At 38.2% G+C, this 72,089-nt stretch overlaps 1 protein-coding gene across 1 annotated transcript; it reads left to right on the forward strand.

Annotated features, from left to right (window-relative positions):
• Window positions 1–2,007: 2,007 nt before the first annotated feature.
• On the forward strand, window positions 2,008–38,563 carry ZPLD1 (zona pellucida like domain containing 1; the record flags this gene model as incomplete). Its single annotated transcript, XM_084801557.1, has 10 exons — window positions 2,008–2,113; window positions 15,152–15,372; window positions 18,876–19,057; window positions 20,453–20,525; window positions 24,292–24,389; window positions 26,087–26,167; window positions 30,557–30,728; window positions 31,860–31,968; window positions 37,994–38,023; window positions 38,388–38,563. The coding sequence occupies 10 exons, from the start codon at window positions 2,008–2,010 to the stop codon at window positions 38,561–38,563; spliced, it is 1,248 nt and encodes a 415-aa protein (XP_084657683.1).
• Window positions 38,564–72,089: the final 33,526 nt, after the last annotated feature.

Raw genomic sequence — 72,089 nt, forward strand, 5'->3', positions numbered from 1 at the left:
TAATATTTTTACGCTTTTTTTCCCACAATGAGAGAAGACAGTCTCCCTCAAAGAGCCCTCATCTTTTTTCAAACTTGCATTACTAAGAGAAAGTTTGTTTATTAACTCAGAGAAGGAAAGCTCTATTAAAGAGCACGAAATGAAAATACAGAGGAAACAGCCAGTGCTGAGTGGAAATGAAAATGGCAGCCAACTTATTACGTAGCTCATGCTGCAGGCTTGCTATCAGAAAACCCTGGAAATACAGTTCAGTTTCCTTCCCTCATTATTCATGTCAGTTAAACTCCCCAAGACTCAGTTTTCCTCTTCAGTACGTAAAGCAATGATCCCAACCCTATCCATTCATTAATAAATGAGAAGGTACAGGCAAAAATCTGCCACACTTATGTGTAGAGTGCCCACTTAGGAAGCTGTGTTTTGCTTCAGAAAAAACAAAAGGTTGATGGTATTTCAGTCTAATAAAAATAATCTAATCAGATAAAATTCCTGGCTATGGACCCATCAGACACACTCTTTGTGAGGAGAAAACTGTGGATTTAGAGTTTTCAGTATCTTCTGGGGTTTATTAAGATCCATAATAGTAAGGTCATGGCAGTACAGCATTCCCTCAGACTGCCCTGCTCTCTTTCCTAACCATCTTCAAGAGCCTATAAAAGAAGGGGCTTGTTCTGTTCTATTTTAAATATCTTGAGGAACCTAGACCTTGTTGATGTAGATGTGGCCAGCAAAACCCAGGGTGTAAGCCCTTTGCTTACAGCACGTCCCAAGGGATTAGAAGTAATCAGATAGACTGTTGTTCTCACTAAAGTCATGAGGGTTTGTGACTGAGATGTGGTATAACACCAAAGGAAGGATGCTCCTGTTGAATTATTTTTTTCCAGTCTATTTTTGAGAATAAAATCTTACCTTCCTTTCCCACATCCTCACCAAGGTGACTCTGTTCACCATAAACTTTTCATTCTAAAATGATGATTCCAAAGAGAGAGACATTTCCTTCCTTTTACTGAAGACTTAATTAATCATATAAGCCAGATCTTTAAGGGCAGCTAAATCATCATTTTTACCCCCAAAGCCCAAGCTTTTAAAATGCACGGATTGAGTAAACATTTATACATTTTTTTTGTGTGTGTGTGTGCCATTTACTTGTAGATCCAAACCACTAACTGAAATGATGTTTTGTCTTTCTGTGTACAAACTATATTGTGGGAATAAATTGAACATTTCTGGAAGCCATTTTAACTTCATCAGGCCAATAAAAGCTCATCCAAGAAAATATTATTGAACATCCAGTCAATGCTCATTTATTTTTTCAAACCCACATTGGCATCTTACAGAACAACTTCCTTTACTTTATCCTAGGAATTGGGTGTTTTTTGTGCAAAGCTATTCTTGTCTTCATATCCCATTAAGAAACCGTCATTCACTGGAACAACTACAGTGTTATTCATACATATACTGCTTCCCCAATCTCTTGCTAGAGTCCAGTGTTTCTTAAGAAATTATTGTACAAACCATTGATTCCTGAGACAATACAATAGTCTAGAATTGCTTTGTTGAAAGAAAGAAATTTCTGATGTTATTTGAGCATTGATAATGTTCTCTGAATACAACATTGAATGCTTGAATACTGCAGACTTGGTGCGCTTGTGTTATACATATACTGCAGCCTCTAAGTGTGTTAGTCTGTTTAGCTGTGCTGGGTGAACTGGGTAGATATTGGGTTGAGTTTATTCTATTTACAACAATCGCTTTTCTTTTTCATGCTTCATGTAATTTACCATCAGTTATTCTAGTACAAAAGCCTAACATTTTTACCATCATGAAACTGAAGTCAAGGAATTAAAACAATTTGAGGTATTGTATCCAAAGATCTCTGACCTCACTTACTTTTTATGGTCCCCAGGCTTTGACTATACAGCTACGAGTTGTTTATGCCACAAAAGGTGTGAGGTCAAAAGAGTGACACTGGTGATGTTTACATGCTTTACTCTTTGCTAGGTTTTTGCCATGGAACAGATATGGTTGCTGCTCCTTCTAGCGATTAGAGTTCTTCCAGGGTCTGCTCAGTTCAACAGTTACAACTGCGATGCCAACCTCCACAGCAGATTTCCTGGTGAGTCTCAGCCTCATCTACTGTCTACTTTCTCTGGAAAAAGCAGTTATGTGAGAGTAGTCAATCATTTAAGTGCATATAGAAAATGAGGTCTATCCCCCGTACATTAAGTGAACATTAAGAGATGGAAAATGAGATCAAAGCATTTCTCTGGAATTTTAATTTTATCTACATTAACATACAGAGTGGTCATCAAAGTTAATAATATCATGGTGGCTGTTCAAAAATGTGAAAAAATATTGGCCAGTGGACAATAAATTGTGAGAGTCTAATTTCCTCAAAAAATATTTGCCTAATTGATGACTTTTTTTCCTCAACTTAATTCAGACCTTTAACACTGTCTTTATATGTGAATATATTTATTTGAAAGTCATATTTAATAAAATAATTATGGAATATTGTGTGACACTTGCAAAATACTATTTCAGTGAAATATTTGTCACCATCTAAGTCACACAGGTCACCTTTTGAATGATTTTTACAAAAACCTGTCAAGATAATAGTTGTGACATTTTGGCCATATTAATGGACAAACCCTACGGGCTAGTAAACCAATATTTACCAGATGAGGTACTCTATACCTTATGTGAGTGTCATTCTCCATTTGCTAGTGTTGAATTATCTTCGCTCCATATTTACGAAGTTAAGAAGAGGGAATCAGAAAAATGTTTTCCCAAGTCCACCGGGTGAACTGTTAGATCTTTGGCCAGCATTTGCATACTTGCCAAATTTCCAGTTTTGGAAGATGTGATAACAATAAACTTGATACAGGGCAAGCAGGAGGTAGATTCATTTGTTGAAATGAGAGGTTTGCATCAGAATCATGACTGGAGATGGCCAAATGGTTTCATAAACTCAGACCTATGGTTGTACTCTTCACCTGTGAGGCGAGGTCATCATGGCAAATGCTCAAAGGTGAATCTGTAGAGTGTGTAAACACCAGGCTTTAACAGAACCGAGTGCCACAAATAAGTTCTGCTTTAAAAAATATTTAGAATGGGTAATTTGAAATATACAAATCAGTAAAATTAGTTTAAAAAATCCCTCTCATGCAGATTTATTTACTATGAACATTTATCATTTTTGTCTCCTATCTCCTTTCTACTCTATTTCTGGGTTATTTAAAAGGAAACTTAATTTTCATGCTTTGGTATGCATACCAAATGGAAATAACTTTAAAAATGCTCTTCTTGCAAACCGTGTGAATTAATTAGAGATGCAGTTTTGAATAAATTATGTTCAGTTGTTGTGGCAAGAATGCTCTCTGTTATATTGTGTAAGGGAAATGTTCTTACTTTATTTTGTAGGCAAACACATGGTTTTTGATAGGTGTTATAGTGTCTGTTTTGTTTTGTGAAAGACATGTTGCTTGGAAAAGTAAAAGTCAAGTTAGAAGAATCTATGGGCAGAAAGAAAGATTATGAAGCTACTGGCAGTGGGAATAATAAAAGGAGACAGCTTTGTTAAGAGAAATGTTTGTGTTGGACTTAGCAGAGGGTGAGATTGATTTGATTTGGGAGAGAAAAGAAAGGGTAGATGATGCTTCGCCCATGGGCAACTGGTGTCGATGCTGTTGAGTAATGTGGAAAATAAAATATTCTGTACTTTAAAAAGAAAGTTGGGATTTGGAATTAAGGGTTTAGGGGAACTTTCTGGAGAATGGACAGGGACATCAGCTCTCTCCTAGAAGGAAGTACAGACCTGGGTCTGAGAAGGCATGTCAAAAGTGAGGACAGCTGTATTAAAACTGAATGTCTGCTTGGTCTGTGAACAGGAAATGGGGCTGAGCATAAATATGTCAGGTTTGTAAAAAGGCTCCTGTTAATGGAGAAAAGTGTATAGAAAGGTATAGGTTGGAGATGCAGCCCTGTGAGTGTAAGAGCTGGTTCTCTTATTTAGGAGAGAAGGGGAAATAAAAACTCAGAGAAGGGCAGAGGCACTGATTGTGTCCCCCAAAGCAGGCAGTGGGAGGTAACTTTCCTGAGAGCTGAGAGCAGAGGGCTAGGTAGGGCAGTGTAGACAGGCCTTGCTTGTGTAGGTAAGGGAGCTGGCTCACTTCTCCAAAAGATTGTTCAGCATGGATCATCAGGCTGATGTAATTCTGTGCTTCTCCTCCTCCTCCTTCCCCCTCCTCATCTTCCTCCTTCCCCTCCTCATCCTTCCGTGCTTATATATCTTCCCCTGTAAACATTTTTTTATAAAAAATTTTCATACACTGTATTCTGATCATGCTTGCTCCTCCCCCAACTCCTCCCAGATACTTCCCACTGTTCCCCCCCTACCCCCCACACACACACTCCACACCCTTTCTTTTTCTATAAGTGGAATAAAATGTGTTGATTGGCCACAAAGTAACTAGGACAGGAAAACATTCTATTTGTCCTATGGTATAAGATGAAGAACTATGTTAAAACCTACATTTATAATAGTTAGTAGTATGTACTGATAGCTTACAACAAAATCAGTTTGAGTACTTGTGGGATCCTTTACCTCACTCCAAACACATTGTGTTGCAGTCTCTACACACAATGACCCAAGTTTGCATATGCACAATACAAATGCATGTAATGTATATTTGTGATTAATATTGAGTGACCTGCATTCCTGGTTTCTTCCAGAGTCCTTTATTTTATTAGACACAACAATCGTGAGTTGGGAAACTGTCACTGAAAATAGAATCTCCTTGTCTAAATCTCCTCTGTGCCTATATAGTAAAGAAGAAAAACACACTTGGCACCAAATAAGCATCTATCTCTCCTTGTTGTGTGTACTAAGACAATGGCATGTAAAGTGAAAGACTAAAGAATTTCTGCACTCTTAGTCATGTATCCTAACTTTACTTGGTCCTTGGCATGGCTGCTTGTGTTAGTTTATAGAAAAGTTTATAACAGGAGTAGCCTTGCTATTTAAAGCAAAGTTTACACTAAAAGTAAATCTTCCTCTTCTCACAGGGTTAAGGAAATACAGGTGGTATTGCCTCTTTTGTCGTGTAATGAACTCCCTGGGCCATAAAGGTGTTGTAGGAGGTTTTTCCTCCCTCCTACAATAATGACTCATAACACTCAATTTTTTTTTGCAAATACCTCAGCCATAGAGGAAGGATTTTATCCAACTAGTTTATAAGTTAACAGCCCATTTATATTAATCATATTCTGCCATATGGCTGGTTACCCGGGCTTAGGTACCATGTGTCCATTCTCCTCACGTCTTTCCAGCTGGAATCTTGTATGCCTAGCTCTATCCCATAATCCTTTCTGACTGCTGCATGTCCTACTTTCTATTTTCTGCCTCAGCTATAGGTCATTAGCTTTTTATTGACAGGTGATGCTTACACACACACAAGAGACTCCGACCTCATAAAGTTCAGCCAAGTGCTAGCTACTTTTTCTAAAGAATTTGCATACATTTCAAAGAAGACAGATAATACTCACAATCTTAAGTTACCTAAAGTAAATCCTCTAAAAACAGTGAGGATGGAAAAGACCCTGATTTTCAACAGAGAGGAACTGATTAAACTTCTTCTTGTTTTAATCTTACAAATGCTAACGCTGTCATGGGTGACAAACATCAGATCTTTCCAAGCATACATACTCATATGCAGTCACCCACACATACCCACGGTTAAACTTTAAAATTTGTATTAAAGGAACAAAACCTCCTAAAAGGCAAATAAAGTAGAAGTCTCAGGAGTGGCTTTAGGTTTTTATGAGCATTACTCCATATTCTTTCCTGCTTTGCAGGTTGTTTGCCGAGAAAGAACAGAGTGAGCAAATAGAGCCTACAAGTTAATTGCTCATTGCCCTTTGACTTTCCATTTCTTTTCCACATCAGAGTCCTTCCTGGGGTCATAGGGAGCTCCAGGATCTACTGGGATTCTAAGCACTGAGATGGAATAGGAATGAATCTGGCTAAAGAGGAGGACTATCTAAATGCAAAGCAATGCTAATAAAGCTGGCAATTACCGTCTCGCCCTATCTGACCTCTGCTGTTTCAGAACATTGGAGTTATTTTCTCTAATTTCCATGGCATTTATTCTTGAGCCAAGACAACCACCAGGGTCCCAATTTGTTTAAATTTAAAGAAATACCGTCTAATTTTAAGAGTAGTGAACTCTTTGCTACCCTAGCTAATGACAAGGAACAGACTCCCGAGCCACTGAGATGATACTTGCGCACGTCTCAAACTAAACCCACAGATGACTTTCAGGTTCTAAAAGTTATATTTGGGCAGGCTAAGCCTACAGATGAAAGCACTGGCCTTTGAGATTGGGGGGTACCTTTTGGAGTAAGCCTCTAACTTTAGAAAGGAGTGGAAGCCTTGGGAAGAAGCTTTTAATGATAAAGGCATAATCAGAGTGACCACTGGGGACCGGGACATTTATCTTCTGGCACTATCCTAGACTTAACTAAATGATTATCAGAAATCCTGAGCAAATCAGAGTTTCATAAATTTTAACTCGACAATCTATTGAAAATAACACTAATAACAATAATAGGTTTCATATATTGAGTGTTGGGTATATTCCTATTTTATTTCTCACAACCAATAAGCAGAGGCCCTTTTAAAACTCACTTTGTATAAGAAAAACAGAACTAGATTTTTTTCTATTATTGTCAGGTTAGCACTCAACTATGATATAAAGCCAGGACACTTTCTATCACCTGTTGAAGCCCTTGCCCTCCATTGACCGTTGGATATCAAGTTTAAAAGATGATGTTAGGACAAAGAGGCAGACATAAAAGTATGCCCTCATTAAATAATCAAAAGGCCATATGGTGAGTATATTTGTTTAGCCTTTTCAGGATTTGGTCACTAACGAAACATTTATTTTTCTCTGTCTGGTAATGTGTCTCAAACATTTCAATGAACCCGAGTGCTCTGCAGAAAATAAGATGGAGACTCACTCATTCAGTGGAGAGAATCAATTAGTTCATTTTGTGCTTGGCTTTGCTCAGCTGTTGCGTTGCTGCATTCCCCAGGAGCAGGTAGTAGAATTGTAACTGCAGGCAACGTGTTTGGCCTTCAATGAAGATTTCTAAAAAGGTCAGTTTTCCTGCCTTCCTACTTGGGGCAGTATTTTCATCTCCCGTATTTCAGTAGGATGTCCTCTTCCTGCTCTGTTCCTGTAACCATAATTATTAAACAGATGAGGCTGATGAACTGAGGTAGGCATTGGATACTGGGCACATACTTATTAATCGATAGTGATGAAGCATCGTGGAGAAAAGCTCAATTAGTCAGCAAGAGCAGCGACTGAATAATTCAGGCACCCCCCCCCTTTAAACAGCAAAATTATTATTTACTACAAGAAAATTGCGCTTTTGTACAGGTAAAACCTATGCCCCCTCCCTTCCTTTTTCTGCCTTCCAACATTTATCAGACTCCTTTGGTTCCAAAGTACAGCAGCAAATGTGATTATAAGTCTTCAAAGTTTGCTTCAGACTCCGCATGACTATCCGAAAGCCCAGGAAATAGCAGCTTGTATTTGCTAACGAGAAACAGATGTTGCCATGAAAAAATAAGGTGGTGAGAAACCTGTTCAATATAGAGAGGGAACTTGAATCCCTAATCCACTTTAAATTCTTCGTCAGCTGCTGGTATTTTGCGTAGATGAAATATCAATACCCCTTAAGGACTTCTTGCTGCTTTAGTACCAAAGCCTCATTCTTGTATAAAAACTTTGTGAAAGGAAATATAACCTTAAAAATGAATTGAAGAAACACACACATCTGTTCTCTAGGTAATTTGTAACCGGGATAGTACGGAAACCCACTACTTTAAGGAATAGAAGGAAAACAAATGGTACATAAAGTAATCTTATAGCCTGTGATGAAGGCACAAGTTAGCGTTAGAGTACTTATTGCAGTCCAGGAGGTCTGCGATTTCTAGTTGAATTGTTCTAGGAAACTCTAAAGAGTTCTTTATTGTGCAGAAAACATTTCTTCTTCCTCAGTCAACTGACTTTTGCTTATGCTATCAACTTGTACCAATAAGTGCATGCACATCAGCCTGTGAACATAAATGTGATTTGGTTCACGTGATCCTTGCATCTGAAGCATAGAGAGCCTCTATCTGCTTCCACTTGACCTGTTGCACATCTCCTACCATTCCAGAATTCCCCATGGGCAGGGGGTAGATTGTTCTCCTCAGTCCCTTGACCACGATGCAGTATCTTTCCTAAAAGCACCACTTCTGAAAGCACCACTCCACTTGGCACAAGAGTGTTCTGAAGTGGTTTGTGGAATGGGGCATAAAGATAAGAGAAGGAGACTAGTCCCTTTTTCAGTTTCGTCACATAAGTTGTTACCAGTGTATTAAAGCAGGGGCAGCCCAAGACACTTCTGTTTGGTTTTATTCAGATTCAAAAAGAGGTCTCCTTGGACTAAGAAGAGAGTTATGCTTACACATATGTACATACATACATACATACATACATACATACATACATACATGTGTGAGTATATATATATTCTCTCTCCCTTATTGCTTTTATATTTGAAAATTCCCTCTTGTACACCTGTACATCCTACCCATACATGTTTGATGGGAATGCTTAGTTCCCCCAAATGAAATGATCCTAAGAGCTTCTGCCCAATCAAAATAATTAGCCCTGTATCTTAGCAACTGAATTGACTGAGAGACTTATCACATAAGCCTCACCCAGCAACTTGTAAGAGGTGTGAGAAATTCAGGCCCCACTTACAATCTACTGAAGCAGAATCTGTATTTTAATGAGGTTCCTCGGTAATTCACTTCTTCCATAAAGTGTAAGAGGTGACACTCTGTGAACGCCTGATGGGCTTGCTGGCTTTTTGGATTGAAGGTACCACGTGAGGTGCAGTCTACAGCCAAAGTAGCCACCTAAGGCTTGCTGCTGTTAATGATGACACATTCAGCAAATATGTCAACGGGAAGAGAAAATGATTTTAAAATTACTAGGAATGATATAAGATAACAAATTACCAAAACTAACCAAAACAATAAATAACAATACATTAACAAATATCAAGACCGTATGAATTTTATACTGTTTAAATTCTTCAATGTGAAGTCAAATAATAGCTCCCAATAAGGTTACTGGTGCTCACTGAAACTATGAAGGCAGAGACATTCTCAGTCATCTGTCTGAGACAGAAATGTGATACAGAGTCAAGGTGAATCTATCTGTTGCCATATATTTTCTTCATCCGTGAAACTTAGAACCTCATATTAAATACTTCGAAGCTACGAGTGCTATTTGTGAGAGCATTTCAGAAAATACATAAGATAAACATTTGCTAGTGTTGCTGGGCACTCTGGGGGGAAAACTGCAACTTTTGATAAGCTTATAATTTAATGGAAAAGTAAATATCCACTCACAAATAATATAACAGTGATTTTATGGCCTCATTCTTCAAGCAATATAGAGCAGGGCCCACGAGAACCAGGGAAACTAGGTAGTCATGCCAAAGGACAGCTTTGATGCTGCCTTTCCTGTTATTAGTTTATTTTTCCTTTTTACCTGAATGTTCTCCTGAGTAGTTACAGCTATCAGTGTAACTCACTGTTTATAGAGAGAACAGTTTATTTTTAAAAAATTTTTAATTCTTTTCGTTTTTCGAAACAGGGTTTCTCTGTGTAGCCTTGACTATCCTAGACTCACTTTGTAGACCAAGCTGGCCTTGAACTCACAAAGATCCACCTGCCTCTGCCTTCCGAGTGCTGGGATTAAAGGCGTGCGCCACCATGCCTGGCTGAGAGAACTGTTTATAAATTATTGATTTTGCTCTTTCCCATCTGATCATCATTGTCCTTTTTTCTTTGACTAACTGTTGTCCCTTGTGAGTGTCCCATACAGATCCCAGCCTACCAAGAACTAATCTTATCCATTTGTTTTCCTTTGATCCTTTATCTCAGGGAACAATTCACTTGCTATCACCTACCCCCCTGCCCCCTCCCCCCGCAGCCCTCCCTGGCAAAACCCAAACTATGGTGATTGACACCCACTGCTCTTCATGCCATCAACTAAGCAGTTTCTTCTGAACCTCAGACAGCTAAAATTATTTCACATTTTACTGTCAGTCTCTTTCCAAACACACCTACTTTACCAAGACAGGTGGTAGTGGTAGGTGATGTTGACAGAGGGCTTCCATATCACTAGGCCATGTGGTAAGTGACTGTTAGGTTTTTTTTTTTTTTTCATTTTCTTTATTACTCAGCTGCAATCTGCAAGCTTCTTCAAGTAGTAAACCATCATCACTCTGTCATGAAGACTGAGACCTAATAAGTGTATAACACATATACTTTTGAATTTTTTAATGATACAAGGTAGCATTTAGTTTCAATACAAGAAGGCTAATAGCCTCTGTTCTAGAACAAAAGAGATGGCACCGGCTTTTGGGTTCAACTCTTAGGTATCTTACAACTTAAAAACATGGTAAAGACTGACTTCAAGAACTTCACCTCATGTGCTTATGTTCTCAGATGAGCACTTTGAACCACTGCACTGGAGTGATTAGTGTAGACTTGCAGTGAGGTTTTAGGGTATTTCTGTTTCAGCATCAGAAGATACAAACATATAGATGATTTAATTAATTGCCTTGATCCATGTTCTTATAATTCAGGAATATAATTTGACAATGTTAAGACTTCCGAATGGCCCTAAAAAGTGATGTAGGTCTTCAAATTAAAAATACTAAGATGAGATGAAAAGGAGACAGGGATGTCACAAGCTCAGAATTTGTGGCTTCATCTGTATGCTGCTGGCTTGACACAAATTGACTATGAATTGTTGAGAGAAAAAGAACAAAGGCAGCTCTACGTATTAAACATATAAATGATGCCTACAAACATGTTGCTAGTAAATGCTGTCTAGAGACAAAAGTCAATTACATTTTTCAAGGAATGGGATTTTACTTGAGGGAAAGAAATTGTGTAGTATCATTTTATGTATGATGTCCATCATGTCTTTAACTATGTTCACATGTTAAGTGTAGTCTATGAACTCCCAATCAAGATACATTTCTTTTCATACATAAGGTATTAGGTGGTTGGCAGAGTGATGGGACACTCATACTTTGCATGACTTGAGTAAATCTATATCAGGCTAAGGCATGGCCACAATGATAGGTGAAAGGAATATGAAGCATTGTTTTCACCAGTTTGATTTATTAATATACTTTCAATTTTTAAAAGAGAAGCTTAGCTTGTTTAAGATATCAATTAAAAACACTGGCTTGTTGACACTGTAACTGCACACAGACTATGTAAGCAGGTCTGTGGCTTGAACACTCTCAGCAGAAAACATAAGAAGTCGTCTCATAGGGACCATCACTGCTTTGTTCTTGTGATTATTGCACACCCATTGGGTTGATACTCAAGTATCATGCAAAGGAATGTCATCCAGGCTAGTCACCAGCAGCAAAGCTTCCAAGATGTCTAGTTATTGAAAACAAGTATTATTAACAGCTGGAAGAGCAACTCTAGAGTTGGCAGTAACTGTCCTTTGGTGACTTGAAGTATCATTTTTCCCCCTCTCAAAGTTTCCCAAATGGTAAAGTTGAGCTGAATAGATATCTTTAGTATCTACAACCAGAGAAAAAAAGAAAAAAAAAAAAGAAAAATGTGTTTCTTTGAGGGACAGTGAAAAGTCTTTAGGAAACTGTGCCAGAATGGATTTGAGCAGATCTCCTTTCTTCCTCAGCAAAAGTCCTTTAATTTGTTACCATATCTTCAAGTGGAATCAGCTTGTAGTGAATTCAGCTTCGCTGCAGGGTTACAAGGCTTCGGCAGTAAAGCAGAAAAATGGAACCAGGCTTCCATCTGGACACAGAAACCATTTCCATCTGCCAAGGTGAATTCTAAGCAGCAATTAATCCCCTCAAACAAGAGGAGCTGACATTGAAGACTGGCTGCCTTAAGTCAAGGACAGGAAATTTGCCTCTTTGGACATGTACATCAATGATTGCTTCTCTTAGTACATTTCTATGTATCAAGTAATGTTCACTGAGCAGAAAGCAAACTCTTAATGAACTCACTAATAGTTGAAGATCCCACTTAACTCTTAGGAAGACATTGTGTTGTGGTAAAGAGACTGACATTTTATATGTAAAGGTTGCCCACATCTTAACTGTGCTTGCCATATGGCCTAAACTTCCTGACGTTTTTTTCTTTGTCTTTTAAAATCATGATAAAAATGGAACCGCTTGCATCCCAAACATTCAGAATTTCTTTCTTTGTTCACACTGTATCTCTGGTTTTATATATTTTTCATTCTTTAATTTTTCATTAACTCCTTCAAAACTAAGCTCAGTGCCATCTTCTTCAGGAAGCCGTTCTTTTTTAAAAAATATTTTTAAAATTATGTTTCTTTTTAACATATACATTTATATTATTACACCTGGGTAAAATAAACTACATAAAGCAGGAAGAACCACTAGACAATCAGGAATTATATAAATGTTATATTCATAGTGTTTGGGTATTTGTATTTGACAAACTTGAAGTAATCCTATCTTGTTGGGTCTAAATTTCTGAATGCAGATTATTATCTATCATATCTCATTTCTATTAACTTAAAACATCTATCTTGATCTAAAAACATCTTAGTAGGTTAACCCCTAAGCTACTAAGCTTAGTTGAAAGACTAAACTATCTGGTCTTCAAACCCATCAGAGACTTGAGAAGGGATAAAACTTTTTTTTCCTTTTTTTTTATTAATTTATTCTTGTTACATCTCAATGGTTATCCCATCCCTTGTCTCCTCCCATTCTTCCCTCCCTCTCATTTTCCCCTTATTCCCCTCCCCTATGACTGTTCCTGAGGGGGATTACCTCCCCCTGTATATGCTCATTGGGTATCAAGTCTCTTCTTGGTAACCTGCTGTCCTTCCTCTGAGTGCCTTAAATACTTGAGTAAACTCAGAGTGCAGGTTAGCAGCTTCCAAAATGAAAAAAATGACTGAGACAGTTTACTGCCTGAACAGTCACCCAAGCAGGAAGCTGTTCTTAATGGGTGCATCTGGGCTGTTCTGGCTTTCTCTATCATCCTATTCATACCCTGTCTAATATTTCTGTGAGTCAATTTATCATGTCTGCTTTTTTTTACTAGTTAAAAGTATAACAAATCATATTTCAAAAATATCTGTTGACATTATTAAGATTTGAGGTATTGAAGCAAATTAACTTTTGCTAAATATCTTGAATGAGTTTATATATTTCTTAGATGAGTGTTCCATACTACATGTCAGAACTATTTTATTTAGTTTAGTTTAGTTAGTTTGTTTGTTTATTTCTTTTTGTTTTTTAAGACAGGGTTTCTGCCTCCCTGAGTACTGGGATTACAGGCATGTGCCACCTTGCTCTACTTGTTTAGTTTTTATTTTAAACAATCAAGGTGATTTATCTAAGTGGTACAATCATCTCCTGTTTGTTTCCACGTTGTGTAAATTTGGTGCCTGCTTTGATTCTTAGTCTTACTGAGAAACCATGTTACAAGTGGTGGATGTACTGTACTCCATCCTAGCACTGATATGACAAAGCACCACCGAGAAACTGACTTAATACGATGGGCACATATTGTCTCACAAGGCCAGCGTCAGGGTCGATTCCCTTCAAGAGTCTGTAAAGCATTCTTTCCCGTCCCTCTTTAGCCTGGGGCTGATACTCAGACAGTCTTGTGTGCCTTGGATTTTAGGCACATTGTCCCACTCTTCTGCCATCAGCTCATGGTCTCCCTCAGGCTTCCAATTGCATCAGTCATCTTCAACTGGAGCTCACTCTACTGTGGTGACCTCATCACCACTCAACTAATTAAATTTGTAGTAATCCCATTTTCTAATAAATTCTAAAGCCAGAGAAATGAGGACGTTACTATATTGTTTTTTGGGACCCAGCCCAGTAAAAGTAAAACCCGCTGCTAGGAATGACTTATCTGTTGAACTCTCCTTTTTCTTTTCTTTTCTTTCTTTCTTTCTTTCTTTCTTTCTTTCTTTCTTTCTTTCCTCCTCTTCCTCCTCCTCCTCCTTCTTCTTCTTTGGTTTCTCGAGACAGGCTAGCCTCAAACTCACAGTGATCCTCCTGCCTCTGCCTTCCGAGTGCTGGGATTAAAGACATGTGCCACCACTGCCTGGCTATGCATTTGGGTTTTTTTAAATTTATTATTATTTGTAGGAAAGTATCTAGAGATATGAAAAATTTCCCTCTCCCTTCCCCCCTCCCTTCCTTTTTCCTTCCGTCCTTCCTTCCTTCCCTCCCTCTGTCCCTCCCTCTGTCCCTCCTTCTCTTCCTCCCTTCCTCCCTCCTTCCCTCTCTCCCTCCCTCCCCACCCCTTATCTCTGTGTTTTTGCATGTGCTCATGTCTAGAGTATTTCCTGATGACTCACAGAGGCATGGAGAACCATGCGTGTTATGCTTTGCTTGTCTGTGCCCAGGTAACGTATGCATAATCACTGACAGAATTTTCCTTGAAGCAAGCTATGCATTTTGTACAACATATCATCAGCACATTATTTTTCATATTATTTCTCTAATACAATTTACTATATGCTAAGTAAAATGGGCCTGTTTAAGACGACCTTTGTTTTTATGTCTTAGATAGGATGAGTTACCAAATAACAATGCACTGAGTAATTTGGTGGAGGGCAGCTTTTAACTTCTTCCTTTCTCTTGAGAAAACGCATCATCTGTACTGCTTCACTCTAGACAGGCAATCTGAATAATTCACTCACTCTAGTTCCAAATTTCCCCGGTAACCTTATTTTCCCCACTCAATTCTCTTGTCATTCAACAGCCCTGGACTGACATTTTATGCATGTCCTCTGAACAGCAGGCTCAAGGAGACAGAGGTGACTTGTAATATGTCAAAAATCTCCTCTTAGATAACTAAGTCTATGGCTACTTTTTTTCAGCTACTTTTCTTAATGACTCGCTCATTGGATCAAGACTGGAAATGAGTTAGACAACAGAGATGCTAAATAAAGCAGAGAACATTCAAGTCCCTCCCCTGCTCTCTACTGTGCTTTCGTGGCTTACTTTTGCCTTTATGTGTTTTCTGTTTTAGCTGAAAGAGACATCAGTGTCTACTGTGGAGTGCAGGCCATTACGATGAAGATTAATTTCTGCACGGTCCTTTTCTCGGGTTATTCTGAAACAGATCTGGCACTGAACGGAAGGCATGGGGATTCCCACTGCAGGGGCTTCATCAATAACAACACCTTCCCAGCAGTGGTCATTTTCATCATTAATCTCAGCACCTTGGAGGGTTGTGGAAACAACTTAGTGGTAAGACTGCTGTGAAACCCTGTGCTATACCTAAGGTCATAAATAAACAAACTCCTATTTCATGAAACAAGTGGGAGCCCAGTCTATCTTCCGGAGGAAAAAATTCCAATAAAGCCAAACAAATCACTTTCTTTTGCCTGTTTGAAGTTCGAACACCCAAATGTGCACTTCTGTCTTCTAATAATGATTGTGTTGATAGGCGCTGGGCCGTGGAGAGCCATGTGATGGGCTGTGCTACTCTAAGCAGCGTTCTGTTAGTCTGACACTGACAGACACGTCTCACCACGAGCTGCATTCCTTATGCTTTTATGGAGGCATCAGGTCACAAGAGCAGTTTTTGTTCTTTTGCTGTGATCTAGACCTGATGACCTCATTCGGTAAGACTGACTGGAGATAGGGTAGGGGAACTTGAACTCTCTTGTTTCAAGGTCATCCTTGGCTGGTGGCCATTGATACTTTGTAAAAGAAGGCAGTGTTTCTTGGGACAATAGCTTTATGGTGTGGGACTTCCCTTTGCATTTAAAAATGCTTATCATACTCAATTTTACCCATAACATTACGGTAGCACCCCTTTCCAGTTATTTTCACAGCCAAAGTAGTGCTTTGCACATATGTACCCTGACTGAGAATTTATAATTAATATCATTCACCCTCTTATTAATTTACTCAACACCAAAAATAGAATTAAAGAAAAAATTAACAATCCAGGGAATGAAAATTAATTGAAATTAATAATATGTGATGGGATCATTAATAACATTAACATTTACCTAGTATTATCTTTTATTGAGCCTGCTCCAATACCATCTTATTCAATAAATCTTAGCAAAAGTGGTACAATACACACACTTGCTTAGTGCAGCAAAGAAGGAAAAATGGCTTTCAGTCTTCAAAAATTATTGCTAGGGATTAAAAGGGAAGGCTTGATTATTCTAAAGGCATGGTTTCTAAAATTTGGTGGGGGCTAGAAGACGGGAAAGAGATTTGTTTGAATCTCTTCCTTTATCTTATCCCAAAGGGCAGTTAGAATATTGTGCCCATGACCATTTCTAAGCCTGCAGATTGTGTGTTGTTGACTCTTTTTATTAAAAACGTTTATTCATCTCTCTGAGTTGTGTTCACAGAGGTTATGAAGCAGGCCTAAGGGAGAGGGCGGCTAGTTGATTATTGCATGCTTTTTTCCCTAGTGGAGGGAGTGCAGGTAGGGACCAGCAGAATTTTCTTTCCTCGTATCGTGTTTTGAAGCCTCATTCTCTCTTTTTTTTTAAAATACATTTTTATTAATTTATACATATTACATCTCAGTTGTTAGCCCATCCCATGTATCCTCCCATTCCTCCCTTCCTCCCACTTCCCCCCTACTCCCCTCCCCTCCCCTAAGTCTGTGTCTGAGGGGGACCTCCTCCCCCTGAATATGCTCATACGGTATCAAGTCTCTCCTTGGTGACCTATTATCTTTCCTCTGAGTGCCACACGTTCAAGGGACATGTTCAAATATGGGGCACCAGAGTTTGTGTGAAAGTTAGATCTCCTTCTCCACTCAACAGTGGAGAATGTCCATTGGCTAGTCCGGGTAGGGGTTCAAGGTTTTTACTGCCTATTTTTTCCTTGGCTGTTGCCACAGTTTGCGGAGGGACCCAGGGCCCAGACTCGCCTGTAGTTTTCCAGGACCCACTGGATCCTTCCATTTCCTCTTTCTCCCAGGCTTCTCACACCTAAAGTTTCAATAGGATGTCCTCCCCTCTTACCCACTATTCTGGTAGTACAGTTTTTCATGGGGACGTACACCTTGGACTAGTGTCTCGATATAAGTGAGTATATACCATTTAGCTCTTTTTGCTTCTGTGTGAACTCACTCATTATGACAATTTCTAGTTCAATCCATTTGTCCACAAATTTTGGAAATTCCTTGTTTTTAATAGCTGAGTAGTATTCCATAGTGTAAATGTACCACAGTTTCTTTATCCATTCTTCTATAGAGGGACACGTAGGTTGTTTCCAAGTTCTGGCTATTATGAATAAGGCAGTGAAGCCTCATTCTCATAGACTGAAGTCACTGTTCCCTTGCTGGATAGAAAATAACTCAACCTAGTAAGTCAGGCTGGAAGGAAGCGAGGACTTTCTTGATTTTCATACTTTACCTTGGATGTCACCAGCTTTGGATCCTCCTTGTAGTACACTCCTATATGAGAAAAAGTAAATAGATTACTATATCACTGGGTTAGTTGTAAGACAAATGTTCTTGTTCCACTGATTTTTGCCTCATGTATGAGCTAGCTATTTGCCTTAGCCTGTGTACTGTTAGGCTCAGGAATAAAGTTTATTCTATCATTGAAAATCTATTTTTTGTTTTTAAGTATATTTTATTAATTTATTCATATTACATCTCAATGGTTATCCCATCTCTTGTATCCTCCCATTCCTCCCTCCCTCCCATTTTCCTCTTAGTCCCCTCCCCTATGACTGGGACTGAGGGGGACCTCCTTCCCCTGTATATGCTCATAGGGTATCAAGTCTCTTCTTGGTAGCCTGCTATCCTTCCTCTGCGTGCCACCAATAATATTACTTATCTCAGAAATATCTATGTGACACTTGGCATGGTGAATGAATGACTCTGTCCTTTCTTGTTTTCATGAGAATCAGAAACATTATTTTCCTAAGTAAATTTTCTTTAGTTTTAGCAGGTTTTGGGAAACCAAACAAAACTAAGCAGTGTTAAGAAAAGCATAAATATGAGCAACATTTTCCGTAACTTCTGGGAGCTCGTGGTCTCCTTGAAATTTGTCTGAAAATAGGAATCTCTATGATCCATCAAAGAAAACACCAGAAAGTCAAATCCTTAGTAAATTTATGACTTGCTTTTATTTATTCAAAAATTACTTGTAAGATGCACAACATAGCAGAGTACTTAAGTCCCAGGTGGGCCCCATCTGCCAGGCTCTCCGAACATGGCTGAGGGAATGCAAAGCAAACAGGCTGCCTATGTGCTGTAAAGAGAAATAACACATGTGGACTAGTCAGGGGGTTTGCTGAGCAAGACGCCATGTTATAAATGGGTAACGGGCCATGAGAGGGGAGAAGGAGTACATATCATATATGTCTTTCTGGTCTAGGTTATCTAACTCAGAATTATATTTTCTAGTTCCATACATTTGTCTGCAAATTTCATAATGTCTTTGTTTTTAACAGGTGGGTCACCAAAAAAGTTGGGATTTATCAATGAGGTTTAAAAAATTAATTGTAGGATTTTGTACATGTTCTTTTTCTTTTTTATGAAATAAATATGAATCAAATGTCTGGTAAACATATAGTTCCATTCACTTTAAAGACATGCCATCACTTATAAATTTTATAAAGTATGCATAATTTCAAATCTATAGCAAGCTACAGCTGAAACAAAATTATAGATATGCTGTCATAATGATTTATAAGCATGTAAAGTGTATCTGCATGTTTGCATATAAAAACATCAAATGACTGATTTTGATCTGCTCTTTTAACAGGTGTCCACAATTCCTGGTGTCGGTGCTTCTGGAAATGCAACCTCTGTACAGATAGGAAATATTTCTGGATATATTGATACTCCAGACCCACCAACAGTCATCAGCTATCTTCCTGGGCTCCTTTACAAATTTAGTTGTAGTTATCCATTGGAATACCTGGTTAATAACACACAGCTTGCTTCGTGAGTTCATGTTTTATTCTTGCTTTTTCATATTGTCTTTCTGCTTGCTTATTTTTAATGGACGTAATGTAATGGAGCACAGCATGACTCAACTATTACCTCTATTATCAATAATTATCAAACTATTATATCTACTATCTATCTATTATCTATTACCTATATACCTGTCACCTACCTATCATCTATTAATAATATATCTATTTATGATCTGTATATTTAGTATTGTTCTTAATTCCTTTGCACAAAAGCCATGAATGCTTATGTAGTTCTGAAGTGTGGGTTTGCAGTGTTTCCTGTGCACAGGACACCTGGCCACTGTACTGCTGGGCTCTGCCTGGTCACTGGCCACTGTACTGCTGGGCTCTGCCTGGTCACTGGCCACTGTACTGCTGGGCTCTGCCTGGTCACTGGCCACTGTACTGCTGGGTTCTGCCTGGTCACTGGCCACTGTACTGCTGGGCTCTGCCTGGTCACTGGTCACTTGTTCTCACTGTTGGCTTCTATAGCTTCAGACTCTGAGTCCTTAAGACTTTTGCGGAGGGCACAGAGGGCGGCATGGCACAGGCCCAAGGAATTCTAGACAAGGATCAGAGCTATGGAATATATCCATATCCTTATTTAATATTTCCAAAATACATGCATGGAGACTCAATATGTCTACAACATAATAACCTAATCCTGTCAACTATTTTTGACAAAATTAAATAACTGAATGAAAAGGTTTTCTTTCTATTTTGAGTGTCCGTATTATAAGATTCTACTTATTGTTTAAATTAGTACACGATAATATGAAAGCTACTTTTGTGTCAAAGTTAAAAAATAAAGAAGTTTTTCATAGTACACTGGTAGTATATGCTTCAGACAAAGGCAAAGATTAGATATGGAAAGGCCCTGAGGACAAAGGTTTAGGGAGAAGCATACCTCTTCTATCTCCACCTATCATATCAAAGGAATATGTTCATTTATTCATGCAGTGCTTATTAAACCGAAACTACTATTATTTACCATATACCGTTTGTTCTACTATGAAAAAGTTGAACAAATCCCTGACTTCATAGAACTTTTTTTGTGAAACTGATGAAATACTATTTGCCTCAAATTTAAGATCTTAGGAAATGAGTTTTCCTGAAAAAAATTCTTATATATGTAATGTCAAATAAAGAGATGACCTTATCAATAGAAAGATCATAAATGACAGTCTGTCTTTATTTGATCTCCCTTGCTTTTTGATAACTAGCCATTTTGGTGATTTAAACACTGCAACTGTTGCAGGCCTAGTTAAAAGTATGTCATGCTAACTCAAGAGTTTATTGTCTAAAATCTAGCATCTGGGTATAAATAAAACTTTTAATTTAAAATCTCATCAGTGCCTTTTCTCTTTCAAATCTGTTTTAGGTCCTCAGCTGCTATTTCTGTGAGAGAGAACAATGGGACATTTGTCAGCACGTTGAACTTGCTCCTTTATAATGTAAGTTGATGGGTGAAAGACATTATTTTCCCATTCACTGTTGTGTGGAGTCATTTATGTGAATAACTTTTCTGTAAAAACCTACTGAAAGTCACATTAACCCTGCTGTAGTTTTGTAACATTTATCCATCTTTACTTTCATTTTTATATATCTGTTATAAAGGTGTGCTATAAGCTCCATTAAATTTTCTAAAAATTGATAAATGATTGAAATTTCATACCATAAGTGTTACTCTATCCAAGAATCTATCTACAATTATTTGCATCTCTTCCTCTCTGTCCCTCCTCTCCCTCGCGTGCGTGCGCGCGCGTGCATGCGTGCGTGTGTGTGCGTGTGTGTGTGTGCGTGTATGTGTGTGTGTGTGTGTGTGTGTGTGTGTGTGTGTGTGTGTGTGTATGATTTGGGAGAACATTTTTGTGAGACAAACATACCCTCAGTTGAAATAATACTTCTCTTGGAGGCATCATTGGTGATGAATGTGTTAATATTTTGAACATGGGTTTTTTGCTGGTGACAATCCTGTCTTATCTAAAATGATTTTGTCTGATGACATAGCATTGTCTAAACTTTTGTCATGTAAATATCGAGAGTGGCAGCAACATGTGAAAAATACATGGGTTTCTATTTATAACTGTAACATTAATCCCCCAAATGATATTTTCATGTTGATTAAAATTTTTATTCATACATTTTAAATGCCTGATTTAAATATCAATTTTTCAATCTATCAACTAACATTTTTGTAAATTATGAATCTGATTTTTGCATTATTATTCATGCCATCATGGCACTGAGTTATAATTCATGCCACTGATTTAAAAGTCACTGCTTTATCCTTTGAATATAATGAGCTATAAATATTGTAGTAGGACATTTTGCAAAGGCATTTAAAAAATCATGTTTATAAGTTTGTAGCTTGACACCACAGAGTCCTAAACAACACATTGAAATGCGTTGGCCTGGAGACTGCCTTTCTGCCATTTGTAAACTTTCTCTTTGGAAAATCTTCTTGGTTCTATATACTTATCAACTATGTGCAGCTATTTTCTTCAGAAGATGGTCATATATTTATTATTTTTGAGTGCAATATTTATATAAAAGTAACCTTAAAGTGAAAAAATTTTTTCCATTTGGGCTCTGTGTGTAACCTCTCTGAGGTAGAATTGAAGGAGACCGTGTTAGAATTAACAATACTTCCTGAGATGAGGACTTCCACGATAAATATAGTGAAAAACACATCCATATGCCACTCAATGCTATCATTAGTTTCTGAGAAATTAAACTATATTTTTTCCCACTGGAAAAGCAGAAAATCAAACTATGGAAGGGTACATTTTAGGACAATCTTCATGTTAAAATATCTTTGCCATTATAAATAGTGTGACAGTCCTGTGGCCCAGACATATTTCTACAGAGTTTTTGTTTATGTCAAATAAAAGCCTATAACTTAATAATATTCATATTTCAATTTTATAGTAGAAGGTAATCATTTTATCATACTGTAAGTGATAGACTGCCAAAAGTTGAATTTTTAATCAGTTTTCAGCAAAATATTTATAGTTGAATTAAAATAAAAATTGAACTTTAAAAGTGCCTCACCAATTACATTTTAAAATGAAATAATCTCTAACAAATAGTTTTGTTTTTTCTTTTATGTCTCTTTGTGTATGATGTATGTGTATTTTTCTTTGTTTATAATGTGTTATGTGTGAATTCTTCTCTGTGTATGATGCATGTGTATGCATGTGAATTATTATCTGTGTACTATTGTATGCTCTACGAATCTCGAATATCATAGAAGGACATGCATCATTCATTGTACTCTCGAGTAAATATCATTGCCCCAAAGTAGCTTTAAGGTCATATTATTTTGCTATATAGCAAGGCATTAAAAAGTAGGAATTTACATTAGAAAATAAAATATTGGCATAGTTTATTAATTGATTCCAAACTACATTTATTATTTATTTGGGTATTAATATTTAGTCATCCAAATGTAATTGTCTTGTAACATTTAAATTTTAATGTCATTTTGCAGCCATTAAGAACCGTATTTTCCCCTAGAGAAGTTTTTGTTTGTAAGTTCCTAGTCATGCTTGCAAGTTATTTTACATGCTTATCGCTGAGCAAGAAATTATTTGGCTTGATGTTAGGCCAGAAACAGGTGCACACCATCTAGATATAGTCCTCTCTTCCTTTGTTCATGTTTATGTATAGTAGGACATAGTCTAGGTACTTGAGAAAGTAATATTTGTAAAAAATAACTTTTATCAACGACGCAGTTTCTATGCCTGAAAGTTATTTTAACTAGAACTGTGGCCTTCCCTTTGTGTAACATAAAAGTAACTGTTTTCTCCTTTGTAGAAATAGAAAGCAAGGAAGCCTTTTATGTTTGAAACGTACCTAACTGTTAGTGTTTGCTGAGTGGCTGAATAAATAGGGTCGTGCAAACAGTGATGAAAAATATCTGATGACTCATGACCCAACCACAAAGGAGTTGAATATCATTTGCAAATGTTTTATGAACTCATTTCTTGTGAAGAGAGCCAGTATTCCTGGGGACAATATTAAAGCAAACATAAGATGCAAGAGCAAGATAAGTAATGGATTGAAATTTACTTGAAGACATTGAAAAGGAATTCAGAAACATTATGAATAAAAATACTAGCTCTCTGCCACGGATATAGAAGCCATCACTAATTATCACATAAATATCAACAATAATTAGAAATACAAGGCCTAACATTTTCCTCAACGTGATATGCAGTCTCTCATGCACATGTCTGTCTCAAGAATGGAATGTTTCCTCATGGATGCAATTGGTTCAAATGTCAAAAATCCAATACTTATTCTTAAAAATTCTAAATACGCTGCTTTTGTCCAGCCAAATAAACACGAGTGCTCCATATTTTTTGGTGACTAAAATTTCACATTGAGTAATAAAAATGATTCTGCCACAAGACAGAAAGCTCTTTAGAGTTATTAATATTTGGATAACAATTTTTGATGGTTAAACGATTTGACTACTTACGTTTTAAGGACTATTTCCTTTGGCATTTTATATTTATCATTATTTCTATTCATTGTTAATTTGCAGATGCAACTTTTTAATTTCTAGTTTGATATTTTAATCTACTGCTAAGAGGGGGATGATAGAAAAAAGTTATTTAGAATTGCTCTAAAATTTTTAAATAAAAGGAAAATTTGAACAAGACTCCTATGGTAGACATTTTGACAACTCAAATACTATGGTAGTCTTTCTGTCTCTGACTCTTTTTCTCTGTTTTCCCCTCCCCTCTGGCTTTAAATTGAAGTTTGGTAATTTTTGGTTATCAGAGAAGTGCTTCTAGGTAAATGAAAGATTACCAAACTTAGTACCTGACACTTTAACAGTGAAAGGCTTCAATTAACTAAAGACAATGGAAATTAGAGACTAATACAAATAAATAGAATCCTAATTGATATCAGCTTAATATTGGCAGTTGAATAACTAAACAAATACTAACCAGTAACTGTTGAATATAATTAGCCATCACATGTGATTAAATCATGTAAACAAAGACAATCTATGCACCAAGATCAACTTGTTTTATTCCTATGTACTAGGGTAACTTCTGCTAAGATGAGGGTAAAATAAGTCTCTTTGGAGTCAGTTATGTAGATATGTTGATTTGATTGCTTTTTGTTTCTTTTGCAGTTTTAAGTAGTAAAGTTTCTATTGATAGGAGATAATGACATGTGGGTTGTTTATTATTTCATCATTAGGATTCAACCTACAGAGAGCAGTTAATCATCCCAAGTATAGGATTACCCTTGAAAACCAAAGTGTTTGCAGCTGTGCAAGCTACTAATCTGGATGGCAGGTAATTGTGCACTCTTAGCTTGATTGGCTCAAATACTTAACTCTCCTCACTCATAATGTTAGCTTATTCATCCTGAAGTTGTACTTGAAATATATGGTCATTGCCACACCGTTAAGTCATGGTAATGAAAAGAAACAACAGATTGACAAGGCCCAAGGGAGTGGTGCTCATTTTATGTCATTAATTGGTAAATAACAAGGCTTCCCCTAAACAAACAGTGATAGTGACTGAAAGAGTCCAAATGGAGAGCTTCTGGAACGCCAGAATGTTTTATACTTCTTCATCAGAATGATGAATAGCCTAATATTTGATACACTTGTGGTTTGTATACTGGTTCTGTGTGTATTTCAAATTCATAAAATAATTGTCATTGTAAGAATATGTGTGAAAATTCTATAAAGGTTTCTAGAAAAAACTCTGCAAACAAGCAAGCAAACAAACAAACCAACAAAATCCCATAATCAGTATTTTCGATACTGTCTATAAAAATTCACTAAAATTTTCTAGAAAGAAAACCTAGCTCACAAAACCCTCTTAAGAGTTTCTTTTTTGGGGGGGGGGGGCTGGAGAGATGGCTCAGCGGTTAAGAGCACTGACTGCTCTTCCAGAGGTCATGAGTTCAATTCCCAGCAACCACATGGTGGCTCACATCTATGATATGATCTGATACTCTTCTGGCCTGCAGGTATACATGCAGCAGAGCATTGTATACACAATAATAAATAAATAAATCTTTAAAAACAAGAATTTCTTTTTTTCTGTTTGCTACTGGAATATTCATCAAATAAAAATGGTACTTTTTCTTTCCCCCTAAAAAACCTTAAAACTGAAAGGGATCATATCATGACATTGTTTAAAATAACAACAAAGCAAAACCAAAGCAGAACATCTTTTAAAGAATTAAACCACTAAAGATCTAGTGCAGTCCTGTTGAAATTATGTGACACATGGCTGTTTATTGGGGTGGGGGTATACCATACTCTAAATTTGGCACTCCATAAGAGATTGGTATACCCTAGAAATTGTGTATCCTTTCACATTTTCCCTGTCCCTCTAACCATAGATGATGCAGCATACAACTGTTTAAAATCATTTTTTTTTAACCAACTGTAGTAATTTCTTTTTATATTATTGACATTTATTTCCTATGGTAATTTTTTAAAGTTTATAATGCAAAGAGCTGGAATGATAAAAATTATGAATCTTACTCCAATATAACCGTAAGGAAGAAAGTTATGCACCAACCTCATGGCTTCTTCTAGTAAAGCAGCATCAGGAAATCATACTCCCACTTGTACTGAGTCAATGCATACGCCAAACACATTTTTCTATGTTCAGGATTACTCTTTTCTGTCGCATGGTGCTAGAGTAACTTCTGTAACCAGAGCATGGTTCATGCTGAAGCCAACTGGGTAGCAGTGCAACTCACTTGGCAGTTTTGCTCTTTCAGGCTTTGGCCATCTGCCTGCCTTATCTCTTATTGGAGACATTGGTCTCCATTCCACCTGACAATTGTTGCAGAATTTTAAATATATAGATCTTAGAGAAAATTTGAACAAACCAGAAACTTTTGCAAACATTGCAAATATTGAAAATATGATTCACGTGGTAAGAATTTGGCTGATACTTTCTTTGGATTAATTACCAACGCTCCATGGAGGACTCTGACACCTAAGCATGTTTACTTCTCCCTGCAGATGGAATGTATTAATGGATTATTGCTACACAACCCCATCCGGGAACCCAAATGATGATACGCGGTATGATCTCTTCCTTAGGTAGGTGTCAAAGTCTAGTACTGAAACCAAAGACCCAATTATAGATGATTAAAATGTCATATATGTCAGACAAACAAATTACACAGCATGGCTGTACATTTTGACTTTAACCATTTACAGTTTGAACATTTAGACTGCAGTACAAAAATTAAGAACAATTTACAACACAAAATATTGATAAGTCTACTACAGAATGAGAACTGTAACTAAGTTACATCCAATAACAGTGTTTTATTCATGTTTAGGAGATATGGGGTGTTTCACTCTCTTATGTATACCACAGTAAGGTTATCATCTCAATATAAGAGAGGAAGCGGGATGGTATTGCTCATTGACAGCTATACCATGTTATCATATGTCAAGAAGACAGTAAAATTAAAGTAATGGTTGGAGAATTTAGATCCCAAAGCACTTTTGTTCATTTATCAGTGTTTAATATGAAAGTACAATATAGCCTGCTACTCCGTTTTTGCCAGAACCAATAACTTCAGCTTTGTTCCCCAATAGACAGTGATGGAGTGAATGCAATCTATGCCTAGGAAAAGGGGACATTGATCATAAAACCATTCAATCATTCCAGCTCCCTTTCAGCATTTTTATCTGACAGCAGAACAGACTTGAGCGTTAAGCAATGTCTTCTAATCAAGCCTGTAAAATGCACTTGGCTCGTATCATTGCAGTTATTGACATATGATGGGTGAAGCATTATGGGAAACCAAAGAATGTGCTTTATTGGATAATCAAGGTTAAGATGGTGTTCAGAGGGTATGGCCAGACTACCACTGTTAATATATTAGACTGCTGGAAAGGTTAATCTCAGCTATGTTTTGGACAAAAAAAAAATATGTCCGTGTGTATGAAAAGGGTCAAAAGAGTTCAGATTGTTTGATTTTACTTTTCCAAAGTTAGAAGTATATGTTGCAGCATTTATGGTCTTCTAGCCTATCAGTTTTATTAAAATAGTAAAGTATGGGAGTAAACTGCATATACAGCAATAAAAAAAATTGACCAAGTGAATGACAGATGACCAGTAAATCAAGGAGTTCATACTGGTGCCACTATCATGTAGTGATTTATTAAATGGAAAAATAAGCAATTTTATTTTATCATTTTGCCCTTTCATTCTCTTGATACTTTCATTTCTGAAAATTAAAATGGCAAGTGTATTAAGAAGTAAAGCTTAAGAACTGACACACTTAATTTTGTATATAGTGAGATTCGTGTATATAAAAGAAGACATTATATGCCAAAAGGATGGATTATGTATCATTTCGATTTGACATTTGTTTTCCAAGATTTCTATAATGATCACAAGCTAATTATATGGAATATGATCATGAGACTTCTGAAACAAATATGGTAGCAACTTCTGAATTATTTCAGGTCTCTCATTGTAAAAGTTGGAGAGTAAAAGAGAGGTGCTGCTGATGAAATTATGGAAGCAACTCTTAGAAATGTTGCAAGAAGGATTTTTTTTCTGAATTGGAGATGATGGGAGCAGGGCTGAGGTCCAACAGCTGCCAGTGATGGGGACCACCAGAAGTGATGTTGGGGAGAGTTTCTGGAGACTCCACAGTCGTAGATCTTGTTAAATGGAAGCAAAAGAGCATGTTAGAAAGGGAGACGACTCAGTTGTTAATGTCCTTCCCTACTCTTGGAGTCCAGGGTAGTCAATAAATACTCTGAATTTCTTAAAGCTCAGCCAGGCAGATGAAATTTAGCGATATCATTGCAATGTAATTTAACACTTCTATCTGCCATAAAAGAAAAGCCTGGAGCCCTTGAGTTGAAGAAGCCATGTAGGAAGTTGTTACCTTGTTACCACTCTGCTTGGCTGTAGTAGCCTCTGACAGTAACAAGTCAGCTAAATCCAAATACTTCAGACAGGAACCATAATCACAAGCAGATGGTTTTTGCAATGTTGCAATGTATTGAAAAATTATTAAAGATGTCAAAGAGTTTTAAATATGAACTCACCAGAAAGAAATGCCATAGAATAGAAAACTTTTTTTCCTTTATTAATTTATTCTTGTTACATCTCAATGGTTATCCCATCCCTTGTATCCTCCCATTCTTCCCTCCCTCCCATTTTCCCCTTATTCCCCTTCCCTATGACTGTTCCTGAGGGGGATTACCTCCCCCTGTATATGTTCATAGGGTTATCAAGTCTCTTCTTGGTAACCTGCTGTCCTTCCTCTGAGTGCCACCAGGTCTCCCCCTCCAGGAGACATGGTCAAAGTGTAACTGACCATCTTGAGACTAATTTTAAACTTCTTACAAGGCAACTTTGGTAACAGGATCAAATTCTTAGAACTCAAGAAAATGAAAAATAGAAGGTGGAACTATGAAGATGTGAAAAGAGAACTGAACAAATTTAAGGTAGAAACAGTTGTGACTATGCTATGGCCACAGAGTAGAGCCACATAGAAATAGAGCACAAGTCATGGAAGGTAAAAATAATGAATGTAAATAAAAATAAACAACCATAAAGATGAAAAGGAGACATATAGAAATGACAGGCAAAAAGATAAAGGGAAGAAAAACACGTATTTAATGTATATTTGTGTGCATATATTATATAAACTATATAAATTATATTACAATGTAATAACTCCTAAAGAATTAAAAATAATAGAACATTTAAAAAATATCATTTAAGAATACTTTCCTAAACTGGAACAAACAAACAAACCATCACATTGACAGTGAAAAGAAGTGCTAGATGTAAAGTTTCCAGACCTGGAAACTAGAAGACATTGAGAAAGACGTAGTCAAAGAGCCAATAACATGTGGAGGCTATTTCTTAGGAAACTTAATTGAGATTAGAAAATGAGAACATGTCTCAAAGAATAAGGTGGAGAATGACTGAGGAAGGCATTTCAGCTCAACCTCTGGACCCTGTGGGTATGTCCATCCATAAACACACACACACACACACACACACACACACACACACACACACACAAAAGATCTATATACTGAGAGAGAGCGATTATAGTGATGTCATAAAACAGAATATCCTCATCACTTGGAAGTTCTAAAACTCAGAACAATTTAAAATACACTAGGAAAAAGGTTATTTGAAAAAAGTAATCAGCCACAGGCTAATGAGATGAAGGAAACGTGGCTTGCTGATATATAGAACATTCAAAATGTCAGGTAGGGGGTAAGGCAGACAAGATGGTCCACTAGATCTCACAGCAAAGAATGCAATGTTGTGCTAGAAAGGAACAGGAAATATTGAATGGTAATTTTAGAAGTAGATCTCAGAACAGGAGAATTCAATGTCTCAAATGAGAGGAGATAAACAGGATTTTAAACAAAAAAAGAAAAGCTATGGGTGATGAATAATTGTAAGAAAAAATTTCAATTCTATACATCACTCAATACAGCACAACAAACCCCAAATAGATTATTAATTTAAATGCATAAAATGAAGCTTTAGAAATAACAGGATGAAATATATAAAACACTTTTAAAACTTTGAAATAAAACTGAACAACAAAATAAGACAACTTACTATATATGTACTAAATCAGGAACCATTCTCCTGAACATGTAAATATTTTACGAATCAGAAAGAGGAAGCCCAAGGCCACAACTGAATTTTGGCAAAGGAAGTACACAGTTTAAAATGTATATGAAAAGAGAGACAAACTCATTTATAGTAAGAATAGTGTACATTAAAATTATATGGGGATATTTCTTTGTTACTATCACTCAAGAGGAGACCAATTTACTAATATACATATTTGAATATATTATATATAATATATCCAAAATGAAACATTTATAGAAAGTGATATATTAAATTATTTTGGTGATATGTGTAATATTTTGTACATGTTTAAAAATTATTTACTTCTAGAATTTTCATTAGGTTTTGATTATAATTATTATAAAGGAATCAATTGTACCTGAATAAGAAATTGACAAATAAAGTGTAGCATATGTGTACACTGGGACACTATGCAGTTGTTTAAAAATAATGATGGGGTTCTGTTAAATACATATATGAAAAGAATGAGCTACTAACTTAATAAAAACATGGTTTATATAAAAATGGATTAAAATAACAATATTTTCATTATAAATATGAACTTATTTTCATATATCTTGGTAGGACACCAAATAGGTACAATAAATTTTTTTCTATAAGGTTTGCATGTGAGTTTGGTGTGGTGATGGGATAGTGATTTCATGATGCTTATTTTATGTAATTTGGACCTTTGAACCCTGGGATAGTACGGTGCTCCTAACACCTGATGTTATCTTGTGATCAGAAACTGCTCTGTTTACATTTTATGATCTGTTTACATTCATCATAACTACTTGATTTGCTTATATACTTTGCAATGATGTCCTATTTTCACATTTCCTCAAATGCAGCTGTGACAAAGATCCTCAGACAACTGTTATCGAAAACGGCAGAAGCCAGAGGGGCCGGTTTTCATTCGAAGTCTTCCGCTTTGTGAAACACAAGAACCAGAAAATGTCTACGGTCTTCCTGCACTGTCTCACAAAGCTCTGCAGAGCTGATGACTGTCCCCTCCTTATGCCAGTAAGTTCATAAGCACTTTTACTTTCAGTCACTGAATTAATGTAAGCTGAAAGACTATCTGATCTCAGGAAAAATCTTAGGTCAGCGTGAACTATGACTTGGTTGGGCCCAGCTATGGGTGGAGTGACAAAGCTATCATGGGCTAGAATTCAATCAGCTTATCTTTTAGGATCATGAAAGAACAGTCAAAGAAGCAAACAAACAAAACAAAAACAGTAGCAAAGGCAGAGGAGTACATGGGTTGTAAGGGGGAATGACTGTTCTTTGAGAAAGGACATGACAGTTGGAGGGATAGACAGAGGAGATGATCTGGCTTCTGATTTTGAGGATGGAAGGAAGTTAACTTTATGCAGTGCAAAGAACAAGTGTGAAGGACAGTCCATACCAAAGGATGCTCAGAAATCACAGACACAGGTAACCAGGTGGGAGAAAGGCTAGGCTGCCTGTAGATGGTAGATTAGAGCCAATGGACCAGGAATACTTTCAATTAAAAGTCAGAGTCTGTAAAAGATCTGGATCAAATCGAATGGAGCCAGCATTAAAATATGGATATCGTGAGTAGGGAATTTAAAAAAGTCAGAACTTTTATTCAGATAGGATCCCTGGAATTATATTAATTTTAACCCAAGAACAAATGTAAGTAGTTTTTCAAATTTAAATTATCTCTAACGTGTTTATATTTATACCCAGTCTGTGGCTAAATGTGAAGTTATTTCTTCAACTCATTGCTTCCTTTGCTCTTAACTCACTGCATCAGACAGAGGCAAAAGCAGAGTCCGTATTACCTCGGGTCTGTGCTGACCAGCACTTTAAGGAAGAATTTATTAAAGGCTTGAGAGAAATAAAAGTGGCAAAGTTTGATAAACACAGCTCGTTTTCAGGAGAGCTGTTGAGCTATGTAAACTAATGAGGCAGTGCACAATTACAGCGGGGAAGAAATAAGAAATGTGGTCCAAGCAGGAGAAGAAACACTGTAGTGGTTATATGCAGAGTAATTAAATAAACTCACAGAAGGAAATGAATAAAATTAAACATGTGGTGTGTCTTCCAAAATAATCTGCTTTCCAAATGGCCGTAAAGAAACAATTTTGTGCTGGTGTGCAATTTCATTTGTTTTCATTAACACCTCAGATTTGTGGCAACAGAAAAAAGAGAGATGCTGAGAGCAGGACCACTTGGGCCCCGCAAAGCACTTCTGGAAATGCGGTCCTGTCTGCTGGTCCCATCATCACTCGGAGTGGTAAGAAGGCCCCTCTTTTTATTTATAGCAGGAGAGGGATACAAAATGGCTGGTTACTTGTCCTCCAAGGAGATCCTCAGGTTTCTAAAGAGCAGTAGTAAGCAGTGAGACTAGTGAACAACTTTACTATCACTGCAGTTTCCCATTAACTCTGTGTTTACATCAGAGGTTTGTACACGCACACACATACACACACACACACACACACACACACACACACACACACACACACACACACACACACACATTGCAAATGTTTCATGACCTCTGTGCCTCCAATCTTTGTAGTTTATTTTCTCCCCACTGTGGCCCACCTGTGAGCACTGTGTCTACTATTTCTTCCCTTCTTATCTGTTTTAACATTGAACTTGATCAGGAGGAGGCGATTTCATACTGACAGGCTCCCAGATATATGTGTAATAATATAAATGTATATTTAAACAAACAAACAAATGAATAATTGCTCCTGTAAGATAGTTTTCGTGGTGCTAAAGCTATGGCTCCACAGTTAAGAGCACACACCGCTCCTGCAGAGGACCCAAGTTTGGTTCCCATTTCTGGGATAGGTGGTTGTTCACAATCTCCTGTAACTGCAGATCCACACTTGTGTGTGCACACACGTACACACACAATTATACATAAAAAGAGTATCTTTTTAAAAAACGCATTATCTTTCTTTCTAAAGCTACACTTTCTGTGTTCTGAAAACTCTTTCTTAACCTACTGGTCCAGAACACGGCTTTCTCTCATGAAGTCTCTATGTCTTCATAAACCATCCTGTTAAACACTGTTGAGTCTCCCAGTTTCAGTACAACTTGCATCCTCGCTTCCTTCTCTACCGAGGGAACACATTCACACTCATACATTTAGTTGAGCAGAAGGACACAGTGTTGATACACATTCATTCTTATGGATAGAAACATTCTCTTCACCCATGTTTATGCACAAAACCACAGAGATGCAGCAAAGGGTATGCATTTAATTCTGTAAACAGGCATGTGGTAAATTACACTGAAGTCGAAGCTGCAAACACTTGACTCGGTGTCTAGCTTTTATTCTAAAAAGCCACATGACCACCTATTATTGCAATTCTCTGGATATATGAATCCTTGTGTTTAATATGTAGAGTTTTAAAAAAAATGTAAATTTAAAGGTTCTTTTATAATGAAGTTGCAAATGTTCTCAAAAAATAAAGAGAACAGTTTGCTTTGGTTTATATGCTAATAATGTTTTCTCAATTTTATATTAGCTGTAAGGCTGTTATTATCTTTCAATTAAATTGTCTTTACCTTTTGCCAAAGTCACCCATCTAATAAAAAAGCAAGTTTTCCATGAAATACATAAATAATTAAGTAAAAAGTACTTTTAGCTTAAAAAGTATTTGAAACCGAGTTAATTATTCACTTCCTTGTGTTTGTGTGAGCATGCCATTATTGAAAAAGAAGCTGGTGGGACCTTAAATTTCACTTAGTCTCTTCTCTCTGATGATTTGTCTGAATGGAGATGACTATTTGCGGGTTTGTAGAAGGCTCAGGTCTTAACTCTACCTGGTTATCAGAAATTGGTGATGAAATTATATTGGATGGAAATCCAGCTCTTATTCCAAGTAATTAGGAATGCTTTAGGGTAGGCAAAACAAAACTATTTTTTATATTAATATGTATATGTAGAGTCATTTTTATATTAGATAAAAACCTTGAAAGAGACTTCTATGCCCCTCTTGGATAGATGCTTTAACACAATAGTAACACTCCTTCTTTCTTAAGTAGCCCGAGAAAATTAAAACAGTAAAAAAAATTAGAATATTTTGTTAGTCTAAGATACTTTTAAAAAGCAAAACCAAACTTTTTTGAAGGCCCTTGAGCCCTATTTAAACTAGCTATCCCAGGGACCCTACCAGAAGACCATTGAGGCTGGTGGATCTGGACCCAGGGGGCGTCTGCTTAAACTACTGTACCAACCAAAGACAATGCATGCAGTAAACCTAGACCCCTATTCAGATCTAGTCAATGGACAGTGCATTCTCCACAGTTGTGTGGCGAGTGGAGACGGACCCTGACATGAACTCTGGTGGCTCCTATTTGACAACTTCCCCTTGGTGGGGAGGCCTGGTGACACTCAAAGGAAGGGTAAGCAGGCTACCAGGATGAGACCTGATAGGCTGTGATCATATGGTGGGGGAGGAGGTCCCCTTCTGTCACAAGCCTAGGGGAGGGGAATAGGGTAAAAGAGGGAGGGCATAACGGGAAGATACAAGTGAGGGGATCACAACTGAGATGTAATCTGAATAAATTATTTAAATAAAAATTTAAAACAAAACAAACAAACAAACACACAAACAAACCGTAGCTATCCAGGTTTCCAGATTTCATCAGTCCCATGCCTAGCTCCCTAAAATAATATCTCATCTTTTAAATACATTTTTATGCATGTGAGTGAGACTCTGTTTGTAAGTAGCACATGTGTATGAGCCTCAAACATCACATTTCCCTGGAGCTGGAGTCCCAGGCGGTTGTGAGCTGCCTGACTTGAGTGCTGGGAACCTAACTCGGATGCTGTGAAAGAGAGCCAAGCACCCTTAGCTGATACGTTCCCTCTCAAGCCACCAAAGTGTATGTCCTGAAAGCTTGAGGCACCTACCCGAGTGCCCATGTTGTCGTGCTTGGAGCTTCTCCTTTCTGGTTCATGAACTGGCTCCACATGAAGCATGTCCTAAATCTGACACGTGAGAACTTAGCTTTCTCCACGGACAGAGCCTGGAAAGAGCATCTTGAGGTCTTTGAGGCACTTTTTGGAGTCCTCCTGTCTCACTCTGCCCCATTTTATTTTGCTGTTTTGAAAAGTAGCACGAGGTTGGTCTTAAAAATGGCCTCCTTGTTTACAGTTTCAGTGTATCAACATTGGAATACTACACGATCCACGCACTCTTAAAAATTCCAGAAGAACACAGAACTCAGGCCATGCTTACCCGCAGACAAATCCCATGTAAATCTCGTGTTCAGCTTCCTGGCCACAGCCAGCCTTTTTCCTTTGTCTCACTAAAGTTTCTGCTTGACTCTTCTAAAAATTATCTCTCCAGTCCAATGATAGGTTTTCTTATAGATAGGTCCAATTCAGGCTCAGTGTGCCCTCTCCAAAGTCCTGATCCTTGGAAGTCTTGCTCAGTGTACTGAGTGAGCGTCCATTTCTTTCCCAGAGATGTCTGGCTTGGGTTAAATTCACCAAGTTGAAAAATCTTAGGAATCTTCTTTTATTTTGCTTTTAATGAAATCAAATCTGCTTTGGTTATTTTGCCCAACAACCTTCAGCATTTTTGTTAGTTTATTTTAAAAAATGTTCATTCCTGCAATATTTTCACTAAGAGCTTCCAAATACTTACATTTCTATGGCAGACTATTGCCTGTAGTAAATAACTCTGCTACAAATGCTGGGAAACTTAATTGTTTTGCCAACATAAGTTGTTACAAACTCTTATTGAAGTAGTGTCATTGAGTTTTATGGGTAGTTAGTAATTGATAAGAGCACACTTATTTAGGCTCTACATAGGACAGGCACTCTGCTGGAAACTAACCCATGAAGCTGCCCCTTAAGGCTTGTAGAGTTCAGGGACAGACTATTAGCACACATTACGTAATGGGAATTTTTAAGAGTTTAGTGCTTTTTTAAAAATGTAAAACATGGGATTCACTTTACAGCATAGGTAATTAAACATTTTTTAAGTTTGCTAGAGATAAGGGAAATATTTATTCTGTACATATCTTCTCAGGGAGTGATGTTTACACTTTTCACTTAATACAGCTTTTTAGATGGGAGGACAACACATCCTAGCAATGTGTATGCCATTTTTGGCTTACACAGCTGTGGCGCTGCTGCTGTCGCTTCTCGCCTATGAATCCTCAGACAGCTGAACATTCTCTGGGATGCTCACTGGGCTTAATATTCAAACCTATCTAACTCCTTCAGGCTTCATGCCTTTCTTTTAACATATATATACATACATACACACATCAAGACCAAAAGGACTGGAGGAAACACAGAAGCAGGTGGTGACTCCAGGAAAACGTCTACCTTCTCTTCGGGGCTAGACAGAGCTTTTTATTACAACAACGCAGTGAATAAGTGGTTATCAAGAACAGCAGACAGAAATGCCACCCTCTACTAGAGGATCTTCAAACACAATTTCAAACTGCATCCAAACACAGTTTGATTGAAACGACCTGACAGCAGCATAATCCATTCATCTTTTCTGCTCTTGAACCGGGAACTAGTGTTTTCATTGGACATGACAGGTTTGGTCATAATACACCAACATTTTGTTTATAGCAAAGTGTTCGTGGGGGTGTCTGGAATATTGCTTTTTCAGAAGAGCATGGTGATGGGAATTCAGGTGTTTTGATATTCCTTTATCCTCAAGATGCAAAAAATAGCGTGCGGTGGTGGTTGTGGTAATGGTGGTTGTGGTAGTGGTAGTGGTATGTGTGGTGTGTGTGTGTGTGTGTGTGTGTGTGTGTGCACATGGGTGGGTGTAGTCATAGCATCTGTACTTTATTCTGAACACTTCATAAGGAGCTTTCTATTCAAAGCAATCTTAAAGGAATTAAATATATCTCCAAGAAGACATGTGACAAGGATTCCAGCTTATTTTGTGAACAGGACACGGGAGTCTTTTGGATGAGTCATCACAGTTGATTCATTTCATTTATTTCTCTGAGAGAGGAAGTACCTTTATATAGAGATGTCAGATGGAGGTTAGGATGTTCCTGTGAGTGTCATTTTTCTTTGTTGTCCTATTACAATGCAGTGCACATTGTAAACATTCTCTGAATGACTCCCAATGTGCGTTGGAAAGCATCCCCAGTTTGAATGCCCATGTTCAAAGTAAAGAGTTCTCTGAGTGAATATAATATTAACTTTGAAATCTGTATTTCAGGACCTGATAAGAAAACTGTATTTTTTTCTATAAATCAAGTATCTGAAAGGAAACAGAACAGATATTTTAAAAATATTCCCTCAGGGTATATAAGATATTTTTGGTTATAGAGATTAATATTTCAGCTATAAACTATTTTCTACACCTGGCTAGTTTATATTACTGTAAGAAAAAGACTCTGAACTGGACTCATGATTTTATTATATGTTTATTTTTCCATAGAGGCAATGACAGATGGAAATTTCCTCACCTGTAAAAAATGGGATAGCAGTAATATCTAAGCCATAGGGTAATCATGAGGATTAAATGTGACAGCACATGGAATAGCACTTTATAGTTTCTATGGTGTTACAAAGTTACACATGCATTAAGTGTAAAAAAGGGGATAATCCATACATAATCGGCTGTACGTACCTTATGATTTAAATAACAATCACAAACACACATGTTCTATTTTCAGTTCAAAGGTTGCTTTTAACATGATTGCAAATTGGGCAATAAGAACAGGGAAACTAAGTATATGTGCTCATGGTCTCTGAGGAAAAGTGAAAGTCAACAGCCCCACTCTTCTACTTAGCAGATGGGAACAGAACTTCAACTCAAGCTCAGGACTTTGTTTAGTTATTAAGTGTGAATTTATCTTCCTGGATCTCAGAAAGATGTTTTTTCAGATTATGTTAGGCAAATTGGCAACACTTAAAGAAGACTGACACCAAATAACGAATATTTCTCTGCAACACAATAACAAATGGCAGGTTATAGGTCCATTAAAAATGTAATAGCTGTTAACAATTTCGGCCCTCACTAACCTGCCAGAGAGAAAATGATGAAACAAAGTTGGCAGGAAAGAATACAGTATAATATGTTTTGTGATCGTATTTGTCAATTTGAGGGTGAAATCTAGTTCACAGGGAGTAGAAAATGGGAAAACAAAAAGGTTACAGGCGTTCATTTATGAATTCTCTATGGAGCTTGGTTGAGGGGTGGCCAAGAACGTAAGCAGGGGTTGAGTTGAAAAGCTATGGAGTCACAATACACAAAAGCAAATGTTTGTAGAGACACTTTCACTTCTATTTTTCTGTTATCTCTCCTTAGATGAGACTCCAACCAACAATTCACAGCTTGGTAAGCTACTTAGCAAATAAAAGTGCTATGTTTCAAAATGTTTTGATGATCGGTTATGAAACTGTAGTTGACTAGTGTAATGAGCTTCAGGTTCCCAAGTTGGCCAAGTCTGCAATAACAGTTCACAGAGGAATTTTAAACCCATATGCGATGTGCTGGTCAGTTTTTATACAATCTTTAGCTTTTGATTTGGTTTGTTTTGTCCATCTAAGGGATACCAGACTTTTGTACCATATTTTGGATCTTTGGGTGAATTATAGTTAAAACATTATAATATACTCCAGTGTGATGTTGGGGAATAGTACAAAGGTAGCAATATAGCCACATCTTGAAAGCTTTCTAACAGTGTGTGCACTTTTTACAGGTTCCTTGAGTGTGCCTCCCTTTCAGCTGAATGCTGTCACCAGCTCTCTGATATCAGGAATCGTCATTCTGGGAGTCACGTGCTTCTCTCTCCTCCTGTGCTCACTGGCCCTCCTCCACAGAAAGGGATCCACTAGCTTGGTATTGAATGGTGTAAGAAATCCTGTCTTTGAGTGACAATGACTGGTTCTCTTCAGGAGAAAGGCTTCATGGATACGTATGACTGTGGTCGGCATTCCAATCTGAGTTGAGTGGCAGCCACGTTGGATATTTTTAGGTTAGATGGATTTCGTGTTGTAGCTCATGAGCATTAAGATAGTGAAAGAATTTTGATTATATTGCTACTGCCATCTCTGTAAGTGGGCAACCCTATTTCCCTATCATCAATGGGCACATTAACAATAAATAAAACTATTCAGGACTTAGATCTTTAAAAAGGCAGTCAATTTTCACTTTCCTTTAATTTCTGTTGATTGTTGGTATAAGAGGTAAGTGTAAGCGGAGGGGGGAAAAAAAGAATTGTTACATTTCCCTCTAAGAAGTAAAGCCCAGTACAACGATATAAATTAGTGTATCTGGTCCAAATATGAAAGATACCTTTTTTATTCCAGTTAACTCCAGCTTAAGGTTACATTTTAATGGGACACTTGAGATTTCACTACAATTTCTACTGATCTATTGTTTCATGGATTGATTTTGAACCCTGATGACATTTGTTTAAAAAGAAAACACCAAACCAAACTACAACTCTTAGGAAGTCTATTTTCATAACAAACAGTAAAAGCAGTTGCTAATGCCCAAAGGATGCATGGTGTCCCTATCAAATTCTTTCTTTGGACATTAATGGCTGTGAAGCCTTCACCCTGGTTCATGAGAGGTCATCTGCAGAGGCTAACTCTCCTGATAGGGAAGCACTGAGCTTCTGTGTCCATCAGCAAGGCCACTGTGGAAAGATTATTCTTAATTCAGAAGTCAGTGCATGAGAAGCAGATATCAGCTTCATAAAAGCACGATGCTCCTATTAGTGAGTGCTAACAAGCCAGTGTCCCTTTTTTATCCTAGAACAAAGGGGAAATGCACATTAAGTGATCTTGGTAGAACATTTTAGGAGCCAACATGAAAAAGATGTTCCATTGTCCTAAACTGTTTATGACAGATGTGGAAGTGAATGGTCCAAAGGGGCTTTCTTTATAAGATATCACTTTTCTAGATGCCATACACACTATGAAATGAACAATAGTACGAAACAGTGAGAGCATTTGATCCTTTAACAGTTTTGTAAAAAATATTTTAAAAAGTCAAGTTTTAAACAGCTCCCATTCAACATAAAAACAACAAAACAAACAAAATATCCCCCCCTTTTTTTTTATTCCCACAACTGGACAAGTAAAAGAGTTCAATGCCAAACACCAATGCCGGGCATATGCAGCTCTTGGTTTTATTAACTTAATGCATTTGATGTCACAACACTTGTGACCCGTTATTCAGGACAGATTTTAATATGCAAGATGTGAATCAATATGCAGTTTTAGATTTGCTTCAAGTGGAGTATGTACACCACGAATTAATATAATAATTAAATCAATCACCAAGTTAAAAGACCACTCTTTCTCCAATTTGCTTGAATATTTCAGGAGCAAGTGTTTATATTACAATAATTAGCTATATAATTACCTCAACTCTTCTATTTCAAGGTGGAAGGCACGAAGTGAAATAGAATCTGAAGGGAGAAAAATTTCTTCACTATTAAACAAAAATTAAACCACTTAAAAAGCCAATCTCCTTTTTCATTCTGCCTCCCTTCTGTGCTAACATGATTAGCTGATCATCACGCTGGGTGACCCTCCGTGTCCATGGACTTTGCTGAAATACTGTGGTCAATGGTCAGTCTATCTCAGATGTCTTGAGTGAGCAGCGGTTTTTCAATAGCACAGTAGATTATTGTGGCTGGTTTGGATGAAGCCTCTGCTTTTGGATGGTTATCACTTCAGGTTTTGACCTTTAAATCCTACACTTCATTTCACAGTGCTGAAAAACCAACACAACCATTTGGGAAACAACTCAAATCTCATATTACCTTTTGCTGCCTTTTATCACAAATTAGAGAAGCAAAGCTATAAAGCGATTAGCCAGGTTTGCTTTGTTCAGCTTTTCCCCATAATCCCCAAACTGTAGATTCTGTTTAGTTATACTGAATTTTTTGGTCATTGTAGTGGGAAGACCTTACAAATATGTGCAAATGTCTTTTCAGTTTTCATACCTCAAATTTTTTTTTTGTGCTTCAGGGGTAAGGTCTGATGACATGTACAATATTAATAAAAATAATTTTAAATGAACATTTGGAAAGCATTAGCTTGTTTATTTACGATGGCATGTCTTCTTCCCATTCTGTGTATCCTGTTCTTTTCAAGAATGCTGAAAGTTGAGGACTCTAAAGCAAGTTTCACCAAGACGGTGGGTTGTAGCTGTAGACAGATGAAGTCTGCCCTAGCAGCATGGAGCTTCCTAGCCATGGGGCTGATCTGGGATCCTTCACTTACAATCAGTGAGGAAGGACCTACCCTTTACCTAGAGCTTGACTAAACTTGTCTTTCATACTTTGGCAGGTGTAGTAAAAGCTGAAAAGGAAAGGGCCTTGGTCGGCTTCAGTGTAGTTATAGACCTGGCTGGTATCCCTGCCCTTAGGGAAGGTGAGCTGGGAGGTGACACATGATTGAAGAGAGCTACTTTTCAGGACTGAGGGAGAATGCAGTCTCACTGGGCATGGCATGGAATGCTCAAGTACTGGGAATTAGCTTTGACAAGGGTTCGGGGAGGGGAACTGAGGAACATGTAGAATGACTTTGTTTAGCTTCACAGGCCGTAGAACATCAGAAGCCAGACTACAGTGGAAGTTCATGAGTAAAATCTGCTGTGAACATACATATACATATACATGTACAAGTACACATGCACATGCATATGCATATACATATACAATACATATGTATGTGTGTATATATATTAAATATATATATATGGTTTTTTTTATTCTCACAATACTTGGCAGGAGAGAATGGACAACTTCAACATACATTACTTCATTCCATGTTTATAAGTAAAAGAGGAAGCTGACCATACATAGGTTTCTTTTGGCAATGAAACTATACAATTATTTGAAAGTGAAGAGACCTTTATCACAAACAGACAAATTTATAATCTGGGAAAAGAACTTTATGACTTGGTTAGTAAGCAAAACAAATGCCTGGAGGAGTTGAAATATTTCTATAGGAAACGACTAACATAGATAGTCTATAAATAATTATGCACACAAATAGCATTTATATAAAAATAAAAAGTAATATGACATATATAATAGAAAGTTATATAATACATAAAAAGAATTGGCTTTTGAGGTAGCACTATTCCGAATTTTCTGAGAAAGCTCCAGATTGATTTCCAAAGTGGTTGTACTAGTTTATACACCCACCAGCAGTGGAGGAGTGTTCCCCTTTCTCCACATCCTAGCCAGCATGTTTTTTATCTTAGCCATTCTGATACGTGTAAGATGGAATCTCAGAGTTGTTTTGATTTGCATTTCCTTGATAACTAAAGACTTTGAGCATTTCTTTAGGTATTTCATGGCCATTCGATGTTCCTCTGTTGAGAATTCTCTGTTTAGCTTGGTACCCCATTTTTAATTGGGCTATTTGGCTTGGTGGTGTTTAATTTCTTGAGTTCTTTCACACATGCAGTAAACTTAGACCTCCTGTTCATATATGAGCAATGGACAGTTCATTCTCTATGGTTGTGGGGAGAGTGGGGACTGCTTCTGAAATGGACTCTGGTGTGCCAGATTTGATCACTTCCCATTGGTGGGGAGGCCTAGTGGCACACAGAGGAAGGGGAAGCAGGCTATCTGGATGATTATCTAATAGGCTGTAGTCTTATGGTGGGGGAGGGGGTCCCCTTCTGTCAGAGGTCTAGGGGAGGGGAATAGGATGGAAGAGGGAGGGAGGGTGGGAACAGAAGATACAAGTGAGGGGATAACAATCTGGATGTAATCTGAATAAATTATGACAAATTAAAATATAAAAAAAACCCAAAACAACAGCAACAAAAAAGGAATTGATTCACAGAACTGTGGAATCAGAAGAAGCCCCAGACCTACTGTATAGAAGGTGAGTTCCAGGGACACTGGCGCTATAGCTGCAGTCAGGAAGTATAAACCAGACCCAGAAAGAACTAATGGTTCACTTCAAGTCAAAGGCAAGATAGAAACAGTATTGACGCTTGAAAGGCAGAGAGGAAGGAGATTTTCCTCTTGCTTTTTGTTCTGGTCAGGCTCTGAACTGATTGGATGTATCACACTCATCAGAAACAAAAAACTCCTACTAAGCCTGAGTTATTAGGGAATGAATGCATAAAGATGTCAGAAAATTTGACAGTATTGTTAAAGCAGTTTGAAATATACATTATCTAGATTTAACGGATCATGAAAAGCGGATCCTATTTTACTTTTACTAAATAATATGGATTAAATGCAAGGAAGGTTGGCCCAGGAGTAGGTGGGCAGTGGTTGGCCCAGGAGTATGTGGTCAATTTACCTCTGTGGCACGAGGATAACTAGGGCAGAGGAGTATGACCTAGAATTAATCCAGGGCCCATGTTGTATGTAGCTTTGAGAGTCCTGGTATGAAAAATAGAGATGGCGAATAGCAGTGACAGTAGTTCAGGGTAACAACGAGCATCCAACAGGGCAGCAGACACAACAGAGGACAAATGTAACCAGGCCGTGCTTGGCACAAGGAGGAGAGGCAATGGCTTAGACAAAAACTCGTTCCCAGAGGAAACAGAACTAGAACGTTGGTAGCGGTTGCCCTTATGCGAGGCGATGGAACCCAGATGAAGCATCACACCTTTGTGTCTGTGAGAATGCGTTGCCTGGCAGCTTTTGGGCAACTGTATCCATCTGTAATTCTGAGTAACGCAGGAGAAATAAAATAGCCTTGACTGATGCACTTTTCTGAAACAGTTTGGTAAGACTTGGTTTGGGTTAGGCATGGGGTTCTGCTCATTTGTACTAGACATAATGCTTAGAAATTTCTGCTAAGTTGTCATTATTTCACCAATATGAAGTGAAACTGAGAACTACAATCTTTTTAAATCTCCAATTATCCTTTTTTTCAAGAAGCTGGATATTTCCTTCTTCACCTATATTATGAACATCACTGCCCCAACGTTCCCTTTCTTTTTAAAAAATATTTTCATTAATTTCATTTTTATTAATACATTTGATTTTTTACGTATACATTTATGTTATTATACATATATAAAATAAACTACATAGAGCAAGAAGAGTGGTGAAACAATCAGGAATTATATGAATGTTACATTCATAGTGTTTTGGCTACTTGTATTCATTTTATACAAAGAAAGCAGTGCTGCTGTGGTATGTAGCTACAGTTAAAAGCAATGTAGTTCATGTTCTGAGGTTCAGTTTCATTCGGGACAAACTGTGTCATCACTACATGAAACAGAATTCACATCTAAGTCATCTTGCTTGTTAGACCAATCAACACCGTAAATTCTGGAAGAGTAGTGGCTTGGCATGTGCATGCAATTGTGTGTAGGTTGTGAAGCTCTTTCTCCTTTGCTATGTAGCTTTACACCGAGTTCTTAAAGGTGTGAACAATTGACTCACATGAATATTTACCTTAGAGAAAATAATGATTTTATTAATTCTTGGAAATTAGAATCAACTTATTTAAAAGCCATTATTTGCTACCATGGAGGTGTGATCGACAGAAAATAATCAGCTTGTTGATTTTTATAGAACCCCATTTGAAATTTACACATAAACCCTTTAATTTTTGGTATCTCACCTCGACTTTTAAATATGATATGGGGCAAACTGATTCATTCTTTCGCAGTAATGAGTTCTCAAACTTTTAATTCTTTTCAGGTTCTCTCTCTCTCTCTCTCTCTCTCTCTCTCTCTCTCTCTCTCTCTCTCTCTCTCTCTGTGTGTGTGTGTGTGTGTGTGTGTGTGTGTGTGTATGAGTGTGTGTGTGATACTTTTTCCAGTTTTCCAAATTAATCTTAGTTGCATTTTGTCATAAATGATCTGTGTCTCGACAGCTCAAACACAATCTCAATTGAAATTATAACCAAAAGCATGGCTAAATATAGGATGCTATAGTTATTTAATTAATAAGCTATTGCAGAGATACTTTTTTTGGGTAAAACGGTGCACACATTTGATGTTACACTCAGCTTTACCTATGTAGAAACCGGTCTCCACCCAATGGCTATTCAATCTTTGGACTCATCTCTCTAGGTTGGTATTGCTACCCACCTACCTGGACAATGTCTCCCCAAGCCTGTTTCATTTTCTTTGTGTAAGATTCAATGTGCTGGAGGAAAAAAAATCAATGTAGTTTGTTGGCTCAGTTTATTAACAATTAAACTTTATTATACAACCCAACTAGCATATACAAGAAGGAAAAAAAGGTTAAAGGGACAGAAGATTAAAACCTCCTGGAATCCGTTTGGCAGGACGGGTCCTTAGGTGTCTCAGTCCCACGAGCTGGTCCGGTCCTTTCCTCTCTCTCCGCGCCTCCTCCTTCTCTCCTTCTACCTCTTGTTTTTTTCTCCCCCACCTTCCCAGTCATATGCAAAGGGCGGTCCCTTCTCCCTTCGAGGGTCAATTAGGAAAACAATAGCCACGGTGGAGTTCCTAGGTAGGCTTCCTGAATTTCAAGCCCAGGAAGGCTCCAAACAGTCTCTCACAAGGTATTCATGGTGTGCCCCAAGGGTAAAGCCCACCAAGACTGCTTCCACCTGAGACAAAGCTTAATCTTTCCTACACCTCACCCTTCTCTCTAAAAAATTAAGAACTATATACACATATATACATATATACATACTCATCAGGAATCAAGAACATAACAAAGTCCTTTTATACTTGTTAACCTAAGGGAAAGTATACCACTATCCTACCAAAGAGAGTCCTTTTCTTTCATGAGAAATTGTAATTATTAATCTACTAAAGCTTCTAGTAACACTGTGGCTATCTAGTCTTCAATCCCATCAGAGACCCAAGAAGGAAAATCTATCTAATAAAGGAAGTGCTGGCAGGCAACTTCCAAGTTGCAGAGTACAGAGAGAGCAGACTGCCTGGATAGTCACCGAATTCTCTCCTTCATTGGGGCAATCAGTCTTCAGCCTTTCGGCCCAAAACATCCAATGAACTGCTTTTTGAAGCAGGAAATCCGACAGTCTGGTCCATCTATTCTCTTTAAAGCTGGACAGTCATCTTTCCAGCATCATTGTTGATCGTTGCAGACAGTCAGCCTGTCATCAGCCGTAGAGATAAGAGCAGTAGCAGAGCAGTTTTTCCGTCTAGTGACCATTCTGTCACCAGCGTCTCTTGAAGCCCCCATCTTCAATGATGCAAATGGAGAGGCGGCCAGGAGCGGATGTCTCTCTCTGTCAGGAAAGCCCTCATCATTAAATGCCATATTCTGTGGATCTCTGAAGAGTTTGAAGAGCAAATCTATCTATTCTTACAGTTATCAATCTATTCCTTTGAAGACATAGACAAGCTATTAAACAAACCTGCTCTATAACAAAGTGAGTATCTAATAGGATTTCTACGTAACTAAATACCAACTTTTATCCCCGATGATTCCAAACAGTTTTTTATAAGACATTAGTGGTACAAATAATACATCAAATAAACATTGAACAAAAAGAACGTAAATTTCTAACATACAATATACAATATTTTGTCAACATATAACATACAATACATAAGGCAAAAATGAATGGAATATACAATTTAAGTTCATATCAATGTGAAGCAAAAGTTGAAGTCTTAAATTTCCGTCAATCAAAAGTCTTAAATTTCCATCAATCTACAATACCAATGTAGAATTTTTTAAGTTAGTAGATTCAATAATCTACCTTTTATTCTACAATCCTGTATCCTCCCTTCCTTCCCCCCTTTTTCTTAATATTAAAAGGGATAGAAAGTAAGAGAGAAAGAAAGATAGAAGAAAGAAATTCCCAAATGAACTTTTATTAATTGTAAATAACCCCGTTAGGCAAAGATGAGCATTGGTAACCCACCAAAAACACACATCCCACCTACTGGGAATGGGGGCGTCGTGTTCTCAAAATTACTTGATGTTGTTTAAGAGAAAAATATTCTTCGGGTACTCAAGAAAAATAATATATTGGCCAAGCGCTGGAAAAGCTAGCTGTTTTTGTCCAGTCCTTTTGGGATCGATCCTTTCGGCTAGCCGATTTATTGTTAATATGCATGCAATTTCTGGAAGAAGCAGTAGTGCCAGAGGCAGAAGTTCGATCTTCATAATTGTCGTGTTTTTTGCTCTGAAAGTAAGCAGACTTTATAAATCATTAGTACAGGTATGTTAGTACATATATAATTTTCAAGGGAACATCATTTGAGGCATCTTGCTCGAGGTGCCAGAGGCATGCTTTTGGGGTTAAATCACCCATGCTGCCTGCTGTCTTCAGCATTGTCCTGTTTTTTGTAAATACAGGGCTTTACCTGCATATACACCAATAGGACAGAAGAGGGCATTAGTTTTTCAAGCTGTAAGGAACAATGTCAAGCTGTTAAGAACCAGGTAGCTCTTAAGATTCACTTGTTATATGGTCAGATCTAATCTTTATAAGTTTAGTTGGTAGCCATATATTTTCACTCCCTGTGGAAACATATGCATACCCACGACCCCATCTCAAAACTACTGCAGGTTTCCATTTCATACTTTCTAAGTCCTTGAAGAATATTGGTTGCCCCAATTCCTCAGTTTTTTCTATTATCCAATGTCTCTCCGCAGCTGACGTCCCTTTATCATTTACATTAAGAAAATTTAGAGTCAACAAAGCATTATTTAATCGATCCCTGGGTGTCTTTACCCTTCCCTTTTGTTTAATAAGCATTTCTTTTAAGGTACGATTAGCTCTTTCCACAACTGCTTGTCCTGTGGGATTGTGAGGTATACCAGTAACATGTTTTATATTATAATACATAAAGAAGTTTTTTATCTTAAGGGACACATATGCAGGAGCATTGTCAGTCTTAATTTGTGCAGGTATTCCCATAAATGTCATTATTTCTAGTAAATGAGTAATCACACAGTCAGCCCTTTCAGAACTTAAGGCAGTTGCCCATTGAAAACCTGAATAGGTATCAATGGTATGATGCACATATCTCATTTTTCCAAATTTTGCAAAATGAAACACATCCATCTGCCAAATTTCATTCCTTTTGTTACCTCTAGGGTTAATTTTAGCAGGTAATGGTAGTTGACTATATAAGGAACATGTAGGACATTTATTAATTATTTCTCTAGCTTGTTGTCAAGTGATAGAAAATCTTTTTTCAACCCCTTACCATTGACATGATGTTTTTCGTGAAATTTGGAGGCTTCGAATACATTACCTATCAATAATTTGTCGATCTCTTTATTTTCTTCTGTCAATGGACCTGGTAAACCTGTATGGGATCGAATATGAGTAATATACAAGGGATAATTTCTGCTTCTGATGACCTGTTGTAGCTCTATAAATAAAGTAGTCAATTCTGTGTTATCAGGAGTAAATTCAGCAGTTTCTATATGTAAAACAACCTTTTCAGCATATTGAGAGTCAGTAATTATATTAAGAGGTTCAGGAAAATCTAACAAAACCATAAGGATAGCATATAATTCTGATTTTTGAACTGATGTAAAGGGGCTTTTAATCACCTTGGTCATTTTCTTAGACTTATAACCAGCCATACCTGATTTATTTGCATCAGTGAAAAAGGTGGGTGCCCCTGAGATTGGTGACCTCTTTACAATACTTGGAAGGATCCAATTAGTTTTTTTTATAAACTGTATACGTTTGTTTTTTGGTTATCTATTGTTAATGTCTCCCAAATAATTACTACAAGCTTTTTGCCAATCTTTATTAATTACCCATAGTGACATAATCTCAGAATCAGTAAGAGGCACTTTCTGCCGGGTCCATCCCTGACAGTTGACGCAACCTTATTTTTCCCTTTGTAATCAATTCAGAAATTTTCTCTATATTGTCCCGTCCAGCAGGACCAGTAATTACGGGGTCGCGAGGGGAGCCATACCTGAAAAGATGGGACGAGAAAGAAGGAGACCGAGACCAAGTAGAACTCCTATCAAGGTCTTCTTTATTGAATCAAAAGCAAAAGCTTATATGGGGTGGAAGCAGGAGCCAGGCAGTAGGGGGTCTGAGAATGTCTCCAGGTGATCTCAGCAGGGGAACATCCTGTGATTCATCTTGAAACAATTCCTATCTTACTTTAGCTAACTATCTCTTGGAAAGTCCCGAGCCAACCCCGCTAAACAACATCCGCAGAGGTCGAAAGGAGGAGGTTATGCAGAGGTCGAAAGGAGGAAGTTATGCAGAGGCTGAAATAAGGAAGTTATGCAGAGGCTGAAATGAGGAAGTTTAGCTTTGGAATGGGGCTTCAGAATTTTGCCTCAGCCAGTAGATTCTTTTAGCCTTGAATGACCCTGGGCCGGCTCCGGACATCTGCCCCTTCTTTATTAAATAGAAGCAGAGAGAGAGAGAGGGGGGGGGGAGTAGAGGCCTGACCCTCCTGAAGATGGGCGTTGCGTTAAGAGGTCACTGCATGGCCATTTTTTCAGGTCACACATGTCCCCAACCTCCCAGACGCGTTTGCGGAGGACAGGAAAAGGATAGTAACATCCTTTATGCGCGTCAGCCTATATGCAGTCAGGCGTGCCCCTCAGGAACCTACCGAGGTGTCTGGCATGGTTCCCTGCAGTGCTTAGCCTCGCACCCTCTCAAGCGAACAATCGACTCAAGCCCTTAGGTTTCAGCTTGTTGAAGTCGAGGCCACTTTTTTAAATAGAAGCAGAGAGAGAGACAGAGAGGGGGGAGTAGAGGCCTGACCCTCCTGAAGATGGGCGTTGCGTTAAGAGGTCACTGCATGGCCATTTTTTCAGGTCACACATGTCCCCAACCTCCCAGACGCGTTTGCGGAGGACAGGAAAAGGATAGTAACATCCTTTATGCGCGTCAGCCTATATGCAGTCAGGCGTGCCCCTCAGGAACCTACCGAGGTGTCTGGCATGGTTCCCTGCAGTGCTTAGCCTCGCACCCTCTCAAGCGAACAATCGACTCAAGCCCTTAGGTTTCAGCTTGTTGAAGTCGAGGCCACTTTTAGCCGCATTATCAAGGACGGCACAGTCTTCTGCCTCGGGGTCAGGTGGTTCGAGCCTGTGGTAATGAACTTCCACATGGGTGGGTCCCTGTATGGCAGAGTCTACTTGGCGTTTGACAAAGTCAGTAATCTTTCTGAAAGCCCACGGTCCAAAAGATATTAGTAACAAGAACCCTATAAGAGGTCCCAGCAACGAAGGGAGGAGGGTAGTCAGAAGAGGGGAAACAGAAAACCAGTTTTTATACCAGGATTCAGCTCTATCTCGCTCCCGCTTGCGATTTTCTAGACTTTCTCTGACCTTCCTTATGCTATCTTCTACGATCCCAGTTTTATCGGTATAGAAACAGCATTCTTCTTTGAGTGCTGCGCATAATCCCCCTTGTTGTAAAAACAGCAAATCTAGCCCTCTCCTATTCTGCAGTACCACTTCTGCAAGGGAGGAAAGCGAATCCTTTAAAGCTGCCATAGCAACCTGTATTTCAGCAATATCCTTATCTATGGCTGCACTAAGCTGGTGATAGTTTTGATTGGAGATCACTAAACATGAAATGCCCGTCCCGGCTCCGACAGCCCCGAGCCCCAGTAGAACCGCGATGGTTGCGGCTGTAATGGGCTCGCGTTTGACTCTGGATGGTGTACCCGGAGGAGTCCAGAAGTTGAGAAATTCATCTGTAGAATAAACTGTTAATCGAGGAAGTAGCTGAACAAGCACACAGTAATCATATTGTTGTAGGAAAGGCTGTACCACGATAAACGGGGTTAGGCCAGTGGAACATGCCAAATATGTATCATTTGGGGCTACCAGGTAGGTGGAGCCACCACTGACCTCAAGGGTCTGATTACACAGAGGAGAAATAACGGAGGGTAAACGCATCCTGGGTCCCCTGATGCAGAGCCCCAGGCCTGAGACTTGGGCCAGGGTCATGCCTTCCCTGGCCTCTGGGTTCCAGCGAACCAGGGAGGAGTCGTTAGTAGCAGTAAGATTGTTAAGGATAGCAACACCCTCATAAAAGGGTGGGGAAGCATGATAACATAACCAACAATCCTCTGCAAGGTTGGGACGAACAGCGTGCAGGGCAGACCAGGATTCATTAACCATGGTCAGGATAATATTAACAGAAGGTGAGGGGCCAGGAGGTACGGTGGGTTGAAACAGGGTGGTATGGGGTGTACCAGTGGCTGTTGGGTGGCGTGGATCAGACCGCAGGTTCTGTAGGACCTGATTTGGGCCAATGGCCACCGGTTTTGAATTGGGAATGGTCTTGAGTAGTTTAATTTTAAAAGTAAGGCCAGGATCATATCCAACTGTATATAACCTAAGTCCCCACTCTAGGCCTCGATTCTCCCATGTGGCTTTCTTTCCTTTGTCAGTGAAGGTAATCACAAGGGGGTTGCACCAATTACTACAGTCACGTGTGCCAGAGGGGTCAACTGTCTCTGGGAGATCCTTTCTTTTAACAGTTATATAATCCCAAGAAGATGAAGGTTTCCAATAGGTATCTCCCGTAGTCTCACATCCCCAAGCGGCACAGTAAAAGTCACTAGAGAAGCCGCATTTGTGACCAAGGGAGCGATCTCTGTGTCCCCCGGGACACACATAAATGGGTTTTTCTCCCAAAAAGTACCTGGGCACTTGTCCATCACATCCTGCTTGGGCACCCTCAGGCCGAAGATCCAGTGGCTTATCTTGGGGCATATAATAGGAGGGTGTTCCCCAGGCCTCGCTGGCTCCCAAGGCCAGCATACATAAGTCCACTTCCAAAGTAGGCCACGGTGTTTGATGAGTGATAGAGGAAGAGGAGTTAACAATGTCCCCTGCCCCATTCATAATTACCCAGGTATAGTTGTACATCTGATATGAGGCAGCCGAGGCTGTGCGTCCGAGGCAGACCAGGAGCAGGAAGAGACTAAGTGAAGTCATATTTCTGTAACAAGGCACAATTAAAGCATTTCCTCAGGGCGTTCTTCCCTGGGTGAATCGATCTGTTTAATTAGGCGCTCAGGCAGCCAACGGGCGTTCCCTTCCTTTGAGTCATAGACACAGGCATGTCCCTTTCCCCAAATAAGGATAGGGTCAGGACCTTGCCACCGGGAGGTAAGTGGATCTTTCCATAAGGCTTGAGCATAAGTCTGAGAGGTTGTAGCGTGCCATAAGCGATCTGCTGCTGATCTGTGATTTTTGTCTAGGGTAAGGAAATTTAAGACAAAAAGTGCATGGCACAGAAGGGTTTTGTTATTGCCCAATGTGGGGAAGAGTGTTCCCCCTGTACCTTGTAATTTCAGCAGCATATTTTTAAGCGTTTGGTGAGCTCGCTCGACAATTCCCTGTCCCTGCGGGTTGTAGGGAATGCCAGTAATATGTTTGATGTTTAATTGGGCACAAAATTGTTTAAAACTGGCGCTGGTATATCCAGGTCCATTGTCTGTTTTGATAGTTCTAGGCTGTCCCATGACAGAGAGGCAGGTCAGTACATGGTTGATGACATTTTTAGTGGCCTCTCCTGTTTGAAGGGAGGCGTAAAGAAAGCCACTATACGTATCAATGGTAACATGGACATATTTTTGTTTTCCAAAAGAGGCAACATGGGTAACGTCCATCTGCCACAATTCGCCTGGGACCAGTCCTCGAGGGTTGACCCCGAAGTGGGCTTCGGGGAGAAAGGTCAAACAACTCTTACAATTACGAACTATCTGTCTAGCCTGTTCTCTGGTAATTTTGAACCGTAACCTAAGGGTGTGGGCATTAAGATGGTGGAGCTCGTGGGCCTGTTGGGCTTGGGAAATTAGATCAGAGGGATAATCTTGAACCTGAATAGACCCGACCATCTGGGTGGCGGCATCGACTAACCGGTTTCCCTCGGCAAGAGGTCCAGGGAGTCCAGAATGAGCCCTAATATGTCCAACAAAAAAGGGTTTGGTGCGCCGATGGATAAGGCTTTGTAATGCCGCAAATAATGGGGCAGCATTAGTGGTAGGTTTTATGTGAGGCACTGTTTCTAGCAAGGGGACCGAACAGGCAATGTAGGCGCTGTCGGTATATAGGTTAAAGGAATGGTCTGGGAGGGCTGTAAATACCTGTATTATAGCATATAACTCAACTAGCTGTGCCGAAAGAAAAAGGGAAGACACACGAGTGGTTACTCCATCAATGGAATAAGCTGCTATACCATTAGAAGATCCATCCGTAAAAACTAAACTAGCCTGGGAGATAGGGGACAATTTCGTCCTTTTAGGGAAAATAATAGGCATTTTGTAAAGGAATTGAAGCAACCTATCGGGGGGATAATGGTTATCGATTTTGCCTTGAAAATCTATGCAATTAATGGCCCAGATATCAGAATTGATAAATAGCCAATTAATCTGAGCTGGGGTATAGGGGAGGATCAAAATGTCAGGGTCTTTTCCAAAGGTTTTTCTCGATTGTAAGCGGCCATCCTTTATGAGCTGGGCCACCAGAGATGGGTAGGTGGCAAGAACCTTAGACGATTCCGAAGGGAGGTGTACCCAGTAAAGGGGGGCACCCTGCCAAAACACCCCCGTGGGCGTAAAAGGGGTGGGAAGGACAATGAATTGTAAGGGTTTAGTAAGGTCAAAAAAGGAGATAGTTTGGTTGTTAATGGCAGACTCAACGCGAGTTAGGGCAGCCTGTAATTTAGGGGGTGTCAGGGGCCACTGGTCTACCCAGACAGGGGCATCACTTCTCCAAGAGATCTTATCTGTCTAGGGTGCAGGGGATACAGTGAAAAAACAATCCTTAAGTCTAATATAAGTTTAAAAACTTACATCTTTGTAAGAAAATTAGCTTATCAGCAGATCACGCTCTGTGGAGATCAGGTTGAAATTTAAGAGTTCTGTCTCTGTTAATCTCCAAGTGTTAGGATTAAAGGTGTGCACCACCATGCCCTGTCACAGAGATCTGCTTGTCTCTGTCTCCCGAGTGCTGGGATTAAAGGCATGTGCCACCGTGACTTGTTTAATTGTTTTATTTTAATTTTAGTAAAAAAATTTTAAACATCTCAAACAAAAATTAATCAGGGAAACAAGAAAATTCTAAGTCCTAGGTAGTTAACTACATTCCCTAGCCTAGTTTAGAAATCTATCAGCCTCCTAGTTCCGCCTCTCCAAATAGCCACGTGTCTGTAGCCATCTCTGCTCTGTAGGAGTCAAGCCCACAGATAACTAGGAGCAGTGTCTGTAAAATTATCTGGCCCAAGGAAATATTAGCCCTGGACTTGTTTAGTTAGTTGGATCTAAGCTGGAAACTCTCAGCTGTAAATGTTTGTTTCCAAGGACAAAACTAGTTTATATCTCTTATTTGAGCACCTAAAATTTTTTAGAAATATTTCAAGTAAACATTAAGCAAATAAACAAGAAAATTATAAACACCTTGTAGCTAAGGAATTTGGAATTAACTCTATTTGCTAGACCAATTTGAAAAACTGTTAGTCACTTACAAGCAAAAAAATTAAGCAAGAAAATTCTAAGTTTTAGGCAATAAACTCTATTTCTTAGACCGTGCTTTTTCAACTTGTCACATGTTTGCAGCCATGCCTGTTCTGTAAGAGGCAAGCCCCACAGGCAGCCACTGTGTCTGGGTCCAGGCCCTGGAAAGGGCAGGCCTGCTCCTGCCTCAGAGGCAATACTCTTACTGTCTCATAGGCTGTGTGTGCCATGTTGTGCTGCACTGTTTTAGAAAATTGGCCAGCGAGTAAAGCTTAGCCCTCTATCAAGACATAGAAAAATGAAACAGTATTTAAAAAATTAAACAAATTTACAGACATAGACATAAAATTTGACATGACGATTATAAAGCAATACCCGAGTTCCCTGTGTCCTTAAGGACTGTTTGAATCTCTGTAAGAAAAGCTAATGCTTACAAGGGCTTTTTAAACTCTAACTCCTCTTTCCCTGAGAAAAATTTTAAGGTGGCGAATAAATTACGCCTCCTTTGAGAGACTTTAACCCATCTTATTGACAGAGATGAACACTTACCTGAGTGCGGAGAGGTCCTGTGAGCGGCAGGCCCGCACCCGAGACGATCGGAGGTACTTTTGACCTCGGCGAGAGACTTGACCGCGGCGTTTCTGAATTATTTCCCACGAAGGGTCTCTGTCGTGGTAGAGGGCTCGTACCTCGTGGCCACGTTGGGCGCCACGTGTCCCGACCAGCAGGACCAGTAATTACGGGGTCGCGAGGGGAGCCATACCTGAAAAGATGGGACGAGAAAGAAGGAGACCGAGACCAAGTAGAACTCCTATCAAGGTCTTCTTTATTGAATCAAAAGCAAAAGCTTATATGGGGTGGAAGCAGGAGCCAGGCAGTAGGGGGTCTGAGAATGTCTCCAGGTGATCTCAGCAGGGGAACATCCTGTGATTCATCTTGAAACAATTCCTATCTTACTTTAGCTAACTATCTCTTGGAAAGTCCCGAGCCAACCCCGCTAAACAACATCCGCAGAGGTCGAAAGGAGGAGGTTATGCAGAGGTCGAAAGGAGGAAGTTATGCAGAGGCTGAAATAAGGAAGTTATGCAGAGGCTGAAATGAGGAAGTTTAGCTTTGGAATGGGGCTTCAGAATTTTGCCTCAGCCAGTAGATTCTTTTAGCCTTGAATGACCCTGGGCCGGCTCCGGACACTATATATGTTTTTAATTTTTTGCTTTGTTTATTTGGCAGGAATATCCATTCTATAATCCGGTCTTCCCTTTGTATGAGAAGCCCAGTAGGAGAATGTTTTGAAGGCAAAATAACCAAAATGCAACCAAGTTCAGGATCAATTTTATCCACATATGCCTTTTGAAGTTTTTGTTCCACCAGAATTAACTCCTTTTCTGCTTCAGCAGTTAAACACCTAGGACTGTTTAAATCCAAATCCCCTTGTAAAATCTGAAACAAGTTACTTAACTCATAGGTAGCTAACCTGATTGTAGGCCTTAACCAGGTAATATCGCCCAATAATCTCTGAAAGTCATTAAGAGTTTGTAATTGATCTCTACGGATCTGTACCTTTTGTGGTCGAATTTTTTGTTCAGTTATTTTATAGCCTAAATAGGTAATTGAATTTCCTCTTTGTATTTTTTCCACCGCAATTTGTAATCCCCAGCATGGCAGAATTCTTTGTGCTTTCTGAAACATTTTTTCTACAATACTAGAATCAGAATCAGCTAGCAGAATATCATCCATGTAATGGTATATGATAGATTGAGGAAACAGCTTACGAAGTATTTTTAAAGGTTGTTGTACAAAATACTGGCATAAAGTTGGGCTATTTAACATTCCCTGTGGAAGTACCTTCCAATGATATCTCTTCATTGGAGAATTACTGTTTAGAGTAGGTACTGAGAAAGCAAACCTTTCCCTGTCTTTCTCGTGTAGAGGTATGGTAAAAAAACAATCTTTTAAATCAATTGTAATTATATGCCAAGACCGAGGTAATAAGGAAGGCAAAGGAATTCCAGGTTGAAGCGAACCCATGGGTTGAATCACCTTGTTTATGGCCCTCAAATCTGTTATCATTCTCCAACCACCTGATTTCTTTTTTACCACAAACACAGGGGAATTCCAGGGACTGGAAGATTCTTCGATGTGTTGAGCCTCCAGCTGCTCTTGCACTAAACCGTGAAGCGCCTGTAACTTTTTTTTTGTTAAGGGCCACTGCTCCTGCCATACAGGTTTGTTTGAAATCCATTTTAGGGGCAAGGCGGTTGGTATCTCAGCAGTGGCCCCTCTTATAAATTTTGACACTCTAAATCTGAAGAATTCTGAGGTTGGACAATGGGCATAGCTGGTGGTCGCCTCTGATCACTTACATTAATCTCTTTCCTAGAAGCGCATACCAATTGACCCATTGTTTCAACCTTCTTTATCTCAGTATTTGCAGGAATAGTAATCTGAGTACCCCATTGCTGTAAAAGGTCTCTTTCCCATAGATTTATAGGAATGTCAGCCACATAGGGTTTCAGCCTCCCTATCTGCCCATCTGGTCCCACACACTCAAGCCACTGTACACTTTGTTTTATTTGAGATAACTTGCCAATTCCTACAATTTTTGTATAAACCTTCTTAAGTGGCCAAGTTTGGTTTCAAGACTTCTGGCAAATGATGGAGACGTCAGCTCCACTGTCTACCAAGCCTTCTATTTTAATACTATTCAATTGTATAATTAACTTAGGTCTCTGATCATTAATTACTGTTTGTCAGAACACACGGGTCCCTGTGCTCCCGAACGCACCAGTCCTTTCCACTGGAGCAGCTTTGCCCTTAATGTAAGGAAACAGTAGGAGTTGAGCAATCCTATCCCCGGCATCAATTTTCATCTCCTTTTTCACACATACCAAGATTTTTATTTCCCCTTTAGAATCTCCATCTATAATACCAGGATGCACAATAAAACCTTGAGAAGTCAGCCCGCTTCTTCCCAGAACCAATCCTACTGTGCCTGAAGGCAAAGGTCCAAAAACACCAGTATTTAATTTGTAACATTTAACCTGAGGAGTTAGGGTAAGAGACATATTTGAAGCCAGATCCAAGGCTGCACTGTCTTCAGTAGCATGCATTAGATCGCTAACACTCAGTTCCCGTTTTCCTGTGGGTTTGTCACTTCCTGACTGGCCAAAGGAATTCGGCTGGCATTGTTTATGGGGGCCCGAGCCGATGGCCCCCTCCTGCCGTTTTCTGTCGGCAAGATATTGTCTTGCACATCTCGTTTAGATTGACAATCCCGAGCCCAGTGTTTCCCTTTTCCACAGCGACTACAGTACCCTGGGAGTCTTGGTACCTCATTACCATCATAACCAGAACCCCCCTGTTTTCTTTTATGAGTTACGTTTTCTCCTGGGTTAGTGCGCCTTTTATTTTTACAGTTTCTTTGCACATGACCGATTTGACCGCAATTAAAGCACCGAGTATTATGATATCTGGGCTCTCTGACTAAAGTTTGTCCCACAATATTATTCTGATATTCCTGAGAGTTGATATTAACTGTCTCCTTTACTCAGTCATCTAATGGAGCGCCTCTTTCCTTTAACGGTCTAAGCACCTTCTTACATTTAGCATTTGCATTTTCATAAGCTATGATAAGTTTTAATGCCTTTTTGTTATCAGAATCTGGCATCGCCTTATCCATAGCAGATCCTAATCTCTGCAAAAATTCTGTAAAGGGCTCCAGAGGTCCTTGGAACACCTTAGTAAAAGAAATAGTTGTTTTCCCAGGTTCCTCTACCAGCTCTCAAGCTCTCAAGGCTGCCTTACGACATTGTTCAATCACTCTATCGTCAGCTTGAATTTGCTCTCTCATGTTAGTATATGGTCCATCACCAAGTAACTGATCTCTATTAATATTTATTTCCTGTGCGATATTTTCTTGTTCTATTTTTATAGCCTCTGTTCGCCACCATGATAACCACTGTAACTGTTGTGCTGCTTCCAATACCGCTGAAACTAAATTTTTCCAATTTTGGGGAACAAGTCTATTCTGATAGGCCCAGCTGTTTAACATTTGTTTAACGAAGTTAGAATGTATACCATATCTGATGACGGATTTCTTAAAATGTTTTAAATCCATCATGTTTACAGGACACCAGGCTATTTCGTCATGATCCTCAGCACCATTTGGCTCGATTACATGTCTTACAGTGACTGGAAAAGCTGAAGGTGCCTGGGTGACTGTGGAAGTATCCTCCACTGGTACATTTACTTCCAAAGACCTTTTGGTCGGTTTGGCTTTCTTTGCCTCTGGTTTTTGACCTTCTCCACCCTTTTTAACCAAAGGTGCCTTCTGCTTTTCCAGCCCTTCCACTTTTCTTTGTATTTTGCCTATTTGTTCAGTCAAGTCAGTAATTCTTTCCAAAAGGATAGAGCTTATTGACTCTTTCTGATTTTTCTGGCTTTCCGGTCTCTCTATTTTTTGTCCTTTATCACTACCAAATGTCAAAAATTTTATCCGTTTTTCCATCCCTTCATTTTTATACCTCAGCCTTTCTATCTGTCCAGTCAAATCTGCAATCTTTTTCAAAAGGATAGAACTTACTGACCCTTTCGGCTTTTCTATACCATTAGCCTGTCTTCTAATCCTTTTAAGCATGAAATATTGTAATAAAAGGACAATGAGAAAACAAAGAATTTCCTCTAAGTATAATGTAGGAAAGAGTTTTGCAACAGCAGTTGCAATTTTGCCAATACCCTGAAACAACATTTCTATCCCGTGGAATACTGAATCTTCCCTCATATCATTAGGGATTGTGGAACCCATCGGGCCCCACAGTAGTTTTTGATATATATGTAATTTGAATTAGAAAAAACAGAGCTGTGATTTGAGTGAAAAAATATTACGTTCATAACATAGATTCCTTTTTAAATTCCATAAAGAGTTGTAAACTTATATACAAATGTGTGCTACAGGGTTTCTCCCATTCTAGAATAGTACATGTGAGTATTTTGGTTTAATTGTTTATAATACATAAAAAGTGGTACTTTTATATAAGTTCCAGTCTACTTTTTTCCCTTTCTAGTCTAATTTTTCCATCTGGTATGCAGAAGGAACCTGTTTTTAAAGCTTGTGAGTCCCTAGCAATATTGATTACAGGATTTGGATACTTTTCAAACAATAAAATGTATTCTTAGCACACTGCATGCTTTCTCTGGTGCCTTGAATTCTAACATCAATGTCATGTGATTGGAATGTCTTCATCTTGATTCAGATCACCTTCCTCCTCAGAAGGGGTCCTGGGCTGTGGAGCCCTGAGGTGACTCTATGAGTTCGTGACTCTGACTCTAGCTTCCTGGTTTAATACTACCACTCTGTAAGCACAAGAGGAAATGGGCTTTTTTGCCTTTTACAGATGTGCACTTGACATAGTCATTTACACATCAGCCACATTTTTCAGTTTATAAAACAAAATCTATAAGAAGTTTAAGCTAGGTTGTCTTTCCTCTCAATCACCAAATTTCCTGACCTTCTGACACTGAGAGAGAAAAGATTTATTGGTGGGTTACACTAAGTTCTTAAAAAACCTCATCTAGGTAGTTAGCAACAATCTTGTCTTTAGAAGCCTTGCAATAAAACAAAACAATAACTAACCAACCAAAGCCAACAATAACAACAAAAAACCAAACACACACACACACACACACACACACACACTTGAAATCTAAACACTTACTAAATAAAAGATAAAATCTTTCAACTTAAAAATGTTTTTTTAAAATAAAATCTTCACATTAAAATTAAATTATAGGTTTTTGTTCTGAATGCCTTTCTAACTGTATAGAATTTATAAAGTTGGAAGGATTTTAGGTATGGTTAATTTGTGATATAAAGTTTTTATTTATTTGCAAGATTTTAATAGTAAAGTTTGTAAAACTAAAAATAAAACTAAGCTCCTAAATTAACATCTTTCATACTGTGTGGTGATGACAGTGAAATAACCTCATAAAACATGTGATCTCACATTTTAATACACTTGATTTTAGGAAAACTGTGAACCACAAAGAAATAACTTAGCTTTTTCTATTACATGTGCAATAGCTTTAACTCTATATGTAATAGAAAGGAAGAAAAAGCATAAAATAATATTTATTATTTGTATAAGTCTTTATATAGTGTATCTTTTTTTTTTTTTTTGGCTTTTCAAGACAGGATTTCTCTGTGTAGCCTTGGCTGTCCTGAACTTTTTTTTTAGACTATGGACTCAGACTCAAGAGATCCTTCTGCCTCTGCCTCCAGAGTGCTGGGACACCAGGTGTGTGCTGTAACACCCAGCTCTGATACAGTATATCTTATAATGATGATTTCATAATGTAAATGTTCTTTGAGAGTCATTTAATGCATTTTTTATTTGCATACGTTTGAGGAATGACTTGCCTTCCAGATTTGATTCATTAGTTAATTCACCTTTTGGAGTTAAGTATTATTTCCCTTTACCAGATTCAATGTCTCATTGATTGCTTGGGACAAATGTTCTTTCTTATATATGCCAATACTTGTAAAAGATGAAGAATGATGACCTGGTATTGATCAATGTGGCTTTACAGACATTGTACAAATAAATAATATATGACAAATCAAACTACCCCAGATCAGATGTAGTACACAGTGACATTATAATTACTTATAGATTCTACTACTGTATGTTGGATGAATAGGCTGGGTTTGTTTTATAATAAAACAAGTACACGTCTACTGTCTGTAACTGCATTCTATTGCACACACTAGAGTTACAAAACATAGTAGCTAAATAAAATTAAATTTTGATATAACTTTCAGGGCTGGAACAGCAGTCTGTGCCTCTTGGGCCTCAGGCTGAGACTTTAAAAAAAAAGTCCTATTGCCTGCAGCCCTTGTTCTATGATTCAAATTAGAGAAAAGTACAAAAAAAAAAAAAAAAAGAGTTGTTAAACCTGTATAGTTTAAAAAAAGGTTGTGGCAGCTTCTGAAAGGAGATTTCATTATACACTGGGCAAAGCTTATATAGTCTTTACTGAACCTATCTAGAAGACCAGCCTATCAGAGGACCCAAGTAAATGTGTCATCATTTACTCATGTTAGAAAAACTGCTTTATGTACAAAGATGTTCATTATTGCACTAGTAACAGAAGCATTAGATAATCCATGTTCTAAAAGACAAACTTTTTTTAGCTGTATCTGTATCTTAGATGTATTGTGGAAGTTTTGTGTGATATAATAATAATATGGAAGCATGGAAAATTACTTACAGAGGACTTTTTATATCAAACTAGAAAACTCTTATGCTGTAATATAAAATAAAAACAAAAGTAGAACACATACACAATATGAGTTCAAAAGGAAAAGGCAAGAATGAAGCTGATAGAAATAACTATGACCAAGTAAAAATTGTCTTAATACTACACCTTATATATTTGACTAAATATCTAGGTCACTTAAATTGGAAACCATTTTCAGTTGCCATTAATTGACAAACTTGGGGAATGTATTTTGTCTGTATTATTATTGTAACTACACCAGTTCTTAACTTCATTTAGATTTACCTACTGGAAAACATAACATTTGTGTCTAAAAGTATAAAAACCAAGAAATCAAATTTCTGAACATTTTTTCCTTAGAGGTAGTTAAAATTCAATGGCTTTGGTCATCCTTGAACAATTTTAACATTTTATTCAATACAAAAAACGATCTTTAGTGTACTTCAACTCACTCCGTGGCAGCCTACTAAGTAGACGTGGAAACTCTGGCTCCTATTGACAGCAATGCATGAGCTGTCTGACTCACTGTTTTTCATCTGTGTGTTTGTTATCCCAATATCACCAGAATTATGGTCACACACCAGGTATACCCAGAAAATGAGTTACACTCCAGATTATGGTGGGAAAGTGTCATCAACATCATTATGTCAACAAGTGGAATTATGTTTGCCCATACTCTCTGGAGCCTTTGCCTGGAATGTTTGGAATCATCATCCAGGTATTTTCCCTTTCAACAACAACAACAACAACAACAACAACAACAACAACAACAACAGTAACAACAACGAAATCTTCCATGCTCCCGATTGTAGTTTCGGTTAGTTTATTTGTTGGCTTTCAAATAATCTGTGTTCTCCTTGTCCTTTAGAGCTGAGAGTAACTGTTGGTAATGAGGATTGTTCGTACTTAAAGGAAGTTTCCAGAATGAGTATACTACCATGGGCTGCTGGGGTTTTGTTTGTCTGTTTGTTTGTTTTAGAAAAAAAATGACACATGAAGAAGGTGCTGGAATTCTTCAGATTGTGCCTTCCCTCATCACAACTCATTTCTTGAAGTAAATACTGTGCATTTTCACCTTATTTCATCAATAATGATAATTGCATTGTCAGCTTTCCATATTCTTCCCACTGCCTCTTAGGCATTTCTCCAAGTGGGTATCTAGAACTCCACTGTAAACAGAGCTATTGTATCGCTCCGTAGTAATGTAAGCATCATTCCCGCCAAGCTGAAGAGAAAAGTAGTAATTGTGTCAGCGTCTCCATTAACTTCTCTTCAGATTGGGATCTTTCCTCAAAATGGCAGCCAACAAAATAGCTTTATTAGTATCCTGTGGGGTTAAAATAAAGCAGAAAGGCAGCATGGTTTTTCTAAATTGTCTACTGTACAGAACCAAAAAGCGTTCCCATTTTCCTTCAGTTCAAAATCAACGCTTTCCCTGTTCGATGGGCTAAGAGAATAACAGAGCCAAGGATAGCACAGCAGTGCATTTATCTTTGGCTCTGCAGCCAAAAAAATTACTTTTTCCAATATCTAAGCTCTGTGCTAATGCTAAATGGAAGGCAGGAAGCAAAGAATGATGCGCTACTTTAAATGTAGATGGAGGATAAGATGTTGAGACTAAAATTTAAAAACCACACTAGGGGAGATTCATTCCACTCTCGCATTTAAATAATGTTCACATTAAATAATTGTTCCAAAGGAACTGTCAGAGCAGAACAGTCACTCATTGCTTTGCCCATCTCAGTTCTGACAGCTCTAAAAGACTCAAGCACACAGTGAAGCTATGAAAATTATTTCTTTAAAAAGGCATTTGCAAAACATGAGCAAAACTTGATTTCTGCTTGATTATTGACAGGTAGATGAACAAGTCCTACAATATTGAAGAAGGAAAGCATCTTGGATCCTATTGTTTATGTACGACATGCTCCAGAAATTTAATATTAATAGGTTCTGTGCATAATTTACAAAGCTATGGACACTACTGTTTTTAACTTTCATCTTAGTTGACATTGCTGTCTGTGCTTCCGAAGTTCAGGGGAAAAAATGTGGAATTCACTATGGAATGTGTCGCCTCTGCAAATCATGCCTGAAACCTTCTGGTGGCCTGGATACACCTGAAGCCAATTAACAGAACTCTTGTTTAAGAAGTATGTTGTTGACTTCTGATAGATGGCATCATATAGTGAATAACATTGCTCTGAAGAAAAGAAACGGGAATAGAACCTTGCAGCAACTTTAGGGCCTGGCAGAGCGTGGTGACTCACACCTGTCATCCCAACAGTTGGCTTGCATTAGGACAGCTGCGAGCTTGAGGGCAGCAAATCACAGGTCATTCAGGGATACATAGAGAGTCGCTGTTTCAAATAAAACCTATTCTCTCTTGTACTGCAGTGCTTAGTAATTCTCGTGTACGCTCTTGACTGGCACCTTTCCTACTATCAGAGTAATGGTCAGAAATACAACCCAAGAATCTCATAGTTTCTGCTATTATCCTTTCCAATGAATTCCTTTAGCATCTAAAAAAGGCAGTCACTTTTGGGATCAAATTAATATATTAAGATATCTTCAAAGTATCTTTCTTTTCAACTAAAGCTGTTTGAAACATTCCAAGTACATTCCCGTTTGCCATTTTATGATACAAACCGAACATGCCCCAAAGTGTTCCTGCCTACCATTTCAGCCTTTCCCCTATGTCACTGAGCAACGCATGCCTCTCTGTCTTCCATCCTTCATCTGCAATCTTAAGATTAGCACGCTTAGGAGATGTGCTTAGCCAGGCATCCTCAGGAAGGTGCCTATCTCTGAAGTACTTTCCTACGTGAGTGCATGTGAACTTCCTATCCTTGACTTTACTTCCTTTGTGAGGGGAGGACATTGTTTGGAAATAACCCCTGTTGTTCTCTCTATCTGATGCAAGTAATGAGTCATTTTCTGCTGCTATCTTTTGGCCATGTTTATTTTGCCTTTACACTCACCAAAATGTGATCCAACTTCATTCGCTCACAATTCTATTGCTCTCCAGAGCTTGTGAAGCCCTTTTAAAGTAAGGATGACATTAACTTAGAAAGTTAAAGGAGACCACCACAGGCAATGACGCCATCTGTGTGTCTCCCAAAGAGATAATAAGGTACATTCTACCTACTCTCCAAAACTGGAACCACATCTTTATTACAGTCAATACACTTTATTTTGCACTGCATTTTCACCTTGTTGATAACACTAATCTGTGACCTCATGGTCACTAGGGCTGTTTCAGGTGACTGGGAGGATGAGAGTTCTCATAGCTCCTGTCTATTCTTGGAGGTCACGATAAACATGTTGGGTTATTGTTGGGTAATCAATTGATCAAAACACAAACACGTTGGTTCCTCTGTTCTTTACTGCACGGCTTAGAGACACTCATTTCTGCTGACAGTGATAGCTTTTGGTTGCTTAGACCATGTAGGTTTGGCTTCTAACAATATCATATATGAGAGATAAGGATCATATGCTTGAGACCTGGAAATAGTTTGGGTCACATTTTTTATCATTTGTTAGTTGCACAACCTTGAGAAAGTCAGGAAGCCTCTTTATACTTCAATGCTCTTATCATAAAGTAAAGGGTTCATAACAACCTTTAGTGATAATACAACAACCAATGTTAATATAGCTAGCCAGTTTAAGACTTAGCACACAGTAGATAACAACCTCACACTTCTTAATCTCCCCTTACTATTGCAACTGCTGTTTGTCACTTTGTTACCTCTTAATTAATTTTTACCTGGTATTGTAGGAAGTTCTAAGACCACGGGCTGTGGCGTCAGCTAAGCACAGTTTTTCTGTTTGAGGCATATCTCATGGTTTATTTGTATATACCCAATGAAAAAAATATAGTAGTATTTTTATGACTTAACTTTGCAAGGTCTAAGAAATTAGTAGTATAAGTTGATTCTCAAGTGACCATGACATTGCAAGCAGGTGATGAAGATGTTACTACCGGTGCCTCCATTCTTCTCCTCTGTTGTTACTTCACTTCTGTTCCCTATTGCACTACTACTTCTCCTGAACATCATCCATTGGTGGGGAAAAATCGTGCAATAATTTATTCATTCAACAAGTATTTTTGCAGACCTACTGTGTAAGAGGACTTGGGCATAGAAAGACTCTTTACTTCGTTGATTGAAAGCACAGATTGGCATTTATAACGTACAAAGGCTCAAATCAGTTTTCTTATATTTATGGTTGTGAGCCTAGCCTTTAACGGCTGAGCCATCTCTCCAGCCCAGTTTTCTTAATCTCTAAAATGGCCCGGTAGTTCTTTCAGGGCATGTGTTAGGGTTCAGTACATGAGATGAAGTGATGAACATGGTTCCAGATGCTGATGTGACAAGTTTCAAACCAGATTCACAATTACTCCATCAACGCCTTTGCAGATCACGTAGCTCCAAAGCAGAGGAGAACAACAGGCCCTTCTTCCCACATGCCCCAACCTTACTTTGCTCTTTGCATTTGTCTGGAAGCCTTCGCACCCTTGATGAAATGAGGTAAGGGAAAAGAACAAATAACTTTCCAAAGAGGAGAATAAATTAGAAAGAGCAGGCTTACAAAGGTGTTTTTCAAGTATTTAAACTGTTGTTTTAGGTACCACTTCAAAGTGTTGTGTATCACTGAATTTGTTTGTTTGGTTTTTTTTTTTTTTTGTTAGAAGAAACATTTATTTTTAAAATTTATTTATTTATTCACTTTACATCCTGATTGTAGGCCCCTCCTTCCTCTCCTCCAAGCTCCCCCCATCCTCCCTCCCATACCCCCCAGAAAAGGGGAGCTCCTCACCCCAAACCCACCCCAGTCACATCAGGACTGAACCATTCTCTTCCTTGGTGGCCTGGCAAGACAGCCCCTCCAAGGGTAAGTGATTGAAAAGCAGGCAATAGAGTCCCTGTCAGAGACAGCCATTGCTTCCCTTACTAGGGGACACACATGAAGACCAAGCTACCCATTGGGTACATATGTGTAGGTCCAGTCATGCATGGTCCTTGGTTGGTGCTTTAGTCTCTGCAAGCCCTCTCCCCAGGCCCAGGTTAGTTGGTTCTTTTAGTCTTCTTGTGGAGTTCCTGTCCCCTCCAGGACAGAAGGAACATTTATATGCCTCCAAGACTATTGAGGTCTGAATGTCTTTTTGTCTGCTTAAAATTTATGTGTTGAAGTTTAATTTTGAAATTAATATTATTATGGCTCAAGTAATCAATGTGCCCCCTAGATTCATTATGGTTAAATACTTGGTTCCCCGATGGTGGTGCTACTTGGAAGGTTTTGGAACCTTTAAGAGGAGGAGACTTCTTGGAAGAAGTATGACCTTGGAGATTGGGTTTGTTTGTTTTAGTCAAGGTATTTTATCACATCAACAGAAAAAAATATAAATATGAGTAATGAGATTTTATTGGGTGGCCTGGGAAGCAAGTTCTTGATCTTTATCAGGGGGTTGACCAAATTGGAAGATTCTTTTTAGACTGTCTAGTTTTGTTTTATTTTATAATAAGCACTGAACCCATGGCTTCATGCATTCTGAGCAGGCACTGTATAATTTAGCCAAATTCCAAGTCTGGAAGATCTTCTCTCACAAGAGAGTCATAGGGAGTATGTTTGTCTCTCCCGAGAGTGAGAACCAAGGTAGATAGCACTAAGGACAAGCAGATTAGCTTTATCTAGACCCTGAATCTATAAAGGCTGTGACCTTCATTGCCAGTCTCTATAAGTGTGGGAAATATATTCCTTTGGTCTATATATCATGCAACTTACTGCATTATTTTGTTCACATAGACTGAATAAGCTAATATAAAAATTAGATTCTGGAAATAAGAATTCTGTTTTGATCTTCAAGTTTGGACACTTGAGCTCCAATCTTCTGAAAGATGTTTCAGTCTGTCTCTGCTATGAACTGCCAATATGAAGGTTATTGCAAAGCCAGTGGTTGGTGAGAAAACAGATTTGATCATGTTTCAGGGTTCTCTCCTCTATCAAAGGGGATGAAAGGAGCTCACAGTTGTGTATCTTGTGCTATCTTGGGACCCATTGACACTGGGTCTCGTGAAATTACCTGGGGCCTCTGCCTGCCCATCAAGCTGAACTCTTTCACCTGTCATAACTTTACTTCTGATCCCTGACTTACTCACTTTTATGACAACCCGCCTTGTCTGTTCATTTGTCTCTGTTTCTATGGTTGGTGCCAAGGTCGAATTATGAACCACACAGGAAAAGTGTTACAAATGTTAGGACATTTCTTTCTTTTTTTTTTTTTTTAAATCATTTCTGTTATTTATTTGCTTTGGAGTTTTATGTGAGTCTAGACACTGCCTTAGTCTGTGTGGGGTTAGGATTTGAGTTTTAGATGTGTAGTTACCCTGCCAGTGTATGGGCATTCCTCTACACTTCTTTTATGACACAGTTTGGTAAGTGTGCTCACAACATCTATCTATGTGAACTAAGTGGCTAAGACGGGGAATCTTTTGAAAACAATTCTTTTCTAGATATCAAGTTAAGATACCCCGGCCATTCAAATCATAAAACTTTTAAGAGGACAAGCAAAAATATTGTTAATTAAGTGTTTAATCTTTATTATAGCTAGCATATTAATTTTAAGTAGTTTAATTTATAGGGTAATACAGCTTTATTTATGTGCAGCATGTATACTTTATAGCATAGAGTACCCTCTTCTATAATCAATGTGTATAAGATATTTATGCTCCTTTTATTGGGCTCTGAGCATAACTTTACTATTAAATATATGGAAGAATTTTATGGTTGTTTTTTAATAGCATCATTGGCCTAAGCTAGGCTTACTTTTATGCCAAGTCTCTTGTCAGGAACAGGACTCTCAATTTTAACATGGTTTCTATGGGAAAATACATAAATCCACTGTCTTTCATGAACATCTGCTTATCTGCATATTTTAAGAAAGCTAAAAGACCAAAGCACAGGGTCTCTTCTTACAACATTTTCCTCCTGTGCTTAGTGTTTGGAATAATGATTTTTCTTGCAATTATGTGGTTACATATTCTCTCTCTCTCTCTCTCTCTCTCTCTCTCTCTCTCTCTCTCTCTCTCTCTCTCTCTGTGTGTGTGTGTGTGTGTGTGTGTGTGTGTGTGATTGTGTGATTTGCAAGACAAGGTCCCTCTGAGTAGCTCTCACTGTCCTGGAACTCTCAATCTGTAGACCAGGCTGGCTTTGAACTCAGACATCCACCTGCCTCTGCCTCCCTAGTGCTGGGATTAAAGATGTGTGTCACCACTGTCCAGCTCATTATAAATATCTTAATATGAGCTGAGTTAACTTCACATTTCTTTGAGAATAAAAATTCTCAGGCAACTACAGGTGTTAAAAGTGGTGTGTATAAGCTTGTGTGTACATGTGTTGAATATATGAGTTATTATAACTTCTCAAAAAGTCTCAGGAAATCATTTCAATTGGAAGGAAAGCTATTGACATAAAATACAAATTTGTTTTCATCTTCACATATCTAGTCTTTTTATTACCCAAAAGATTTATCACATTTTTATTTGTGTGTGTCTGTGTGTGTGCACTGTAAGTGTGCTGGTGAATTCAGAGATCAGAGGAAGATGTACAGTCTCCTGAAGCTGGACTTGTGATGCTAGGCACTGAACTTGGCTTTTCTGAACAAGCAGCAAGTGCTTTCGACCACTGAGCCCTATGGCTTTGTCTTTTGTTAACGCTGTTTTAGCCATTGTCCCATCCGTGTATTTTAATTCATTGCTGTGTTCAGATATCTAGACCCTATTTGAACAGTGAGGCCTAGAAACTATCTTGGTGGCCTTCTGGAACATGACAGAGTCTGGCAGAAATGTATAGTGGACCACGTCATCAATGACTTCAGACATTTGGTGACCATATTGTCAATGGCATTGCATGCTTGGTGGTCAGTTTGAAGAACAGTTCATTAGGCAGCTCTGCTGTATACACAAAAGTTGGAATGAGTAAATACTAGAAAGATTGTTGAAAAAAGTTAAAACTTCTATTTTCACTTTGGCAACTCCTAGTCACTCCAAAATTCTACTAGAGACCTTGTTAATAACTTTATTTATTTTTGTACAAGTTAATTTTTACTTATTGTGTTAAAATTTTTAGTACATATTAAAATATTAATTTTAATAAAAATCATATAATTACAAGTAAAATATGTATATTGTAACTAAATTTTTTGTACTTGGGTTGAGAGTAACATTTTGACCTATATGACCATAACTTAAACTAAGAAAAAAAAAGTAACTTGGTAATTTACTCTCCACTTACCAGCTTTCAAATTAACAAGTTTCACCATTTTTCAGGCTTTATACAATTAGAAAATCTGGAATAATAAAATCTCATAAGGATAAAATATCTAATCATCTTTGCTTGTTATTTAAAGCTTTTAATTTTCTGCCAGTTTTCTTTATCACTACATATTGTAAGATGTACATCTTTACAAGTATCATTTTTATTACTAATGAAAGTCATATAAATTTAGAAACTGTTTCATTTTGTCAATCAATGCTAATTTCAATTGAGAGGAAGTAAAACATTTCACATGCATATAGTGAAACTCTTATGGGCCCATTTTGAGGTTGTCAAGTGCTCTGATTTCAATCCTATTTGACCAATTTAAATTGCAATTTAAATGATTGGATTCTACCATCAGATTTTAATTACCATCAATTCCATCAGATTGGGCCTCCACAGCCCTTTGTAGCAAGTTCATTTTCTGTGTAACTGAAGAGACAATATGTTTTAAATAGATGTTTCCCTGCTAATGCTTCCCTGAGAGAGAACCAGTTTTATCAGTCTGTCTCATTCTTACTCTTAGACTGATAAATGATCTAAGTAAAGTGCCATCTATATGAGGGTTAGACAAGAGAAAAGAAACATGGTGGTGCTCATTTGGTAAGATAAAACTCCTTACTGTTTCCTTACTATTCGTGTTTATGTAGCTTTTCCAAATGATTTACAAGACTATATTCTCAAAAATTTGACTGGTGACTGTTCAATCTGTCTTTCTTTAGAGCTAACCTAAACACAACCTTTCTGAAACCATTATTGTATACTTAAATGCATTATTTACATATATGAAGAATAAAAACATGAAGTAATGAAGAATAAAGAAAAATGATCTTTAATAGTTATGATGTGATGTTAGTTGGAGCACAGATGGATATCATTCAAAACCTGTTGGCAAGGCACACAAAAACACAGTGTGGAAATGTGTAGAGATGGGGCCATGTGCAGCCCTCATTCTTAGGCCAGCATCAGGCCTTTTGGAAGGCTCATTAATTACTTCATGCCTCCATAGGCCCGCCTGGTGCACGGTGACCTTCTAAGTGGTCCCAGTGGTCTGAGACATTTAAGTTGGGCTCTAGAATTATCACACGGCAGTTTATGCAACAAAGTTAAAAGTCAAGCACCATGGAAACCTTTTCTTTGACAGTATCTAATGATTTGGGTGCAAATACTGCCCCATATGAATGAATGATAAAAAAGAAAATGGTTTTCATTGCTTAATCTTGGGAAGTTTTGACATAACGGTGTCTGAACATGAAAGTTACTCTACCTCAATGCTCTACCGTCTTGGCAAAAACTTCTCAGTATGTGCACATCATCATAATTAAAATAGAATGTGGTCAAAGATCTTCAATTTTGAGGTAGAGCCTACTGCTATTATCGTTAATTCTGACAGGTCTTTGATTACAACTAAAGGCCAAATAGTACCTCTCTTGAATCAAATAATGAATAATCTAGAAACTACCAAATTGAAAATTTTGGAAGGTCTACATATCTAGTATAAGAATATGAGGTTATAAACAAAGACATACATGTCTTTACATAAATATGTGAAAGATATTCACGAAGAGATTGGCTTTGTTGCCCATCACTAACCAGAGCTATAGAAGACACTACATATGAAGATGTTTGTCAGCTTCAGATTCATTCAGGTCTTGGTTTTGTCACTTACTAGCATGTGATCATGGACAAACTTCTTTTTATCACTCACGACTGTTTCCTCATCTTTAACACAAGAGGCATTATGGAAGTTGTGGTGAGGATTTATTGAGCATTTGGAATAGGTTTCTAGCACAAGGTCTGTCAGTGTGTCCTGGATATGTCATTGGTGAGTAAGGTGATTACTAAGTATGTAATCTCTGACTAATTCCCCATTATTTGTAACTAATAGTAAACATGCCATTCAACTTAGTTCTTCTAAGGCAGTGGTTCTCAACCTTTCTAATGCTGTGACTCTTTAACAAATTCTTCATGTTGTGGTGACCCCCAACTATAAAATTATTCCATTGCTACTTTATAAGAAAAATTTTGCTGCTGTTATTAATCACATGCAAATATCTGATATGCGGGATATCTAATATGTGACCCTGTGAAATGGTTGTTCGACCCCCCCCAAAGGAGTCACATCCCACAGTTTAAGAACCACAGCTCTAAGGGCTCATATCTATCCCTTATTGAGTCAGGCAGGTCTTAGTCAAATGAGAAAATGTTTGAGATGATTTTTCAGATTTAAGTTTGATAAAATTTTAGTTATTTATAGCATTCAAGGAATAGAACCAGAACTCTAGTAATTACTTGGCATCTCTAGCTCTAGGCATTATGAATCCATCTTAGATAGCACTGCCAGACTTATTAGAGCTACTTCTTCATATTACCCTCTTTATACCACCACAGTATGAACAATACTGTCCTTCTCTAGAACTCTTCCTTCTGACAATGACTTCGTATCTCACCACCTTCT

The sequence above is a fragment of the Acomys minous genome, assembly GCF_964271855.1.
Source record: "Acomys minous genome assembly, chromosome: 11".
In the NCBI taxonomy this organism is placed as follows: Eukaryota; Metazoa; Chordata; class Mammalia; order Rodentia; family Muridae; genus Acomys; species Acomys minous.